General features: G+C 44.4%; 1 protein-coding gene across 1 annotated transcript; it reads right to left on the minus strand.

Moving 5' to 3' along the window:
- Window positions 1-5,513: 5,513 nt before the first annotated feature.
- Window positions 5,514-47,693, minus strand: NT5C2 (5'-nucleotidase, cytosolic II). Its single transcript, XM_009277835.2, has 17 exons — window positions 47,577-47,693; window positions 36,306-36,379; window positions 19,587-19,704; window positions 18,070-18,165; window positions 16,655-16,746; window positions 16,403-16,460; window positions 14,989-15,082; window positions 13,906-13,959; window positions 12,659-12,742; window positions 11,869-11,910; window positions 10,607-10,714; window positions 10,193-10,259; window positions 9,356-9,526; window positions 8,437-8,488; window positions 8,127-8,187; window positions 7,395-7,571; window positions 5,514-7,161 (listed from the first exon to the last, which is right to left on the minus strand). Exons 1-17 carry the CDS (start codon window positions 47,675-47,677, stop codon window positions 6,904-6,906), a joined length of 1,707 nt encoding a protein of 568 aa, XP_009276110.1. The 5' UTR covers window positions 47,678-47,693; the 3' UTR covers window positions 5,514-6,903.
- Between the last annotated feature and the right edge of the window lie 20,564 nt (window positions 47,694-68,257).

Below are 68,257 nucleotides of genomic sequence, written 5' to 3' on the forward strand. Positions count from 1 at the left end.
GCAGGAGAGGTTTGGCCATTCTTGACAGAAGCTGCCTGTCACAGAGCCAGGCTTGAGGTTTGTCAGCTGTCGTGAGCCAAACAAGCGCCTGAAACACGCAAAGGCTGCAGGTGGCTCCGATGCTCCAGAGGTGGATTTGATGTCGCTGTTGTCTTCTCCTCCTGGAAGCAGTGCGGCGGTCGGTAGCAGGGTTTGTTGGGGAGGAAGGGCTTGTCCCAGCATGTAGTGCTTGGTGGAGCAGTCTAGCGTCCCATTTCAGCTGTTTGGAGACTGCAGAGCTTTATAAAAGGCGGTGTTTTTTTTATCCTCTGGGCATCACTGTTGTACCAAATCCTTCCAAATTCAAGTGAGTAACTTGTAGATGTCAGGTGAGTAGCCTGGATCGTAGGCCTGTAGTTGGAAGTGCCAATATTGAATGCATGCCTTCTGGATTTGCCCAAAGATCAGTGTGGGAGGGTGGAGGGGACTCCCAGTGAGCTCCTCTGTTCACAGAAGTGACAGACTGGCCGGGCCTAGATCAGCTCTAGCATCATCCCTGCTTTAAAGTCCCAGGTCCCAGCGGGCTGGGCTGGGCTGGGCTGGTTTGGACGGCGGGTTTTTACCCAGGGTACGTACTCTCTCCTTCTGCATCATGTTGGCTTGGATTCAGCAATGTGGCTTTCTGCGACTGCTGCTCTCACATTGGCCGTGGCCGTTCTGCTCTTCTCACTGTGGTTTGGTTGAGTGTTCAGGAAGGCGAGAGAAGGAGGTGCAGCAGTCAGGAACGGGCGATGCTGCGGCCGTCCTGTCTTCATTCCTCACAGTAAGGAATGCTGCTCAAGGGACTCTACCTTCCTCGCAGACCGTGTGAAATTTGGAGAGTGGAAACCCACCGGGACCCCAGCACCAGTGCTCCGGTCCCATTTGATCCATGTTCTCCCAGCACAAGGGTGGCTTACGAGTGGTTCAGGGTCGGGCCCTGCTGAGGGACCTCAGAGCTCTTGGCGTGTGCTTTCTCCAGCACGCACAGCTGCAGAGCCAACCTCGATACCTGAATCACGGGGCAGGCGCCCAGATGCCAAACACATTGAATCTGAAAACCCAAATACTTGAGAAGCGTTCCTGGAAGCCATGAGCAGCTGGTGCTTGGCAGCCGGAGGTCTCACACCAAACCTTTCTCCTGCAGTCAGGTCCCTCCTGGCTGCCCCGAGCCACCTCCCGGCCGCTGCTGGCTCGGCCTCGGTACTCCCCTGCTCAGAAGCATGGCGGCTCTCTCTCCGCGGTGCGTTTTTGTGGCTATCTGAACCCGCTCAGCCACTCCAGCCGGCTCTTCCCTGTGTCTTATTTGCCATCATACATGGTCTTTGCAAATTGTATCATATTGTACATGACTTTGGGTTTCCAGGATTGTAGTATTCTGACTACAGTATTTCCATGTGTGTACATAAACCTGAACAAGCACAACTGAAATCCTGAATGAAGTGTATACGTTTCATATACTGATTGTCATACGAATGAATTTTATAATTATTCCAATTTTGTTGTAGATTTCCAATCTTTCCTATTTATTTTGTACCAGATTTATTTGTATATTTTGTGATTTTGTTTAAAAGCATTTTGTTTATTTCTATTCTTTTTAGATAAATGATGATTTTTTTTTTTCTGTTGAACATTCCAGTTTATGCATTTTTCCCTCCTCCATGCTCCCCCCCCATCATTTCCAAGGGACGGATTTTGGCATGTGGGTGGTGGGGCTGATGTCGGTGATCCCGGACCCAGATCTCTGCTATTGGCACATCAGCAGTCTTTTATCTCCACTTCAGCTGTCAAGAGCCACGGAGAGGCTGGATCCTGTCCCCTTAGAGCCAGGTCTTTGTCTTTGCTTTGGTGGGTCTGGGCCCATAAGTCCTCAAGCTGGGGAGGGCTGTGCCGGTGGTTTTGCTGACCAGGACATGGGAAGCTGGTGGCAACGGCAAGCAGCTGACTCTCTGAAGTTCCCTCAAGGGTGAGGGCCTTTTTCTTCCACTAATAAAACCCCCTTATTTACAACCTGCTCTCCATATATCACGTTTGTTTGTCCAGAAGCATAGATGCCGTCTGTCTGTCCATCCGTAGCGCGTGTTCCTGCCAGGTGGTGCGTGACTGGGGGTCACCAGCGAGGGACGTGGCGACGGTGGTTCTGTTGGATGGGAGTCTATGGTGGCGCGAGTCTGTCCGTCCCCCTGCATTAGGTGCTGCTGCTGCCTGCTCCTCTGGTGTGTTGGGACTTCGGCAGCAGGGTTGTGCAGAGCACGCAGTGGCAGAGATGTATTTCTGAGCAGGAGAGCGAGCCCGTGCTTAGTCCCCTGCCCAGCATCACTTCCAGCTCCACACCGGCAGAGGAACAGCCAACCCTTTCCTGTGTGCCAGATACAGCCCTGCCGTGCACCCATTTTGTGCTTCTGCCATCCCTCCCTCAACTCCGTCCTCCTTGCAGCCATTTCACCCAGCTGCTCTCCCTGCACAGGGCTTTCTTCCTTGCCTGGCTCTTGAGCTGCTAAACCCTAGGTTAGCGAATTGGGCAGCGTCTGCTCAAGCCTTGGGGGGGGGGTGTTTGCTGCACCCAGTGCAGCCTCTGTCCCTGTTCCTGTGCTGCAGTGTGGCCCCATCCCCCTGGACCTCACTCCCCCACGTCGTATCAGCAGGACGGGGAGAGTGGCAGGTCCTGTGAGGACTTCTGCTTCCCTGCATGTGCCTGTCCCTGGCAGCGGGTGGAGGATGGTGGGATGCTGCAAGCAGGATGTAAGTAGAATTAATGTGAAGGCAGACTTCGGAGCTGGCTCTGATGGTGAAAAGCAGCAGGAAGGAGGAGCAGGGCAGGAGAGGCCCGGGGCTCCTGGAAGGGAGAGTGCGAGAGGCTGGGTCCCTGCAGGGAGGCGGGATGGCTGTTGGCTTGCCCAGGTCCAGGCTGCACTGTGGCAGCGGGGCTGGAGCAGTGGCTGAAGCGAAGGCAGCTGCACCTGGGGCTCTGCGTCCTGGAGGCTCCAGCAGCACCCGGGCTGTGCTCCACCCTCCCCGCGTAGCTGGGCCCTGCGCCGCTGCAGCATAAGGGATGGGACCCCCAGTGCTAAAGGCCAGTTCTCACATACCGTGTAAGTCATGTTCAAGGTCACTTTTTGTACCTACAGGTTGTTAAGTCCTGGTAGACCATTCGCCCCTGCCCCCCCGCTGCTGCTGCATCGCTCTGTCCGAGGGCCTGGCCAGCCCTGCGCGCCAGCCCTGCACTCCTGCCACACGCGCCACAGCCCAGCAGGCCCCAGGGCCCATCTGCTGGAGGTGAGCACCCTTGTGCGGAGCCACCAGCCCACCCTGGCTCTGCACCTATAAAATTGCCTTGTCAATATGCGCCGCAGGTGGCCGGGGCTTCAGGTGCCAAGGTTGCAATAGCTGCTGCTCAGGGACTGGCACAGGGCTTTGTATCCTCCATCATGGTTAGGCGTACCCTGATACCGGCTTTGTGCTTCAGCTGCAGTGGGCCCTCTCTCCTCTGAGAGAGGAGATGGTGTAAAGGAAAAGGAGCTGGGAGCATCTCTAGTTACTTTGACCTATTCAGAAGTACTTGCTGGCAGTATCCAACACAAAATGTCTGCAGGGCTGTGGCTAAGGACGGAGTGAGACTCAGGTTCCTGTCCCTGGTAGAGTTTGCTCGGTGCAGCCACTGTGAGCCCCCTCCGTCTCTGTGGAGCAATGAGGGTGGGCGAGTGGCGTTGGACAAAGTGGAAGAAACCAGAAATCAGGTCAGCGAGAGCTCAGGGCAGGGGGTGAAGCCTGTCCCTGGTGCTCGCCTTGCTGCCGCAGGAGAGACCGCTGCCAGTGGGCAACAGCGTGCCCAACCCTTCAGGTGGGGAAACAGGCTGCGGGGAGAGCAGCAGGAGCCTTGCAGCAGCTGCGGCTCACGCTGGCTTTTCCTGGGGGCTCTGCAGAGCCGGTTGGAGACACAGGTACTGCCAGGCCACCGGCTTCCCAGGAGTGGCAGCTAGTGCAGGCCAGAGGTGCAGGCAGCTGCCTGCCAGAGGTGTGGGCTAGCAAACGGGGCTGTGGCCATGTCCCCTGTGCCAGCTGGGGCAAGAGGCTTCACCCTGGCTCTTGCTTGGTGGTTTCTCACTGCAACACCATCGCGAAGCCAGCGCAGGACGGGCAGTGGCACAAGGCCGGGCAGTGAGCAGTGCCTGTGTGTCTGTCAGGCTCTGCCCGACGCTTTCCCACCATCAAGTGAGGGTCAAATACTTTCCATTGCTCCAGCCTTGAAGAGTCTTCTCCCCACAGCAGTCAGAAATAGCCCTGGGCTGGGAGTGAGCTATTTGTGGCGACCGGTTAGGAAGGAGGAATGCATGGAGCTCCCCAGACCTCCTTTCCTGCAGCCGCACGCCCTCCCCAGCTGCTGAGCTAAAGCTTAAAAAATTCAAGTGGCTATACTTGGAGAAATGAGGTTTAAACATAGCAAAGCCCAGCATGGCCTTTAGTGAAAGGGCTCGGGAACAGCTCCCTCAAACCCTTCCTGCAGCCAGCCTCGCTGTGGGTACATCTTAGCTGCTCTCCAGACCCAAAATCAAGGGGTCAGGGACTCAGTGCTGGGTTTGGGGCTTTTAGCAATCCTTGAAGTGTTGGCTGTTGATTGTTGGCCACCATCTGCAGCCATTTAGCGTTGATTTTCTGTTTGGCACTTTGGGCCCTGGGTACTGAATATCCTTCTGTGGTAGCTCTGATGGCAGGGCCTCATCTGGTCTGGCTTGGTTGATACGAGGGGTTTGTTTATAGGCAAGGGCTGAGCACAGCAGTGCGCTGTCCCCAGCGCTGTCCCTGTCTCGGCCGGGCGCAGGGTACATGCAGCCTTTGGCTAGGCCAGCCCGTGCCATCGCTGTGGCAGCACTGTCCTTCCCCAGGTGTTTTTCTCTGTTTAACCAGGTTTGCAGCTCCTGGTGAGTGCGGGCCATGCTGTGCTGCCAGTGCCACCCTAGGCACAGGTCATGCGTGGTGGGGAGCGGCCCTGGAAAGGGGCAATGTTGGAGGTAGTGGCAGGGTGAGAGTGTTGCCCTTTCCACCATGGAAAAGCCCCTCCTCTCTCTCTGAATCCAGGCCAGAATGTTTCTCCATCTCTCTGTGCCTCCTGGCTGAAGCCGATGGGGATAACCTCGTGCCACCCTGTCGCTTCCTGGCCCCCGGGGACCAGACAAGCCCTTAAATCCAGATCCACAGCCGCTGCTTGGCAATGCTTCACAGAACCAATTCCCAGAGATGCTTTCCCTCTTCCTCAGCTACCCGTCCCGCTGGGCCCCCCCCCAGACCAGTCCTGGCTCCCCCTGCCACCTCCAGCACAGCCCTCATCATCTCAGCAACGCGCCACAAAGCACCAGGCATTTCTTAGAAACATCATCATTTATTGACTTGAACAACTGCCACTACAGCAGCAGCGTTTCCTGCTCAGATGTTGGTGGTGTGGTTTTTCTTTTTTTATTTTCTCCTAAGGTACTTTAAAATGCAAAAAAAAAAAAAAAAAGATTAAATGAGTTTATGGTACTGAAACAACAGTCGAATTGGTTACAAGAGGGCCCTCGTTGTAATCCCTTCACAGCGAACGGCACAGGCTGGAGTAAGGGAGGCTGCACCCATGACATGGAGGAAAACTGCAGGGCACTGCTGCCCAGCTGCGCGCCGGCCCCGTGCCTTCCCTGGGCTGGCTTTCAGGCACAAGGACCGCTTGCCCATCCCTGTGGGGCATGCCTGGTCCCCGCACGGCAGCCTGCAGCCATCACCCTCCTTGGCCAGGGACGCAGCCTTGTCCACTGCAACCTGCAGTGAGGCTCCGCTTGCTCCGTGCCAGGCCAAAGACAAGGGCAGCTGCCAGCTGGACTGGAGTTTCCCGGCTCCCACCACAGGGCTGGCCCTGTGGCACGTGCTGTTTCCTAGTTTAGGGCAGACACGCGTGGCCCACGGCGCCCTGGAATAACAGGCCCCTTCACTCTAGATGGTGGCTGGGTTTGTCTTTGGGATGCCTCACTTTCTTAAAGCTGAGCAGACAGAAAGCTCAGTAATAGGCAGTAGGAAAACAAACCGACTAACGTAATGCTAAAGCAGTAGCTTCAAGCTCCTGGGTTAATATTTACTGCTGAAACTACAGGAGTTGAGAACACAGTGTGCGGCTCAGCTGTTTGAGAAATGCGTTGGAAATCATGCATCGCATGTCAGTGATGGAAGAGAGCTTTGAAACACTGGGAGAGGATAACAAGCGTCTACAAGCCAAAACGTGTACAGCTGCAGATATGCAAGAGCTGGAATCCCACCGCCATCTGTGACGGCAGGAGGAATCAAACCACTTAACACAGAGAAACTCACGGCAAGCAGAGGGTAAACTGAGTGCTGGAAGCCACAGCAACACCCTGGCTAACACGGGGAGGGGGGAGTTTGTAACCCAGAAGCAGAGGGTTAAGGGCAGCGACCCAACGGGCAAGGAGGATTTGGATCATTTTGTCTCCTGCAGGGCACAGCACATCCCTTCCTTCTCCACAGCGAATGTAACAAATGGTAAAAACCGTTCACAGGACACCGTTCAAATGAAAATCAAATGAAACGCATCATGGGACAGGGAGAAACATGCAGCATCCCTAAATGTAATGGGAGCAGCATGACAGCACAGGCGGGCAGTCCAATCTGAATGCACCACCCAGGCAGAATCCATCAGCTTTTTGAACCGTCTGCAAAACTGAAAACAAGGGTCTCCTCCTAATTAGTGTTAATTTGTTAAAAGTTTCCGGACACTTTCAAAATGTGCCTTTGCAAGAATCACACACCCCCAACCCATCACCTCAAGGGCCCCAACAAAGGAATCCGCTCCTGATCACTGCTAGAGTCACAGTTTGTCTTCAGAGATGCTTCGCTTTTTCCTTCTTATTCCTCTTCCTCTTCCTCCTCTTCTTCCTCCTCTTCCTCTTCCTCATCGTCATCTTCATCGTGGCAATGTGTGATTTCCTGAGGTGCCTGGGGGAAGAGGTTGGGCGGTTTGATCTCACTGATGGAACGGGTCAGTTGATGCCGCTTGTAGTCAGAATCTTTAAAATCCACTGAGGTGCGATTGCGCGTGGCCATCGGCGACTCCTTCTCATTGATGTCGACGTGCGTGTGCTCTACCGTGGACTCGTGTGGCATCTACACATGTAAGAGAGAGAGGAGATGGCAAGGGGTGACCCAGTCCCAGGGTATCTCCCCGAGACAGATGGAGAGCAAACCCCAAAACGTGACCCTTTGGCCCACGGTGCATCAAATGCCACCCAACCCTCCAAGGCGCCTTTCCTGGTGCTTGCGGCTTGTGGAAGTGTTAACGAACACAAGCGTGGGCACCTTTGGGACCCCTGCCCACCTCCCCGGGGTCTGCAACTCACCAGGACGTGGGCGGCTCTGAAGAGGTAGCTGAAGGGGTAGTAGAGGAGGTTTATGAAGGAGGCTGCATAGAGATCAGCGTAGCGCATCACCTGGCTGGCAAACAGGGTCTGCCGAGAGCCGCTGCGGAAGAGGCTCCCCATCATCCCATAGCACATGTCCATGTCGTGGGTCACTTTCTACAAGCAAAGGGCAGGTTAGATCCTGGGCCGGGCAGGCAGCAGCGTGGAGCCACGACAACACTGAAGTAGAGCACACTGAGGGCTGGGGGCTACCTGAGATCTGCGAGGATCTCCAGCAAGGCTTTCTGTGCTTGTATCCTGTGGCATCAGAGCACAGCCAAGTCCCAGCTAACAGAGGGGAAGGCAGCAGTGGGCTCAGGGCCAGCACTTGCCCCAGGCTGGCACCCCAGGGCTGGCTGAACCAGAGGCTACAGCCCCTCCAAGCTTGTGTGTACCAGCGCCCCGTTCTGCAGCAGTGAGCACCATCAGTCAATGCTGCTGTGTGCATGAGGAAGGAGACCCTATTCCAGACCAGGCTGCCTTTCAGGAGCGCCAGTGACACCAGTGAGCTGAGAAGCTCCTCCGTTCGCGTCCACAAAGACAGAACGGCTTTGCCAAGCCTGCCGTGCCCACCCAAAGGCAGAGCAAAGCATTTCAGGGCTGAGCAGTGGGGTGGGGTTGTCAAGCCCTCTGGGATCCAAAAGGATGAAAAGGGATTTTGATGATTGGTACCTTAATGCGCCTCTGGATGGAGCTGATGTCAGGGCGTTCATTGCTGCTACTGTCCAGATGCCTAGTTACAGGCGAGAAGGTAAATACATGGTGTGAAAAGCCTTTCAGAACCAGATGCTGTGGGATGGGGGCTCGGGGGAGGGAGGCTGGTCTGGAGGGGAAGGTTGGTCTCGTGGGCAGAGCCCAGGCCTGAGTCAAAGCTCCGGCAGCACTGCCGCTAACTCAACCCCAAGGTTTCATCAGAGCCGCTCGTTAGCTGTCACTAGGCTGGGAGAGGCAGCAGGAAAGTTGTCACTGTTTGAACACTCACTTGTATAGCTCGGCCAAGAAAATGTCCAGACTCTGCAGCTCTTCAAAAAGGGCTGGAAAATCCAGAAAAGAAAGGGGAAAAAGGTTAAGTTTAAACTGTTGAAATGAAAAGGGCTGAAAGCAAACCCACCATCCTGTCCGCTCCCCTTGCATGGCGGTGGAGGGGCACTGCATCAAGGAGCATGGCATCTCACGGCCACTGTGCAGAGAGAGGGTTCAGTTGCGCTCTGTGCCACTGGCAGAGCTTTGGGCTTGGTTTCTGGTTGCCCCTTTTGTTTCTGAGGCTGAACCTTCACAGCCCTCACCAAAACCTTCCAACCAGCCATGGGGCAATGTGCATAACCCCCAGACCTATTTACACACCAAAGGGCAAACCTGGGAGAAAAGCAGTAGCACTGGAGGATGGGAAACACACAGCACTTTGGCAGCAGAGCAGCAGAGGGAGCGGGAGGAAGGAGGAGGAAGCGGCTGGTGAGCAGGGACTCCCTGCAGATGGGAGAGCAGTCATGGCTCAGGCATTACAGGGAGAATAACCCAGGTGTCTTGTCAGATACTTTCTACCAGAGAAGCCACGGCTCCATACGGGCAGAGAGAGAGGAGTTTTTGGGGCAGGGTTATGGATGAGGAACAACACAGCCCCACCCAGCTGCAGCTTCTCCCGCGGCCAAGTCAGCGCTGGGCTGATCACATGCAAGAGGCCTGGGAAAGAGCACAGGAAAGGCCTGGGACCCCGAGGCCAGCCCACGGAGAGCTGCCCCAGCTCCTGCCACCCACACCCAGACCCAGGGAAAAAGGGCTGAAAGGAGAAGCGGCAAGCCACGGTGATCTCTCCCCTGCACCCCTATGCCCTGGTGATCTCAGGGGTGCAGCACCAGGCAGGCAAGAGCAAAGCCTGGCCTGGGGTTTGCCCGGCTGCTGACCGCTTTTGTCTGTCCAGACGTGCAGCTCCTGCGCCAGCTCGGGGATCACCAGGAAGGTCCTCCAGCCCTGGCGCTTCTTGGATTTGAGGATGTCTCCAAAGATATGGTCTCCGATGTACAAGATATCTTTCCCTTTGGCCCCCAGCAGGTCGCAGACTGTGTCCGAAGAGCCTGAGAGAAGAATGGCATGGCTCAGAAATGGGAACCAAAAGGAAATGTGTGGCTCATTTCAGAGGGCCAGGCTTAGGGACAGAGCAGGTGCATTTTCCTGCCAGAAACCTCCACTGCTAAACGTAGCACCCCTGCTTGGCCATGGCAGCTCTGGGCATTGCCCACCCACCTGGGAGTTCACCCAGGGGCAGTTTTGCCCACACCCTCCCCCACATGAATGGCAGCAGCAGAGGGGCCATGCTGCCTCCCACCCCTTGTGAGAGTAATGGAGCCCTGGGTGTCACAGACAGCCCTGTATATCCACTCGCTGCCCTTCCCTGGCTCAGAGGACCCTCCAAGCATGGTCACACTGGTGGCAGCACCGTAAGTACAGCTGGGAACGTTGCATTGGGCCAGCTGCATCTCCCCCTCCACCCTCCACCCCAAACCCTCCCTGGCAAGGAAGAAAAGGGCGTTTGAGGAGGAACGGGTCCATTTCTTCCCTGCATTGGGCAGCAGTGATGGTGGAGAGCTTCTGGTGCAGTGTGCAGAGGGCACAGTACAATGCGCTTTGGGAAACACAACCTTGCCTAGTGCCTGGCACAAGTCCTCTCACAGCCGGAGAGGCTGAAGGCCACGAGGGCACGTCAGAGCCACTCCACAGGACAAGAAGGGTTCTTGCCTCACCTCCCGAGTACACGATGCCATGCTGCAGTGGGCCAGTGTAGGTACCAATCTTCAGCTTCCCGGTCACCTGAGGAAGGAGACATCGCTTTAGTACAGAACAGCTGATGGTCTGGATCTTTTCTGTCCTACTGATACTTCACTTTTTGTCTCTTTCTCACTCCCAGGCAGCCTAGAAGTGACTTTCCACATTCTTTTCCTATTGCCACCTGTGGTACGTTAGGGAAGCCAGCAAAGCCTCAAGCTCTGCTGTGCTCCAGGTGATGGGGTTACTCAGGAATCACTAAGAGGAGAAGCCAGCCCACCATATCTAAGGCAGGTCCTGTCTAAACAGTGTTGCCTGTTGCCACTAAGAGATGCCACACAGGAGGCGCACGAACCTTCCAGCTGGAGAGGCACCCTCCATACGCCACTCACCGTGTCCACCTGCCGCAGCACAGTGCCCTCCCCAAAGAAGAGGGGTTTTCGCGCATCCACCAGGATCAGGTCGAAGTAGGACTGCCATGGCCGATGGGCACTCCCAGGCTGCAACATAAACCAACCCTAGAATCAGGCACAACACAATCAACCACAGGGAGTTTAACCAGAGTGTCATTGTCCATAGCCATAACTTGCTGATCCATCAAAATCCTCTAGCTCGTGCCTCTTGTAATACGATGCTGGGTTGCCAGCACCGTCTCCTAAAGCACTCCCCTTTTGCGGCAAGGCCATCCCAACCCAGCCTAGCAAGCGAGGACTGAGGACGTGGTGCGAGATAGGAGAACTGCACTGAAGATCCGTATCACAGCACAGCTGTCGTGTAAGGAGATGCTGTAAATGACACCGCTGCCACTGTTTCTGAAGGTGACATCCTGCGTAGATCCAGACACATGCAACTTCACGGCTTCAGCCTTACAAAGCCACGCTGGTACATTTGCCAAGAGTGGGAAAATGCCTGGACTCCATTCCACAGAGCACGACTGAATCAAAGCCCTGCCTGAAGGACACTGGGCATTCACGTGCCCTTTCTGCTCCATGCTTCCGCTCTTTCCGAGATCAAGGCCACAGCAAGGAGGTTTTTGAGCTATCAGTTGTGGTGATTTTCCATGTTCTGAAAATTTCTCCCTTGGCCGCCTTCTACCTTTAGAGCACAGTATGAAAACACATCTTTTGAAGGTGACAGAGTCTCCCACTGGGAGATTGAGAAAGCAGTATAAATTCAGCTCATAAGCCCCTCTCCAAAAGTTGCAGGGCTGAGTTTTGACCTCAGAAAACCAGAAAAAGCATGACTAAAACTTTTGGAGTTACCATAGTCAAGGCACAATCAGCCATAAGTGTTTCTGCTGTTTTATAAAACTCTTTCCTTTCCATCAAGGTTTTTTTTAACAACATCTAAAACATTGTGCAAGATTTCTAAGAAACCTGGCTGCAAAATGCCACAGTTAAAATGTGTTATCACTAAAATAATGTTATCATTAACATAGATTATTGTTTGAGACCAGATGATGCCTCTTTTCTCTTTGTTATACTGTATTTGCTTTGATCCCATTCAAATAGGATACAAAACAGCAAGTGTATTTTAACCAGATTAAAGCAACTAATCCCATGCAGCCAATGAAGCAGGATTAAAATGCTTTCCAGCTACACAGATAATTAGGCACATCAGTTTCTATTGGAACTGCAGTCTAGCAATCACATACCTTTGGTCCATGTGGAAAGTCAAACAAGTAAGTCATGATTTTCTGAAAGACAGAAAGAAAGTATTCAAAGATGCATTTTTAAACATACATTTGTGTCGTTTATAAAAGCATACTTTTCTGCTTTTATCTTTTCAGGTTACAGAACTTTATTTTCAGGATTTACACAAAAGTCAGCATAAGATTTGGAGACAAAATGAATGGATGGAATTTAAAGTGACAGGAATTAAATCAGCAATTTTTATAATCAAAGAACACATTTGCCTCAGAAATCTGCACACTGCTTCAGGTATATCTTGCAATGCTTTAAAATGGCATATAAATCTTTGGATTAGCAGTGTCGCAACACCCTGACATTTACCTGGAGTTGAAGTAACCTCGTTTATTCCTACAGCACAGCACACAGCCCTTTCTGGCTCTTAAACCTCTCCAGGACCATGGCTTTGGTGACCTGTCTGTTCTCAGACTATCTCACTTGAAAGGGAAGTTCTGCATTTTAAAGGATGCTGAAATCTAAAATGAGTATCGCTTTCTCTTTCAGCCTTTTAATTACCGAGGAACTGAGTGAGGCACAGAGGGACTTAAGCCAGGCCCATACTAGGTCAGTAGCAGAACCAGAACTACAAAAGCTGACTCAAGACCTGATCTGCATTCACCACTAAACCATCCTACCCCTAGCTTAGAAAACACCCGATTCTCCACCAGAAGATGTCCTACCAAAATCCATACAAATGAATGGCCGGCTTTTGCTTATTCCATTATATACCAACACAACAATTCAAGCAGCACTTACGTCTGTGTATTTATAGTCGCTGTTTGTGACGAGAAACACCTTCCCAACTTCATTCATGCGGCTGAGCAGCAGTGGCAGCTTCCCCTGAAAGCCAAGGGACAAGTCACACACAAAAGTTACAGACATTCATCATGGGCAAAACACTCTCAACTATGATCCCACCAGACAAAACAAAGCAAACCAAACCATCGAGCAAGCAAACTCACGTGTTTTGCACTGGCCAGAGCCAGGAAAGCTGCTGGTCCGTCCACGTAACACCTCTCCAGAGCACAGGCCAGGGGAGGAAGGCGAGGGGGAAGGGCTCAGCAGGGCTGCGGTGCCTTTGGCAGGCACCCTGTGCTGCTCCCACTGACCTGCTCCATGCCAGGCACGCTAGAGCAGCTCCTCCAGCTCCAAGTCCATTCCCGAAATGGGCCCAGAGGCAGGTGAAATCTGAGCTCACACGAGCCACAAGTTGGAGCGCATTATAATTCCAACCTCAAATTAGGGAGAATTTATTCCTGGGGCTATTTTTATTGAATCATAAATCTCAGTCCATTGCCAGAGTAGCTGATTACCTCACAGAACGGTTTCCTAAGAATTTTGCAGGCATGTAACTACAAACAAGGTTAACTGCTTTAAAGTGATACTCTACCACAGAGCTCACCTAAACTAAAGAATAATTACACTGTAAGTGGTCCAGAGGGGCCTTGCACACTGCAGAGGGCAAAAGTATGGGAACCACTGGAGCTTGCTCAATTAGATGTGCTGAACACATTTTGGGGCTATCAAGAGATGGGTCATTGGTGAGTCTTTCGGGATCTTTCCCTCAGTCCCTCATGGTTAAACACGTGTAACATTTTTGTTGGATGGCTAAGGAATACTTCTGTCTAAAAAGATGCTCATCTGTTACTTTTTAAAAAGAGGTCTGCTTGGACAGAGAAAACGTGGGCAGGGAACACAGTTGCTTTCAACACCAAAAGAAACAACACAAGCCTTGCCAGCGCATTCACCTGTGTCCCGTGATAACATTTCCTCTAGCTTTTATATTTTACGTAAAAAACATGCACGTGAATACGAAATCACGTGGATCACTGGCTCAGAATAAAGGCTGCGTCCGAACTTTCCACTTTGTCTTCGGTTATTACAATAGAAATCACAGCGTTATCTGTTTTGTGATTTAGTAAAGCAAATCAGCATGTTTATTTCTTGCCTGCTTACTCAGTACAGATTGTCACGTAGCACAAGTAAAGTAACTTCACACTTACATCTTTCACCACATACTTTTCCAGATTCTCAAGGGTCTTTTCCTTGAGCGATCCCTGAAATAGAAACAACAGAACCCAGTGAGGTAATGGAAACTTATGATGTAAGAGACATCAAAGTAATGCCAACTTTCACACTTTAAAATGCTGTGAAAGTACAAACCAGGGCGAATCTGAACCAGTGACTCTAGAGATGAGAGGCTTTGAGTAGCAGGGACCATCACAAACTCTGTGATCCATCGATTCCCTCACCATGGTAAATAATCCACTTCAACAGCATTTTAACCCTTTCAGAAGGGAATACAATAGAAACAAACAAAAAATAGATTTGCCATACCAAACAAGACAGTCAACGACCTGTCTCCAACACTGACCATAATGCTTTACTCAAAGGCCAACTCCAACATGTATCACACAACACTGCATAAGGAAAGAAAAATAGATTCCTGACTTCTGCATGGCTAAAAGGACCACTACAAGCACCACCACAGAACTCTGTGAGCAGAGTTCTCCTGTGATGGTTCTCCATCCCACCCCAACAGACCTCTTGAATGAGGAAGAACAAGAAAATCAGGTCTTTAACCAGATGTTGATGCTCACAAAATTGTATTCTAAATTTGTACACAAGTGTGTGAAAAAGATGAACTGCCTCTCCTCTCTAAATAGAGAAGAGCTGATGTATTTCTCTGTTTAATGCAGGTACTTTTCAGACAACATAAGATAGTACCAATGTAAACCATTTACAGTAAAATGCCATTTTAATAATTAGGACAATGTACTAGTTGTGGACTGTAAGTGCAAATACCCTCATGGCACCACATTCTAAAACCCATGAATTACAGTACAGAAATGGAATCTGGGCACAATAAAAAGGAATAGGAAGCCAAGACAGATATGTTCCAGTACTAGGAGGGCAGTCGAGGTCTTGACTTACTCACATACAACTGCAATTTATTATTTGCTCACTAGGCGGCAAAGCAGGGGTCTTGCCCAAAAGTGGAATAACACATCTTAACTCATGGGTTACAAACCAGTCCCTCTAACTCAGTTACAACTACAGACGTCCCAAGGAATTCTTGCAATCACCTTGTAATGAACCCAGTCAACAGCATCTCTGACATCCTGGAACATGCTCCTGAAGGACATGAAGAGGTCTCCATCTTTAAACCCCGTTTCACAGCTGTGAGGAGAAAGAAGAGAGACTGTAGTGGCCAATCGCAGCAGGTAAGAAACACGTCAATGAGAGAGACAGTTCAAAATGTTGTTTGGAGTTTGTTTTCATCTTACTATAATGGTTTCTTATTTACTACTTTACCGCGGCTCAGACTTGAAAGAAGGCTACAACCAGAGTTTAACAGGATCTGTGTGTTACCCAAGAACGTTTGTTTAAAATTTTAGGATGTGAGTTCCTAACTACAGGCCTGTGCCTCCATAGCAGTACTCCAGCTTTCTGTGACTGCCACTCTTATTTCTCCCCCACAGTATTACAAGAAGGAAAAAAGACTGGGACTTTGCAGTTTGCAGCATTTTACAGAAGATGAATGGTACTGAGAAAGTAAGCAGAGTGCTGCTCTTTCTCCCTCTTTCCAACACTGAAGAAGGGGGTGCCATGGAAATCAACTAAATGTAATGCTGCTGAGAGGAGGAACTATTTCTGTGTTGAACAGTTAAGAGTTAACATGAGAAATTTCCTCTACAAGATACTGTGGAGGTATCTTTGAGACACCCATGAGAGTTTGAATCAGAAGAAATCAAGGAGGATTAACCAGAGCTGTATTTATTATGGCAGCAATCATCACACCTGTCCTGAGAAAGGATGCTTCACCTGATGGATTGTCGGCATAAACAGTTCCTCTGCTCCCAGGTAAAATCCCATTAAACCTTTGCCTTCCACTCACATGATATGCAAAGATGACCCATCACATGAGTCAGCAACACAGCAGCATTCACATTTGCCAGTTCAAACCACAGCTTGTTTTTATGCTTATACCTATTTGAAAGCTAGGTAAACACTCATGCTGCACAAACAGCCTTTTACACCACACTGTGCCTGAGCGTTTCACCTTTAAGTGAACAAAGTCCTCGATTATGACATGAGGGACTTGTGGTAACCGGCTGAGGAAATTTAGCCTTTCAGTTACCAGTTCAAACATGGCTCCAATGGACACTGGTGCAAAATGAGCTGTCTGGTGCCTGTAATCACCCTGTAATAAGTGTGTGGTCTTAGAAGCTGGCCCAAATACCAGTGTCAGTCAGTACGGTGATACCGATATACCCTGTGAAGGAAACCCTCATAACCAGTCTCTGCTGTATACACAGATCATCTCGTCACCACTAAATTCTCTTAACATCAGAAGAGTAAGAGGCCTGAACTTTTCCCCACCAAAGCCACTTGAGGGGCCTCCACTGATATTAAGAACAGCTCCATCTGTGCTGTATTGCTCTTTAGAATAACAATCTTACTCTACCATCAGCACCTTGAACCAGAGGGAATACATACCTAGTGTACCGGTCACAGTTAGTGAAGAAATCCACTAGGCAAGCCAATAGGTAGGTCTCTGCAAAGAAACAAAGCAAGATTTTAAAACAAGGATAACATAACACAGCCAGCTAACTTTAGGCCCTGTGCCCAAAAGAAGAAAGTTCATGTAAAAAAACCCAAACAAACAGATAAGTACAGTATGACATTAGCAAAGCTTTACTGGCTTCAAAGGCACAGAAACAGGCCTGTGTTGGCTCACATGAGACTCACCTGGTAGATTGAATAACGTGTTCAGAATGTAAAACCTATCTGTGTCATCCCTCTGAATAAATTTATTTGGATATTGATCCCGTGTTTCAGGCCTGAGAATAGATAAGATGGAGAAGAATGAAACCATAAAAAATAATGAGGATAAAATGTGCTGACCTGCAAAATATAGTTGTAGTGGGGTCCATTACCTAGAGTCTGTTGTGCTTTAATCAACACCCAGCTTTCCCACATGCGCTAGCGGTGCAAGAGCAAAACTGCATCCATCGGCATTCCCTTCATCGTGCTGGCTCTGGCAGAGCCGGGCTGAGTCAGCAAACTGAACAGAGCCCACACAGGGAAACAGAGTGGTCGAGAGTCCACAGCTCGACCTTAAACCCCATGCTGTTGGCTATGAGAATGCCTTAAATCATCTGCACTTTCATTGTTTGCTTATCTTACACTTTCCCCCACTTTCCAAGTATTGCTTTACACTCCCCCGAGCAGCTTTCAGCAGGGGAGTGCATGGCTGTGCTGCGGGAGGCTTGCCTGGGGCCCTCTGCAATTAATCAGCAGGGTGGCGATGACTAAAGTCATTTAATTATTCTGGTTTCCTTCATTTCTGGAGCTTCTGAAGATCACCTCTGACTCAAAGAGGAACTTGAGTGCATATATAAGGGCTTTTTCTAAATTTTGGCTTCCTGATGCAAGGACTTACAGGCCTGCAATGACAAGGCTTGTCACCTCGGGGGCCCTGAGCTGGCCTGCGCTTGCCTTCCATCCATCCACCCTCACAGCAGGGGTATGAGGGGGGATTTGCTGGGACACATCAGGCACGCAGCACTGCAGTCCCCTCTGCTTCCTAAAGCACCTTCTCTGGGGCAAGAGAAACACAAGCAGCCAGGAAAGGCTGCAGGAAATGGCACACAGTGCCTCACTCCTGACACCCTCAAAGGTCAGAAACACAAAGGGGTAGAGCAAGCTTGTTCCTTCCACAAGCCAGCTCAGGCCCTCGAACTTCCTTAGCAATGGCTGTGGAGTTAACAGTCTCATGGGGCACAGGTCCTCTCTGCTCCCAGCAGCCCTCACACAATGGCTTTGTCTTAACTGACAAGCTACTGATGTTAAACCGTGCCAGGACAGGTGAACAGCCCCTGGATTATCCCATCAACCCCTTCCCACAGCACACTTTCTTCTATTCCCAGCACACTACAGATGTGCCTGTACCGGCACGGACCTTTCCTCTATAAACACCCTGGGCTGTTGCTGTGTCTGGGACCCTCAATGTATCCCCAGTCAATCCTGGAGCTGTAGGAACAGCAATACAGCATCTGCTGTTAGTGGAGTCCCTGCGACTCCTTATACAATGGGTGCCCTGAGGATCAGTGACACAAAAGAGCGTATTAAGTCAAAAAGAACAGCCAAGAGTCAGCACTCACCCTCTGAGGAAATTAAAGCCATGTGCACACACTAGGAGGTTCCCATAGGCATCAACTTTCAACAGGTTTCCATAGTGGGTATCAAACACCAGGCCTCTGTTAAGAAAGCGATTGAAGATATTAAGAAACGAGTGTATTAAGCGGTGACCATTTCAATAGCACTTCTTTCCAAATCAGCTCTAGAACAGCTTGCTCACTTGGCATGGGGCATCAGAACAGAACTGTTGTTATTATGCAGATGGGGTCCCTACTGTCCCTTTTACCTGGCTGCAGGTGAGCAATAAGAGCCCTGCATTGCCAGGTGAAAGGTACAGCTGATCTGCTCTCCATAGACTTGAAAACGGAACCGTTTAACCCGGCAGAGGCTTAGCTATGCACATACCAGGGAAGACGTGGGCCTGTTCCACAGGGTCACAAATCTGACACCTGCTTTTGTGGTTCCCTGACAGCCCTGCTGGGCTGCAAGGAAGAGCGAGGTGTGATAGAGGAATTCCTCCCCTCTTTTTCATCGCTCTGTCACAGACAGAGCCAGATGGGGCATGTTAACTATCGCACAAAATGCTTTGGACAGTCCTGGTTCCAACTCCAGCAAAACTCTGTCTCACTTATCTAGTAGCTTGCATCTGGAGAACGCAGCCTTCCCACAGAGACGTCCCTTCTGTCCCCTCCCTGGGATGAAGGCAGTGGATTTAATGGAGTCTTCATCACAGGTTTGTGAAGGGCTACTGCCTCGTTACGGGCATGGGCACACCCAGCAACAGTCTCGGTGTAAAACATGCTGAGAGGAGGGAAGGAAGGAGGCTGCCAGACTGAAAACTGGAACAACAAGCCAACAGACAGACCCTCTAGTCCAGTCTTTTGTAAAGAAGCTCCAAAGGAGTCAAAAAAGCAAAATCCAGCAAAGGCACAGGTGGAAATAACTTAAAGGCGCAAAGTTAGATCAAAAGCCTTGTTTAAAGCAAGCAATGTCCTTTTTATCTCTGCTACCAAAAGACAAAATGTATGAATTTAGTAACTTTGCACCATTAACTTTGCTTTCGGTGTTTGATTCATCTAGACAAGTGAATTGGATTGATCCCACTTTTATTGTTGTTTACAGTCAGCTTAATTTTCAGGATGTCTCATGCAGCAGGACATTATTAATTAAAATCATTAAAGAAAATTGTTCCGAGACATTCTAGCAGCCTCATGGACAGTAATGGCTCCTTATCCCCTTGATTTTGATTTAACTCCCAACCCAATTGTGTCTCTGCTGTCATTGCTTTGAAAAGTTATTTTTGGACCAAGTTTTCAGCAGGCCTCTTTTCTTGCACATTCCCTCTTTGCATGCATGGATTCCTGTGTGCAAAGGCCCTCCGCATACTGGAGCAGTCTTCTCCCTTCCCCATGATCTGTGGTCAACCACAGGCTTCAGAGGCACAACTCTGAAAACCTGGCCTTACGTGTTGCCTATGAACTTTACAGAACAAATATTCAAGGCCTCGAGCAGGCTGGGTCGGTATCTGTTAGTCATTTACCTGGTAGGGAATGCAGGATCATACACAAAATTGAGCAGCTCATGAGGGTATCCAATGGAAACTAATCTTTCTACGGTCAGGTCAAATCCAAGAGATTCGTATTCAGGGGATTTATACACTGTACCAAGATGAGATTTCAGTTAGAAAATTTGAAAACAGCTAGGGGGTTAAACAAGAAGGCAGTTAAAAGTAATGTACCCATTCACCCTCCTCCCTCCTCCACACCACATATTCTCTTCTTCGCTCCTGCCCTTCGCTGCCTCGGGTCCCCCAGCCCAGAGCCATGGTGGAATTAGCTCATGCTCCAGGACTGCAGCCGAGCAGAGCCGCAGTTCAGGTTTCAGCAGCAGAATGCACCAGATGAAATATCCATCAGTCTATCACAGCTCTCTGCATCAGGAAAAATGTATTTCAAACTGCAGCTCCTCCCCCTGCAGCCCTGTTAGGCAGATGCATGAACTCTCCCTGTTCCACCTGCTCGGATCGGGTTTTGGTTTGCTGAGTTTTCGCAAAGCTGATGAAGAAACCAATAAATTTTGGGAACACATGTATTCATGGTTAGAAAGCCTGAAATTCATCACTGCTGTGCTACTGTTACTGCTCTGGATACAATCCCAAAGATTAGTATTGTCTCCAGATTTCATCTCAGGGGAATTTATGTTTGCTGCAGACTAAGTTAGCTTGAAGGTAGAGCTGTCAAGTTAACATACGATTTGTTTGTTAATAATACCATATGGTACTGTAAAAATCTGTTAGCTATTACCCTCATGCATCAAAATGCTACTCTTTAAGCAAGCTTATTGTTCTCACATTTCAGAGGAGCTGCTCATCTGTGACACACACCTTAGCTCAATGCAGAAGAAATGGACTTGTTCAACCAAGTCATTCCTACCATCAGGTCTGTCTTCTTCCTGCAAATGACTTTCCCATGTACTGGAAATGTTACTGCTTAATCAGATCATTAGATTAACATTTAAAAGGAAATCACTGTGTTTCTATGACAGATGGAAATCACCGTGTTTCTCTGACGGTGTGTTTACATTTACTGCATGTCGCTGTCTTAAATTGGTCCTAAGATGTAACAAGGTCAAATACAACCCTTGACTGCAATGAGGGTTACCATGGGTTCTATGGGCCCAACTGTCTCAAACACTTGAATATTTCAAATTTAGCTGAGTAAAATACAAAAATGTGCAAGTTACACAGTAAGCTTGTTAGAAGACAGATTACTTTTCCTGAGAGAAATCTAGCACATCTGTGGGCCTCACAATATATGTTAATACACATTGCCTGTACTGCCCGGGTAATCACCACCATATGTATACTGTGGAATACAGAAACTCAATCCGAGAGGAGAAAACAAATACATAAAATACTACAAAAATACTAAAAAGGCAAGGACTATAGAAGAAACGAGACTGTCAAAAGACTCAGATCATAGCAACCATGACAGAGGGCTCCCATATCTCTTAATAATCTAAAAAGCACCAGAATCCTAAGAGTTAATTTTCCCCATTAAACTAACACCATTAAAAATGTAATAAGCAAACCTGTAATGTTCTTAAAACAGATAACTAAAATCAATAAAACAGTTATCAAAATCTTCAAGCATTATTATACCCATGGCAAACATCAGCAACATTCAATGCACGTAGTCTTTTCTGTCCTTTAGGAAAGGAAGGGTTGATTGAGCTATAGATAGAAATAAGCAATCAAAAACTACAGCTGATGAAGAAAGCAGTGACTGACAAGGCAATTCTGGGGAGTGAGCTAGAGTTGGAAGGAGCAAAAGGCAGTTAGGTGATGAACAACATTGTGCGAGTGACACCAGAGCATCATCTGGAAAAAGGAATTTCTCTGATGCAGGACAGTAAAGGCACTTCCCAGGGAAAATGGTAATAAATACACCTGCACATACTCTCAGATGGTGAAAGCGCTGCAAAGCTCCCCGTTATGCAAAGCGGCCTCCAGTCCCCCACTCTGTCCATGAAGCTGCTGCACTACTCCTCATTAGCTTCCTGGGAATTTGACCATGTTACCAACTTATCCATAAAACATCACTCCCAAACAAAACATTTCTCCAAGGAAACCCTGCTCTTTCTGAACTTGCCAACCATGGTGACGCTGCCTAGACACAAAGAATCTCAAGGAGCACGTTGGCATCTCCTCTGGACAAGCGGAAGTGGTTCATAAACAGCTCCAGCAGAACCTTTCCAGGGAAACTGTAGGGCTTTCTGTTAAACAACCTATGCATCTTGTTAACACTCCACCAGAGAACGGCTGTGGTGGGACATACAGCCAGCTGCTCACAAAATGCCCTCACTCAATTTATTCCTTTTTGTATTTGCCTCTCTGTCTCAGATTTATCACTACAGACCTGCTTTTAACTCTCTGAGTCTAAGGAAACAAGCTGAAGCACCAGTAGGAAAAAGGCTGAAGAACAGGTATAAACCTCAGCCTTCATCGTCCCAAGTCTCTGTTGAGGCAGTACTGCAACAGGATTAATCCAAATGTTTCTTTTGGGGGGGCAGTTATTCCCCTTACCTCTCAAGCTCCAGATTTTGCTTCCTTGACATCTCTGAATAAAACTAAAGTACTAGCTCATTCATGCCTCAGGTCCCTTCCCTGTTTTTCTACCACTCCACAATATCCGAAAAATTAGAGCCTTCTCCTTGATACATGAACTAAACAGAGACATGGGAAATTGGACTCCTGGAAACGGGAAAGGGACAATAAACGTTCTCCAGTTACCATCATACTTACTGTTCAAGATAAACTTTCCTTTAATTAGACACACAGCTGGGAACAGACAGAGCTCACCAAGCCCACCCTGACAGCACCCTACACCACAGCACATGCTGCATCAATCAGTACGACCACAACCCACTGACATTTCTCGTAAGCTGTGCGAATGCCTGTTTCAGTAACATGAGCTTCCGGGCAAAGAAACGATCCACCTCCTTCAGATCAAGTATGAACAGGCTAACACTGCTCCAACTATGGTAGCACATTTGGGGAAGATGCCCCAGTTATATGTATTACCAGATGAAAAAATGTATTTCAATATCGTAGTCAGGGCTGGTTGCTCTCTCTCTCGTATCTTGTTTACTTCAGGCATCCAGGGGGGGAAAGAGTAGAGAGGACAGATCAGTATCTTTTTCTGCAGCTGCATGATGAAAAAATAGTTTTAAACTTTTCTGGAACATCCCGCTCCCTCAGACCTGGTTGCTGAGACCACAACTGGAGATAATTTGTGTGCCATGGCGATGCCATGAATTCAGCTATTTGCCATGCAGTGTCTCCCATGCTCAGCTCTTTCACCCAGCTGAGAAGGGCCCAGTCTTCAAGCATCCCCAACTCTGTGACAGGTGAAGAGGCAGAGCCACGAACCCATTTTCAGAGCATCCTTGCCCAACGCACGCAGGACGACAGTAAAACAAAGCACATGCTACAACTTATTCTGATTTCTTTTTTTCTTTCTTACTACTTGACGGCCATGTCTCTCCCACCATGCCAAGTCCCTGGCTCCAGACGACCACGTTATTTTAATAGTCCGTGTTCCAACACTGGCAAATGCTTCAGCGGCGCGGGGCAATCGGCACCCAGCACTCGTAGATTATGCAACCAGGGTGGAAAGAAAACAACCAAAGGTTTAAAAATAACAGAAGCCAGTTGACAGCATTTCAGCCTCCCCTTAATACCATCACTTGGCTTAACATTATACTAATGAAAGGTAAAAAGCAGTACCCCGGGAGTGAACGTTGCAAGCCTTCAGGTCTGTGATGAGTGCGGGCATCCCTTACACAGTAAGTGCTAGGAGGGAAGCCGATCTGGAATGAGCAGGGGTTGTGCAGTAAGGTATGCAATTCTCATGCATTTGTGTGGTTGTTTTTACCTTTGCTGCCAAGACACATACAGTAACAATTTTATAGCCTTCCTGAAAAGGAAAAAAAAGAAAAAAAAGAAAAAAAAAAATCTCTACAGAGGCTCCAGCTTATGCAAAATGCTGCTGCCAGGATTTTAACTCACATGAGGCAGATGCAGATTCAGAGTGTCACTCCAGTCTTGACGGAGTTACACTGGGCTCCCCTGTTAAAGAAAAAAATCAGACTGATTTTAAAACTGCAACAGCTCTGTGCCATGTGGGACTGTATCTGCTGGAGCTCTGTCCTCTGGTAAGCTCAGAAGCCGGCCTGGCAGCTATTCCAAATACACTTATAACTGATTTATAGAGGAGACACAGTTGGTAATCGTGCATCCTGCAGGCAAAATTCTGTCCTCATATCCACAAAGCAGTCTTAGATCATTAGCTCAGTGATAATTAGGAGGAAGAGGCTACAAGCACATTGCCCAAGTGACACAAACCCTTCGAATTTCTCTCAGATGCAGAGCGACTGGTTCAAGAAAGGGTCTCGTGTTCTTTTTGGGGCTTTGCCATTATTGTCCATTCCTCAGTTGGTGACAGATTATTCCTTTCAGGGCACTCACTTTCTTTCACACCACAAAATGCTTGCACATGTCAGCACAGGAGAGTCGGGAGACTGAGTCAGGAGCTACTCTGGGAATCTGAGAAGAGAATTTTGCCCTACATCTGAAGGCGCTCCCAGCAAGAGCCTCGCACACTGCATCAGTCTGACGTAGCACGTCTAAATTCAATCGTATACTTTAACACGCTTATGCTTGGGCTTTTACGTGCAAAGCATTGCGGGATAAACCGGTACCAAACCTGCACATAGTGCTGCACCATATTGCAGTGCACTGCTTTGCAAGCACACACAGTAAGAACACCAGACCTATTCTGCAACTTCCAGGTATGCACAGAGTAATCAGGAGTAACTTTGAGATCCAATTTGCACTAAATAACAAAGCTGAATGAGTTGGAATTATGTTGCAAAAAGGACTCACAGAAGTATGCAGACCTCCTGGAAGGCTTCTCTGAAAATAAGTGTTTAAAGCCTGTTTTGTTTCAAAATGAATAGCTGGGGAAGGCTGTAGTGCATGTGATGGCTCTGTTTAAGCTGTGGGGAGGAGAAAGCCTTTCAAGGGCTGCCCATTTCTTTCCTTGTTCCTCCACCACACGCACAAAGATTTCAAATTCAGGCAGGGCAGCTTCTCACTGAAGATGTAACATGGCTTCTTCCAGGGCTTGTCGACGCTTCTTACAAGCTAATCGTGGATCACAGGAGAGAAGCAGGAGCTAAAGTTACAATAACCACCCCTTTTTGCGCTGCTTCAGCCATGTCACATTTGTGAGATGCATCTGCTGTCTCAAACTGCACACCTGCAAGCCAGTCCTGCCTAGCCATTTTATTTCCGATCGCTATGGATTTGGTGCTGGTAAAAGCCCTGAATCGAGAACAGTGGCAACACGCTGATTTCCCACACCACTGAGGCAGCTTTGAGGAAGCAGCTCCTCATCGCCAGCACCCTGGTTTAGGAAGGGAAAGATGAGCTCAGGAGGTTACTGCAATAACAACAGAAGCCCGCAGAGTGAGCAGCTCCTCTGGGGAGAGAGGCAGGGCAAGGACTACTAAATGATGATCTGAAATCTCATTCACCCCTGCCTCCGGTTTTTCCCCATCTGTCACTCTTTTTTGCCAGTGTGCTCTCCTATGACATCCTAGCATCTCCTGAAGGAGTTTCATCCCTTCCATCAGCCAGCTCCTTGCCTGCCTTCCCTCCCAGCTGGAAGCCGAGAGCTGCCCAGGGAAAGGTGCTTGCGGTGCCCCCAGAAACACCCCCATATTGGCAGGGGACTTCACGGGAGCAGCTGCTTTCTGCAGCTGGTGCATCGCCTGCTCTGATCTTTTGGGCACATACCGGCTCGACTCCTTCCCCACGCAGGCGCTGAGAGCACTGTCCGCACTGTGGGCTTCCCCGTCCTTGGCTCTGGCCACTGAGAGTCTCTTGGGAATTGAAACACCTTAGTCTACCCACACTGTTTTGGTTGGCAGATGAAACTAATTGGCTTTTGACTTGCAGGTGTTCAGATAAGATCAGTATTTCTCAAACTAGAGGTGATGACCTCCTCCAAAGGGTTGCAAAAAGCTTTAACAAACACTCAATCTTCAGAAATTTTATCTGCTATCTGGGTTCACACAAAGACAAATAAGCCAAAAGGTGGACAGATAATGCAAGGGGTTTAGCCTTTCCTCTGAAGCACAGGAAATGCAGCCCAATTACTTTGTGTTAAGCCTTGAAGAAATGAAAGTAAAATAACTAGAAACAGGTTATTTCAGTTGCTGCTTATTCCCCAGTGAGTAAGGCATGCAAATCAGGCAATTAGGGACATATATGGACAGGTGGGTAGCTAGTATTCAGATTTATATACGTCTCAGGCACAATATGCATAATTAAGCTTGTGCAAATACATTTCTGAAATTACACAAACCTGACTTAAAAAGCAGGATCAAAGTGCTGCTCGTTTTAAATGTTGATCCATATTCTGAATTGCACCACAAATAAATAATGCAAGTATGTATTAGAAATACATTTGTATCAATGTTGTGCTGACGAAAAGTGCTTAGTTAAAGCCTTGAGGACTAAGATCCCCTTTTAGAACCCCATCCCCTATAACAGTACAAGTATCTATGTATCCTGCCTCAACAATGTCTATCAAATGAGATCCTAGACTAGTGTCCCAAAATAGGATAGATCTATCCCCAGAGCTCTCCATTCTGTCAACATCTCCTCTGCACACAGCCCCAAAGCTGGGCATTTAGTGCCAGCTACCACCAGGATGTCTGTGACAGTCACCCCTCCACGACCAACCAGACCGCTGACCATTTCACGCCAGCACCAAATACTCATTCCCTGGGACTTCTGATCATCCAACCTGCAACTCCAGCTGAGAATCTAGAGGGAAACAGTGAGTGACCAATCCTGGAGATGTTTGGGACACTGGACTTAATTAAAAAATAAACCCCACTGAAGCAACAATACCAATTAAACACACTAGTAAGTGTTGGGCAGGCATTTCACACACTGCCATAGTTTGAGGAAAGTTTGTCTCAGCTGTAGGGCCAGATGTCTAAGGATCCCCCGAAGTAACCAGGTAGTGAAGAATGCTATCTGACCTCTATATGCTGACCCTCCTTTCAGGGTATCTATTATCTTCATAACCCGTTAAAGAGCAATGCCAATTTTCATCTATAATTAGAAAGGAAGAGGATTTATGCTCTAGAATACCAACGACTTCAGCTTCTGTGTTACGGGGTCTTTTCTAGCCAGGGGAGGTGTTGTCAGGCACTGTCACTGAAACGGTAACGTTTCAAGCTATGCTGCTCTCTATGTTAAAATAATTCATTATTTACACAGGAAGGACTCTGAAATGTCATGTTTGAGTTTCACACCTGGGTGTTAGCTTCCCTTCGGTTTTGACAGCGGAGTCAGACTGCTCAGCTCCGATGGGAGCCCAGACTCACTCCTGGCTTGCACAGCCTGGCAGGGTGCTGCCATTTTGCACTGGAAACACAGCAGAAGATTTTCTTTTCCATGAGAACTGGAAACCCTGCAGAAGTACCTGTACTGCAGGAGCCTCCATAAAAACATGCTCAGCTGGCTTGGCAATCCCAGGAGCTGGGGGTAAGCACAAACCTCCAGCTCCCCTTGCCTTGCATTTCTCTTTCCAAAGACCCATCAGGTGTTACCTCAACTTCTGCCACAGCCGCTGCAGACATTTCACTTCACAGCATCCTCGCCGGACACAAAGGGAAAAACAGACAATCCTGTTTAAAGCCCTGGTTGCATACAGCACTGGTTTCAGTTCATCTCTGCCCACGTAAACACATGCCTGCTATGTGCCTCCCTGTGTGCAGGGCAATGGAGTCGTGCACGTTTGTGCTGTGCTGACCTGGGAGCTCAGTGCCTGTAAACAAACTGACGAAGTGGTAAACGTGCCTAATTGTAACCACAAAAAACCCCAAATGAAACCCATGGGACAACTCATATGTTTTCAATTAGGAACGTGTTGAATCACTGACTTGCCATTTGTTTATGGACTCGGCTGAACTGTGACCATAAAGGATTTGTCTACGGTCAAAACAAGTTGAAAAACAGCCAGGAACAGACCCCAGTCCTCTTGACTCTTGGGTTTTGATTTTAACCACTAGACCACAAATAAAAATGCACTGTATTATGCAAAGCAGAATTGTAGTATTTCAGCCTATATTTAAATTGAGTTTTCCTAGTACCAAACAAACAAAATGGGTAGCAACAGTATGTTTTGTTTCTTTGAATTCACCCAATTTTTCAATCTGAAATGAGAAGAAACTGCTGCCATATTGATCACAATTTTCATTTACCCAAAGAAACCTTTTCAAACACAGAAGTGTTCTGTGCAGTAAGACAAAGCTGAGCTTTAAGCACACTTCAATATTTAATGTACCTTTTCTATTTCACTAGAAATTATGTGTTTGTAGTGGTCAGCAAACAAGACCTTGACAAAACCTCCAGGTGCGTCCCAGGATATTTTCGTATGCTTAACACACAAGCTGCTCTGCCTGCGTGAACAGCCAGATCTTGCACTAAGCCTCTTGCGGCCACAGATGTTTTTGACAGTAAATCTGATAACAGGAAGCAAGGCAAGAGTCACTAATCATCAGAGGGTTGAATCTTTTGGATCTGAGCTTCAGTGGCTCCCCAGCACCCTTTTCTGACAACGCCAAATACAGGGTTCTGGGTGGAAACCAGCACACACCCACAGAGAAGCAAAAAGGCTCTGCAGTCCCCAACTGCAGCAGTGCCCATAAAGCAGCTATGCACCCACTCTGCAGCCTGAGAGCGATGGAAAATTCCTTACCTCTAATGCTCCTGCAAACATCCCCAAGTGCACAGCACAGCTTTCAGCTCTAAAACCTCTAACCTGGAACCGTATCAGCTCGTATTCTCCCACTCTGCATGCTAAAAGGATCTGTAAAGACAGGATTTGTTGTTGCTTCAAGGACTGACACAGTATTGCATGTTCAGCTTGGCGCTGAATTGCTGGGTCTACACTTCAGGTTGTTTTTAGTGCTGTGTTTCTACTTGTTTTTAAAACAAAAGTGTTGTCAAGTATCATCAGCTTTAACTTCCCAAAGCAGGCATATTAGTGCTCTCATTGGTAAATTCCAGATATTTTTAGCTTTCTGCTGCTGCACTTTGTTTGCCTTCGATGTAACAAAGATTTGGGCTGTTTGGATATGCCTCAGAGGCTGGCAAAACAGAGCTTAGTGTTGGAAAGATTTCTTCTGCTGAATAAAAATGCATGGCTTGAGGTAACAACAGCAGCACTGAGGTCACATTTTGCATGTTGAGAGAAGCAATTCAGACAGACTCTGCATTTCAAGGAAACTTTAGTTTGTCTATTTTAATAGTTCGCATAACATTCCTTTGCACTGGAATAATATTTTAAAGATGACTACACAGTCACCTGTTCTTTTGTAGGAATTTTTTATGGTTTCCCTGACACAAGAGAATCTTTTTTTGTGCTTAACAAGTGGCCTTCACAATTTACCTCTCTCAGATACAGCCCACTGGGAGTCATAATCCCATACTGGAAATATCCCTGCATTTCCATGGAAACAAACTACTGTGCCAAAATATGGGTTTAGCTCTTCAATGAAGACTTCTGAACAGGGAAGAAATAGTTGCATGGGCTTCATGTTCAAACACAATTTGCTAGCATCTAGAAATAAAAAGAAAATGACTTAAAGGTATAGTAGCTATTTATACACTATATCTAAGGCATTATTCAGGTGTATCAGTGTCCAAACAGATCCAGCTTCTTATTTCTCTCCATGTTCACTTAAGAGAGTGAGCCTCAAAAGCTACACATTTGTTTAACAGTGTGCACCTGGGCTTATATGTAGCACAAGTGCCAGTGCTGTCAATAAGCCACATACATAAGTTTTTCTGTAGTGTGCTAAAATAAGACATTCACAAAGCAGTAACACACATATGATCTCAGAGTTAAAGCCTTCTGTACTCTCAGCTTTGGTTCCTCCTACAGAGTAAGCTGTTTGCGTCATCACAAGGGTATTTGCGACTTAATAGTACTTCTGTTGTGGTATTAAGATTACTAGATAAGGGGGTCTATTAGAGTGAAAAATACCTCCATATTTCCATCTGTCTGGCAAAGAGAAGAACTGGCCATTGGTATACTAACAGCCTGCTGACCCAGCTTGGTGTTATTCTCATGTTTTTAAGCGCAAGAGAACAGAATATAGCAGTTTTTGAAATCATCCTTACACTGTGAAGACTTGTCCTTTCAGCAGCTTCTAACCCTCTTGATTCTTCAAGAATCCACAGATAGCAGATTAGCAGTGTGTCAGATGGTGATTTACTGGGACAGAGCAAGCAACACATGCTTTCTCCACTCCTCATTCCCAATGCCAGCATGTGAGATCCCACAGCTCCAGACCTCGGCTTGCTCGTTACACAGCTTTAAATGGTCAAACTCCGAAGAGCAGCAACACAAAGAGAGCAGGAACAATAGCCACTCAAGCACTGCACTGGTATTTGAAAAAACATCCAGCTCAAAGCATACTAGGAACAATTTAGCTTCTCCATCTGCCTTTAACTTCAAAACACTAACGGCTAAACCAGCCTCTGAAATCTGCAAAATCTGCACCTGTTAAACTGGAAACATGCAAATGTGAAAATGCAGACAGCAGATGTGCAGTAGTCAAGGCATCTCTCATTTTTTGTTAGGACAGTTTGAAGGCTACTGTTGTCACATTTACCAATTCCCTTCTCTAGCCACCATACTATTTCTGTATGACACAAAGAATTGTATTATCCAGAGAACTGGGAAAAAAGCAAAACTGCTTAGTACCACCCCAAAAGAGCCTCAAAGCCTGTAGTCCTTACATCATGATGAAACTGAACACAAACCTTTAACCTAAGCAGGAGAGCCTCGTTAGAACATTTGTATTGGGAGTCCAGTACCAATAAACATACAATAACAGTATCTGAACAAAACAAATATTTCTTTGCAGTTGTTTACATTACAAGCTCAGCAGCTTTTTTTAAGTATTCAGTTCAATCTTTCATGTATAAAACTCCCACATTTATACTTTGTTTTTCATCTGTGCAATCCAGAAATTTTTTATACAAGGTACAAATTCATTAGTCCCATTTCTCAGTTGTGGAAACTGAAACACAGAAAACTGATACAACTCAGCTATAGTAAAAATACTAGATCGATTGAAGAACCAGTTCTCAATTCAGCTGCCACCTTTTCTCCCAGATCACACGCAGCAACAAGCCAATTCTACCTTCTGGTTGAGTGTATCTTTTCCAGAGTCAACAGGTAAAGAAAAACATTTCAAAAACAAGATGTGGGTGTGAAAAATTTCCCTCTCCTCCAAACTGCAAGGATGGCTTAGACACAAACGCCTACTTGAGGAAGGGGCAAAACCTGTTTATGCATGTTGCACTTTGGAGTAAGTTGGGAAAGACTAAAGCTGTCTTTCCCATGTCTTTTCCCATGTGATGAGAAGGGAAATGCTACAGCTGAAAGCATAAGCAATTTTGCAATTAAATCTTCACAGTGCACCAAATCTTGCCATTAAGTTGGCAATGTTTCCATGACACAAGCTGTATGTATGTATTATGTTGTATTAATCATATTTGCACACAATAAACCCAGTATTTTTCAAGCCTCATTTCCGTTTCTTTTTTATTGAAACAGTTTTCAGCAGCCAATGATGATTTTATTATTGATTTCTAGAGAACGTGGAAGCAGCAGTGATTTAAGTACAGGAAAAGCATTCCAAATGAAAGCATCCTGCCTGCTGATATTACATCTTATCTACCTCAGAGATAGAAGATAAAACTTTCAACAAGGCTGTAACTTTTGGAGAACGAGAGTAGTCACAGAGGAATCTTTTCAAGCACAATTGAGTTTGTAATTCTTACTAATTCCCTCTCCATCTGCCAATGGCCCAGTGTGAAATTACAGCCAGTTTGAGAACCCCATTGCTTTAGCCCTGCTCCTGTCAAGGGACATCTATCCATCACCTCATTGTGCAACCTGTCCCATTTAAGACCTAGTAATGCCAAGGCCTCCTGCATTACTTGGATCCAGACCTACTAATTACAAGTGTAGCTCACACTGAGAAGGAAGCAGCCAAATAAAATGCTGTGTGAAACCAATCTCTGCTGCATTTCCAACAGGCACCACCAACTCCTAGTCTCGGGTGAGTGTTGCAGTGAAGATTCTCTACTAACACACCTTTATCTTTCTTCCTGCAGTTTGCAGTAAACACAAAACAGAGAAGGCTGTGATTCTTTTGGATTACATGCAACATTTTCCTTTACCAAAGCATGAGCAGTTTTGACAGTACTAGTAAAACAGGAAGGCAGACCAGAATTGTTACTGACTACTGGTCTTCTAGCCAGTCAGGATGAATAAGCAGAGATGAATCATTCAGATAATAAAAGAAACTGCTATTTAGCAAACAAAAATGCACTACAAAAGGACCCTCAAATATCTCTAACTTAAGGATTTAAACAGGAATTTTTCAAAAATTCTTAGTTCTGCCCTGAGAGCAAGTGCAGCCCTTCGCAGGTATTTGCAGATCCTGGTGTAACACCGTCGCTTTCCAAGGAGCAAGGGAACCCTGGGGAATCGGCACGGGCCTCGCTCCCTGGCTGGCAGGCAGCAAGGTCAGCGGCAGAGAACGAAGGGCTGCTGGGGTGACGGCTGCATAACATCACAGAAACTCGTCTTAACCTCTGCTAACAGCAAGGGCTGAAATAGCTGATGACTCTTGCTTGCGTCAAGCCCTCCAAGATTTTTAAGCAGAAACTATTTAACTATGCACACAAACCAGTCAAACCCTGCTGTTCTTCCTGCTCCTTCGACTTTCCTCCCAATAACATCTAGCTTAAAAGAAACATTCTTTTATGTACTAAATGTGATTCACTAACACAAGCGAACCAAATGGATTGAATAGGAAGGGGACAGTCAGCTTCATATACAACACAGATTTCTGAGCCTCCAGTATTAGTGTATCCAGCACATAAACCTAGGGAGACCTGGAAGTTTCCATACATGTAGGAGATCTTATTCACCCCATGAGGATGCAACAGCAATCCTTGATGGGAAAACAAGGAATCTAAAACCTGTGAGAGTTATTTCAATTTGCTTTCATTTTAATTTGAGCTCCCAGCAGTCAAATTAATTCTAGCTGTAATCACAGTGGCTACAAATTCAGCAATTTAATGTTCATAATTTCTCAGAAGAGAAGGCTAAAACCTTCAGGCTCTTTTCTTCAAGACAAAAAGGTTTGTTTGCCCATTAACAGTATTTCTCAACCCTATGCAAGGAAAGAGACAAACACAATGAGAGAACATAGACGTTATTAACAAGAATTCAAAGTTTAACCTAATTTTGACTTGAAAGCAAACAAAATCACTGTGACAATGCTATATCAGACAGCCTTGGATTTTTTCAATTCTGAGTTAAGTGGTCCTTTAATTTAATAAGGCTAAGAAATACTACCCTATAAAACAATGCATGAAATCGTATTTTATGTGCAATGTAACACGATGATACTAAAAATGCTGTCAGTTGGCAAGCTGACATTCTCAGTCATGCTAGCAATAGAACACATGATCACTGCAGTATGCGTGTAGTAGCTGGTACAATATACCTCAAAATGGAAATGCCACGTCCCTACCAAAATTAGATTCTTCTAGACAGAAAACAGCGTTGTTGTAAGTAGGTTTGTGTCCTTAAACTCATGAAGTACAAGAACAAAACTGACTCAGGCTTCTAAAGTTCAAAATAAGTCAAGCAATTCTGATTTCTCTGGTACTGAACCACCTCCTAATCAAGACTTTTGGTGTTACCAGTAGCCACTGATTTGGGAAGAAGGAAGAGAGAAGAGTGACAATGTGTTTTCTTTTACTGACACCACAGACTCCTCTTCACAAGATAGGTAAATTCAAGGTGTTCCAAAATAATAATTCTTCTGAGATGTCAAAGTGTATGACTGTCAGCTATGGGATGAATGTCATCAGTTTATTTCTGATGTGAAAGTTCACGACAGAGAGTGGGGAAAGGATGTGGCATATAGTTTTTGGCAGGATCAATGGCTCTGACTGCCTTCAGTCATTGAATATGAAGATTGTGCTTGGGATACTTTTAAACAACTTTACAGAAAAGTGACTTAGCAATATCTGAAAGTAAAAATGCAGAAAACCAGGTAAGGCGCTGATGACACTGGAGGTGCTTCCGTTCTTCTTCCTTGGTCTATTTATGTATCTTGAATGGTGTCCAAAAGGCTTCTGCTCAGCATGCACCATCTGGTATGCAGATACCAGTTCCAGATGTTAAATTACAGATAAACTAGCCTTTTACATTGTTTTTTCTTTTTTAATCTAGACAGTAGCATGTCCATGTGAAAGAGTGTGTAAGGGATAAAGTGCCCAGACAGAAAACATGACAGGGTCTAATGAATGCACTACAACATACTAATGTAATACTTCACTTGCCCCACTTCTTCATTATAATTTCCACTTAATTAAATAAAATCATAATCATATTCTACCACTACACTCTTTAAAGCCCCTGCAACGAGTAAGTAATTTTTCTTGTGTACGACAGATACAGCAAATGATGGTCAGATTACAAAAGCCCACATGGAGAATAAAGGATGACTCTGAGACATAAGAAGACAAACAGGTAATTTTGTATGTTAATTTCCCCGTCGAGTGAAAAAAAAGGGAAATAGTACTTACCAGGCATAATGCTTTTCATCTGCAAAAGGCTTTCCAACCTAATTACATTCTCACAACTCCTTGTAAAATGATCTGCAGCTATTATCTCTGTTGTACCGCAGAAGAAGTCATAGGACAGCAGCTTACCCCAGAGCAGTCCAGATTTCCAGTTTTCTGCTCGGACCACATCTCATTTCTTTTTCTGCACCATACCCTGTCACTCAACTCCCCTGAACGCACTGACTTTGCCTGCTTAACTGTAGCACTGTGATCTTCCGGCCTTGGAAGCGCCAGGTTTCCATGTCTCTGGGTACTGTTTTAGGATGCTTGAAACATTCGCATTTTTTCCTCTCATCAAACCAAGCATCGTTTTGTCGATAACAACACATTTGCTCTCTGTTTACAGGAATAAGCAACACTTGAGTAAAATGAACAGTTGGAGAAGTGAGGATAGTGCTGAAGCTCTCCTTCTGTCAGGATGAAAGTTAGCAACACGCTTCATGATCCACGCCAGCCCCACTGGGATCACCTGAGTCCTTGGGAAATGCCGCCAGTTTGCGAAAGGCACGGAAGTTTTTCCACTACGGAAGTGAAACCCACAACTTTTTTTTTTTTTAAGCATGTGTTCTTGAACAACTGTTTTGTGCTCCTTAAAGGCACTGCCACAAGGCTGTCACAGCTGGGAAACACAAACACTGAAAACACGCGCCTGCAGTCAGATCCAGCACAGATTAACAACAATACACTTCATGACTTAAAAAGTGGCAGGAACTTTAAACAGATGTATAAAAAAGGTGTTGAACAACCAAACCTTTTATATGTAACTACTGCCTCATGGATAACTGCTTAAAAGAACAAAAGCAAGTGATCTGAATATAAACTGCAATTACCTGCCACAGCCTCCAAAACTACTCCTTGCAGCATTGTGTTGAACTATGAGCACATGGAAACCTTCCGGCACTTCGCTTAGCCACTGACCCCGGCTCCTGTGCCCTCACACTGTCCCTAGCCACATTACTTATCTCTCATTCCTTCTCAGTAGACACAGTAACTAGATGACCATAGCTGACATGCTGCATTAACCTATTACTAGGTGACCCTGACACTCTACCTCACATTTTCGCAGTTTATATTCACAACAATTCTAAACTGAAATATCAAGGGTGATAGGAACTTTTTATCCACAACCTTGGAAGTGGTAATGAGAAAGGAGGCAGGACTGTACGTGACATCCTCGGTTACAGCCTGTGTGATACTATAACCTAGGAAAGTGGAAGTGGGCTTTTTATCTCTTCCTTCCTTAAAATACGTATCATGCAAGTCTGGTTATGCAGAAAATGGTAACTTTACCCCCCCTTCATCAAAAGTCTCAGAGAACTTGCTTGTCGAGTATTTGAAAAATGGAGAAGTCATGCAAAAAATTTTATGAAACTAAAAGGTCTTATGCAACCTCCCAAAGCCTATCTGCCATAAAGAATGGGCAAAGCTTTCTAAATTAACTTGTTCAGCTGACACGAGACACTCCCCCTGCCTTCCCTCTTCTCAAAATGAGTCACTGATGTGGCCAACCGAGGAGTGGGAAAGAGGAAAACCTGTTCAAAAATGACCCTCCCAGGACACAGGAGAACCTGCTAGCTGAAGGTGTAGCCTGCCATAGGCACCAAGGAGAAAAGAAATCACCTCGTTATTTAAAGCCAAGCTTGCACCGGGGGCAATATCAAAATATAGTGGAATCTAAGGAAGCAATTAGACTTATTAAGCTTTGGTTTCCTTGACACACATAATCACTTGAAACTGTACTACAGCAACATGGCTTGTGACCAAATACAGCTTGTAGGTAATAAATTTAAGGGAAACACCTAAAATGAAAGTGCAATGAATAGTGAATGATATATTTGCTAATAGAAGAAGCACCTGCTAACTGGAGTAGCCCAACCAGTAACTGGTTTTTGCTCAACAAGAGGCAATATTCCAAACTAAGTCGATGACAAAAAAAATTAAGAAGATACTCACCAGCAAGTGTATAATCCATATCAAAACCAAAGCACTTTATCTTTTCCATGGCTAAACTTCTGTTTACAAAGACCCTGTAAAAGAGAGAAGAAATAAAGCCATAGGTATAAGCATTTTCAAAATAATCACGTTTTAGAACAAACACATTCTGCCAGCTGTCAGGATGTCTGGCTCTCTTAGGTCAAAATCAGAAAATATACCTGAAAACAGAGGCATGTTTCACGTTTTGCCATGAGTTCTCCTGAAGCAAAGCCATGACTTTGCAGGATTATTCTAATTATTGGTATGCTGTCTAAAGACATACACGCATGCATGCACACACACACACGGCTTTGCATGTGACCTGCCAAAATTCCTAAGAATAGAAGTGCAAAATCTCCTGAAGCAGAATTCAGAGCTCAAGTGAGAGGAAACTGGAAGCAGAGGATGGGAAGCAATACAATTTGCTTGATTAAAACAAATTTTTACAAAGAGGTAACAAGGAAAGGAAAAGAAAATAACATTTCTGCGAATAAATTCACAGCATTTGAGCCTTCTTTGGAACTGTATCTGGAAATTCAAAGCAAACCTAAACAGATCCGTTTCCACATTTACACCAATAGCGTTAAAAACATTTAATAAAGCTCTGACAAACAGCGACTGAGATAAATTTTCATCCACAAGAATATGCTATTTCTATTGTGAAAATTGTTCTTTTTATTTATAAATCCCCTGCGGCTCCTCGGCAAAACTGCTATTTTTTAAATTCCACTGTTACTATTAATGCTTATTGCAATAAAAATCTAAGCTGAAGACTTCCAGGCCCTTTTTGATGACAACATTTTAATACACCATATTCAATTTAGTTCAAGTAAATAACATGGTAAAGAAATAGGTCAGAGAATACAACAAAAGCTTTTCTTGCTTCCTGTTCCAACTACTACAGTAACTAAGCTGCTTATGTTTCCCCAGAACTTTAAACCATATAGCAGATCTGTAATTCAACAGGACTTCTCTCCACCGTCTGTCTTATCTGAACTTTAAGAACAAGAGTCAAAACTCGGCTGCGGGATGGAAGCTGAGCTTTCTCAACACCGATCTCGGACAGAAATCCCACGTACTGCTCGAGCTGTGATGCCGAGACAAAACTCTCCTGTATGAGAAAAGTCCCAGAGCCTTCAACTGTACTCTGATTTCAGTACGTGAAAATTCTCCAAATATTTAATAAGTGCATTGCCCTCAGCAGAGTAATTATCCTCTTAAAACTGAAATCGGCAGCACTGCCGTGCAGGAGGAGTGGCGCAGGGACAGCGATACAGCAATGGAGACGGCAAGTGCAAAACCAAGCACTCATACGTTCTGAAAAGCTGAAAGAAACCACTGGGAGATTCTCCTCCACATGCACATTCTGGGCAGGTGGCCGGCATAACGTGCCCGTTTAACTGCCCGTGTCAATCCGCCACAGCTCACATTTTAACAGCAAACTGCTAACATCAAACTATCACACTTCTATGCGAGTCGTCTTACCTCATCTCTCACCGATGTGCTCCTTGTTTAGTTCGCAGCAGTCTGATTCATCTACTTGTCTGAATCATATTACACAATTCCTTTAAAACTTCCCTAGTACCAATGCAATTTTGCTTGGATCTGATTTGACTTCAGAAGATCATTATGTCTGAACCAACCCTTAAAGTACTGTATATCTTCTTGGACAGCGTTCTAGAAAACACATCTGTGGCTAATTTAACCAGTCACTGGATATCGTTGTTGTTCCACACAAATCCACTTGGAATACAGTTTCTCTGGCAATAGTATACTTTCCCCCTAACCTTGCACACTCTCTCTGGGAGTCACAGTTTCCTGGCAAAGTGCCTGCCTTTGACAATGGGGCTTGTCACTAAGGGGCCTCAGAAGTTATAGATGACGCTCTTTTCTGATAGATTTATGTATTACCTAAACAAGACAAAGTGATGGGAAAAAAACTGGAAACTGGTAAAGAAATGCCTTTTGGAAATATGAGATGGGATCGTAAATCACTAAAATTCACTCCTGAAATAGCTGGCTTTTGAGTAGGTGGAGCAAATTATCCGAATCTGCAGTTTGAATCCGTGTTTGTCTTTTAACATCGAGATAGCTCTGATTTACAAGAGGCCAACACTAAATGCTATTTGGTACTAAACACAGTCTCATACTTTGTGTAATGAAGATGATTACATTCTGTTGCTGCTGATGCCAGGAAGCATTATTTACTAGCTAATTCAAGCACACGATTTCTGATCTCATGTTTGTGCAGTTTGTTTCTGAAAGCGGAAAGCTTTAAGAAGGAATAACATGCCTCTGGGGGACACTAGCAACATTTTTTGTCCAACCTGCAGAGTCCAGTTTTGTTCCTGCCTTTAGGCTTAGCCCCCAGAGCAATAGCTTTCCGTCCTTCTGAACAGGACTGGAATAGGAAGGGAAATTTAAAGAAGCTCAGAAAAGCGTTTCAGAATTGCAACATTTGGGAACAGTTTCCCAAATGAGGACAAAAAACAAGCACTAAGACGGAGCTGAATGCGCTTATAAAAAGGGTAATACGACAGTGCCTGTGAAAGGCAAAAACAAGGGAGCTGTGACCCAAGAGATCGCTTCCAGTCCAGCCTGCCTATGTTTAGATGATGACAACACCAAACTGACCAAAAACCGTGGAAAGATCTCCAAGCCTCTGACATTTTTTCATCACTTGCTTTCGGAGTATTTACAAACTGAACCCTGGGATGAAAAAAAAAAACAACCAGCACACGTTGATACTGAAGATCTGGAAAAGTTTACTAAAGGCAATGAAATGAACAACATCTATTAGCATACTTTTGTTCCAAAATAAGTCTTATGACTAAAACATGAAAATTACTATACCAGCCCCCTCTTGGTAACAGCCGGTGAAGATCTCTCTCCTACAACTCATAAATACTGCCTGTGACCTACAAACTGTACGTGGCAGGGTCTAATCATGCCCCAACAGTGCACAGGACCTGGCAGATATCAAGGCATCCTACCGACTGATTTGACGTGGTAATTACTTCACCCACCAGTGCTGGAGTGAAACAGAGCAAATATTTTAAAAAGCTAAAGAAGGCTATTACACAACATGTTCAGGACAGGAAATGAGAACACTTTAATCAATTTAAACTTGGATATGCCTTGGCAGATTAAATGGCAGACTAAACAGCGGCAAAAAAAAATTCTCTTGTGAAGGCCCAGACAGGTACTGGGTTATTTTGTAGACACTCAGGACCTCAACTTTAAATCCTGATAAAGAAAGACGTCTCCCATGCACGGTGCCCCCATAGACACAAGGGGCTAAGTAGATACTTACAAATATTTACTCCCAGAAGCTGACCAGCTTAATTCAGGGGGTTTACTCAAAGTAGTAAATATCTGCAGTATCCTAGAAACTGAAGATAAAAGTTGAGATTAAATCACCACGACAGTTTCTGAGAAGAGCCAGGTGCTTCTCAGAAGCTGCAGACTTAGCCCATTTCAAAGCTGTGCTTAGATCCTAATCGAAGGTACGCTCAGCCTGATTTCAAGAATACTGGTCAAATGCGTCTGTTGGCTACAAAAATGTAACATCTCCACAGAAGACATGGTATAGAGAAATAACAAGAGTTATTTTTAATGACTATAAAGCAAAACCAACACTAAGACCCTAAGAACCCTAACCACCTGAGAGAAAAGATCCTCTGGTCTCTAAAGGAAAGGATGAAATGACAAGTTTTTTACAGCTCATCTAGATAAACAAAAATCAAAGCAGCTTCCAGATTACAAACAGTCAAGATAAAGTCAGAATAAGAGGAAAACTAAAATCACCCAGCATTTTTAGGCAAGGAAGTTTTAATCTAGAATAAGTTTTCCACTTCCCAGAATCAGAAGAAATCACACTTTCCCTTCCCCTGATTTTGTTTTTTTCCATTTAGAAAATAATCATTTTAACTAGGAGCACTGGAGTTAAAAATTAAGCTGATCTAAAAATTTAACAGCACTGGGCACTAAGACAAATCAAACTGCAGGTATAGCATGAGAACACCCTCTCCATTCCTTGTGCTGAGAGGCAGAGGTGTGTATTACCTAAACCCAACTCCCCAGCTCTACTCCTGTCTGCAACCAGAGCAACAGGACATTGCCTTTCTCTTGCCTTCATCTTTTCCTTCCTGATGAAAAACCAAGCTTTATACTTCTGTTTTGAGGAATATCCCTGTGAATCTCCCACAGTTTTGCATTCTCTGTGCAGTGTGGCTGGAGCGGTCCAAGGTGTCGGTGCTTGTGGGGAAGCCAGTTGAGGGACCATATCCAGCCCCATCAGCTCCCTGAGCCAGCACACGGTACAGCTGGGAGTGGGGAGGCAGCAGCCTGGACTTGGGGTGGCTTAGCCTGGCACAGATCCACACCTTTAGAGAAATGGACTTGAGGAGCTGTTTAAGGGAAACCATGAAGCACATTTCCTCCCTAATGAGTTCTCCCTCAAAGTTCTCCCTGCAGCTTGGCCACAGCAGAAGGCTCTCAATGATGACAGTATTTATTTTCTTTTTGAACTCTACGAATTGTGCTGGATAAGAGAAAAATGTGTTGTATTGCAAGGAAGAAGGAACTGCTGAGCATGCATAAAGGGAGTCACAGAGCCCTGATATCCTCAACACTGCAATTCACAGTCCTTTATATTTTTACAAGAGAACTGATCTCGGTTTTGTTACTGTTCTTGTCAATCAATTCCGAGGCAGGAACCTAAATCCCAACTCTTCTCGAGTAACACAGGAGAGGAGCAAATGCAGAGAGGGAGAAATGTTTTTATTTTATTTGTGCAAAATCTCAAAAGCATCCTGTGCCCTGAATGAAATTTGCATGTATAATATCCTTGTAATATGACCGACAAAATAAACAAAATGCACAGAATTATACAACTAAGGAGGAACTTGGCACGTGGCTCACAACTCCTCATAGTGAGAAAATGAAAATGAACAATGTGAGGCGAGGTTTCTGGAACAGAGCACTTCTATAATGATTTTCCAAATGCGTCTAGAAATACCTTGCAGTAAGAAGCATTCTTTGTCAGGAGAGTATGTTTCACTGGAAATTAAATAAATGCAAAGAAACTTGCAACAGTGCTGAGTGGAACAGCAAATACAGTGGGAGCTGGCTAAGCATGACCTACATGTGTGTTTAAAAAAGACTGTGGTGGACAGTTGGGTTCGAGCCAGCCACGCAACAGGGACTAACTAGCCAGAAGGCTCAGGTTCCTGCTTCCTCAAAGTTTAGGCACTTTGGTTAATCTTCACTTTATGGACAACTTCCATATTTTAATAAGCTAGAAGAGTTAAAAAGAAATAAGAGGGAACTAAATGGATTAGCTTTTAAAAGCCTCCCATGTCCAAGTTCCCCACGGCCTCTTTAAAAAGGCTAATAATGAAAAAAAATCCCACTACTCTTATGACAACTGATGTTCTCGGTATTACTAGGTAGTCCCCAGATGTTGTGTGGCTGGGGGAGATGTCTCACTACATGACGTTATAGTTCTGGTTACAGGTGACTTCCACCAACAGCAGTGAACTCAGGTGAATCCCTCACTGACCTTACTTATCTGGCACAAATCATGTAAGCAACCTTAAGAAGATACTAACATATATCAAAATGCTTGCCTTTGGGTGCTGGATGCTTTGGTACCTGTCTTAGAGGGGATAAGAAATAAACTGCTTTGAACTAGTAAAACCAATGTAATCATTCTTTTGCTGAGTCTTGCCTCTTTAGGCAGGTAATGACCATTCCATATATTACTATTTATCATACCATTTTGGTCTTTTTTTTACAATGTTAGATTTTCAGAGTTCCATTTTATTCTTTCTTCAACCAAAGCACAATATTCTGACAGGTCAGTATGTTTGTAATTGTATTTAGAGATAGTGTTTGGGCTCGAGATGACTTTAGGCAGATGAAACAGTATCAGACGGGGGAGACAGAAAAAGGGCATCAAAATTTCCTGGCCACTTCTAGTAACATTTCCAACATAGCGCCTGCAATTTCACAAGACTAACCGTCCTTACACAATTATAGTGACATAAAACTGGAAAATCATGTTACGACTGGAACTTAAAAGTCTGATGAGGCTGTCTCCAGAAACACGACTATGAGCACTTCCCTCTGAAACTCAGTAGGAATCAGATGGAAGGAGATAGCCTTGGCCATTTCTGTTTCCATTGTTTGGGTTTTCTTCCCAGGCAACAGCAAAGTGCCAAGAAGCTCACATATGGATTCCATCCCAAAATAACACCCGTCTGCTCTGTGAAACTATTAAAGCTAGGGATCATGGCACATTTTCAATGTAATTTCTTTATTATTAATTTGGCAAGTGTTCTGCTTTCTCATAAGCTCGCCCATTCTGCCACCTTAACACCCCCTCTCCCTCCTCTATCCAATGTCCAAAGCACTAAAGCAAAATAAATACAGAGAGCCACATGCTGCCCTCCGCTACACACATGCCACTGCACGAGTCCAAGGAGGCTGCACAAAGACATATGAGGACAGACCATAGCCAGCACTGCCTACAGAGCTACCTCATTTACAGTTACATGAAAATACCACACATCGCCTATCTGAACGTGTCTGATGAAAAGAGCATTTTCAGACCGGTAAAGATTTTTTTTCTCATTTGCCACCTCCATTTTAAAGAGACTTTATATATAGCTACCCAAATAGATAAACAGTTTCAAGCCTCATAGCCTACTTTATATAACATTTCCACCTGTTTGTAATCATGATGATCCAGTATCAATAAAGTGAAGAAACAAGATTAGCAGTGAATAGCCCAGAGTTCACAAATTCGAACAAACTAAAATACATCTTTAATCCTAGAAATCAAAACAACCAATTGGTAATCCTTTTGCTTTGTCATTATTAAAGTATATACCATTTTTTTTACCCAGGATCCCAGTGTATATTAACAGCTTAAATTACTTAACTCATATTACCACCATAAGATGCTTTGAAAGCAAATTGAAGCACAAAACTATGAAGCAACTTATTCAATACTCTATGACCGGTCAGCACAAGAATTAGGATTAGGAATCATGATGCCACATCCCCTGCGTTAGCCAGTAAACAACAGAGCAAGAAAACAAAACTAAAACAACAACAGAAACCCCATGTTCAGAACGAGAAATCTCAAATTACTCTGATGCAAAATGGTAAAAGCATCCCGAAGTCTGCATGCTTAACAAAAAGGCCATCTCAGCCTTACTGCCCTGTTAAGCCAAAACCACAGAATAAAAGTAAATGCAAATACCTGTTTCCTGGATCTTGGTAACTGTCAGTAACAAGAGTGGATGGAACACCAACTTTTTCCATTATTTGCTTTAACTAGATGTGGTTGCTATTTAAACCCTAAAGAGCTATGTGAGATAATCCAGAGGGTGCCTAGAAGTGCTCACTCCGAGTTAAAAAATAGACACTAGGGCAATTTGGTGGCTCAGAGTCAACCTAGTTCTTGCCTAATTACAATCACGTTAAATGACAGTACTCCTCCAGAACAAATGACCTAGTGATTATCCTCTACCCGGAAAAGTCAACAAGCAGTGCGTGAGGGAGGTGGCCTCACAACCACACACACTAAGGAAAAGCCACCTAACAGCTACACATCCATTTTATTTCCGAATTAAAATGTATGTTGCCAATAGCACAGTAATGCAGTATCCTCTTACCAGTGACCTCTGCTAGAGAATGAATAACATCTAGCTTGTATATTAATTCATCTTTAGACCTCACCTCCAACGGGCGCCAACAATGTTGTATAACGAGGTTTGTGGCTGATAGTAACACTAGCTAACTGAAAGTCTTAGTTAAAGTCATCAGAAACACCCTGAAGATAAAGCCCCACCAATTCTCCTCCCCTACAGATTTTTCTGGTTCTTGATGTTGCTTTTAAGGCCCTTGAACTCTACAGCGTAGCATACATGTTCATATTTGCAAGCTTTGCTTAGTTCATCAATAATCTCAATACTCTAATTTCTTAAGCAGCTATACAAACTGACCTAAACACCAAGCAAAACTTTTGGGAGGAAAACAGCTACAAGAGGAAAACAGCTATAAATATTTGATTTTGAACATTCTTGCCTATGGCATTCAGACATGATTATGATACAGTCATCATACTCTGAGTCAGTACGCATTACACCAGTTAAACCAGTCTCAACTGGGATTTCTGCCAACAGTATTATATGTTGAACATCCATCCATCAAGTATGATACAATAAGAAGCGCAACACCTGAAAAAACACATTCCTAGTATGAATGACCACAGTAAAATATGACTATTAAAGTGGCATCTTTGGAGCTAATTTTTTATAATGTTTTTTAAAAGTTTCATGCCCACAAGAACATTATTTTTATTTTTTAAGGTAAATTATTTTCCTTGGATTGGAAACTTTTCCCCTTATTTTATGCTGCTTCAACATTTACAATTCAAGCATATCAAATCTGGCGTAGTTCATGAGAACCAGAAAGTTAAATCAATTGGTCTAGGTATCTCCACTGATACGTAAGTAAGCATGAAGTAAACAAATAGTGGAACAAGTTTTTAAAATTTCACACTTCAGAAAACCAAGCATTACTAGCAGCATTTAGAAAATCCCAATGAATGACTTTGAGCCCAACTGGGCTTCTGACATTGGTATCAAAAGCTAGCCCCAGTTATGCTCATCTGTAAATGTGGCCCAGCTGCCAAGCTCCTCCAGCCTTCCAGATTGGGCCCATAAAATCACTGGAACCAGCTTTAAGGTAAAAAAAAAAAAAAAGAGTTTTAAATTCAGTGTTCTTTTTTATTGTTTTTGTTTCTAAGTCGCTTTAGATTCATGTTTTCAACTTTTTTTCTTTAGCTGCTAGAGTAAGAAGAAAAAGAGAAAAAAAGAGAGACTGAAAGAGAAAGAAAAAGAGAAAGAAAAAGGAAGGAAAAGAAAAGAATCTTGACAATGAATGCCTTGTCTTTTATATCTCTCTTTTTCATAAAATTGACAGTGCTTCAGCAATATCCAAGAGTCAGAGCATACTTGGACCTCACTGAAACAAATTTACATCCTAGAACTGATGGCTTTGACCAGCACACATATTCTACATCTGAACAATTATTAAAATACTAAAAAATATAATATAAAGCAACAAGGGGAAATAACTTCAGTCCTACCCTGTCATGTTAAGTCTGCACTTATCTTTTAAGTAACATCACATCTGTTAACACTAAGATCACAAAAAACACCAGAAATAGAAATCTGACAACACTGCCTCTGGAATGAGGTTGTTTCAGATTCTTACAATACTGGATTATCAAAATAACTCCCATGAAACTGGTACACCAAAGCCATTAATAGCACAGATTTATACTACAGTCTTGGCATCAGGTTCTCTCATCCTCTCCTGTCCCCTCCCTCTCTCTCTCTTTTTAAGAGGGGATAGTAATTTCAAAACAAAAATGTGCTTCCCCTTAATGTATTTCCAGTGTTGTGCTTTCCATGAAAATCTGAAGTGCTAGCAACGTTTCTGCTCAATATGTTTTGTATAAGGTATTTCTAGATTCTAAAAAGGGGTACTTAAACTGTACCACAGACTAATTTTGGACTACCAGATCCCAGCTCCTAGTGGGAAACTCTCCTTTATATGAGTGCACTCTGATCTTCCATAAGGCAATTCTTTCTGAAAGTAAAGATTTCTTACATGAGTAAGGGTAAACATGATGAGGACTTCAATGTGTTAGCTCTTAAGGACAAGTAGTGCTTCCTTTGGATCTTGTACAACACTTAGCAGACTGTCAGCACCTAACCATAACAAATGTTGAGGAAATATTTAGAAAAAAAAAACCCAGGCCTTACTCTGACTTCATTTCCATCAGTCTAAACCAGGAGTAACACAACTAAAGTCACAGGTAAAATTATGACACAAAGGTAAACCTGTCAATGACTTCAACAAGGTGAAGGTTTTTTGCCAGGGAATGGTATAAAATCCCTCTCTTTTTACGTGCTATATATAGTTACATTCATCAGATGTTTCCATATCTGACAAACCAGCTGACACAGAGAGACTGAAATAATGCCACCACTTAAGACATGTCCCCAAACATATTCACTGGAAATTGGAAAGCTTCAGAAATGCATCACAGGATCCATTACTTAGCCTTAGACATTGCAACTTGCACAACCTGGCCTATCATATGATGCTAAGGCATTTTTCTCTAATTAGGTTCCATTTAGAGAATCAAAAGATATCTAACACTTCCAAAACACTTCCTCAGAAATACCACCGTATATGAATCACAAATGCAACGTGGCATTTAAGCATGAAGCTGGGAAACTTGACTTCTTTTTCTGTTTCTATATCAGACATACATCTCCCCAGCTCCTGCTGAATATACTCTGATCATCATACTGCATGACTTCGCAAATTAAACAAGCTAAACTTTGAAGATACACCTCCCACAAACAGAATACTGACAATTACTCGATGCTGTTGTTTTTAACTCCGTAACAGTCCAGACATGTGATAAGGATACAGACTGCATCCATCTTTTATGCTCTATGCCTGGAACCTTGGGAGCTCTGGGCTAAATTGTTGGCTCAACCAAACCTCCAATGTGATCTTGTGAAAACAATCTAGTGTCTGTACTTTAATTCCCAAACCATAAAATGAGAGTGATAACATTTCTTTTATTCCGTATTCTATCTTGTTTATTTAGACTGTAAGTATTTTACAGCAAAGATGGTTTTAGGCACACCTGCCACAGAAACGGAGGCTGAGATCTTGCCTAGTGCTTCTACATGCTCCTGTGGTGCACATGATTAATCACACTAGATACAATTCTCAAACACTTAATTTCTGATCCCATTTGATTTCCTCCTTATTTGTATTTGTACATTCCAGTGTCTAAGGCTATGCTCTCCCAGTGTGAACTGTGATAATTACTGTAACACTTCTGCCACTGAGTATTTCTTGACTTGAAAGCTTCTATCCCAAAATCTAACTTTGATTAATCCTCCAACTGCATTAAGAAAGCATACCCTCACTCGCTCTAGCACGTTATCTCCATTCTACTGTTTGTAAATTCCTGCAGGCCAATACTGTGCTATCTTCTAAGTTCTCTTCTACTAACACTTCTGCAAGGAAGGTGAGAACGACCTTTCTGTTTTACCAACAAGCAAAAACCAAGAAATGTGGGGTTTATGCTTAGTTTATTTCCCTCTGTCTCAGCACTTTAGTTCTGGGGTTACGTGAACAACTTACCGATGATAGGCTTCTCGGCGGTACTTTTTCAGAGCATGCCCATCCATGTTTGCAGGGAGATCTGCTGCATTCTGGAGTCGGTCGCTCCATGAGGTTGTCATCTTCAAATGCTTATTTATTTCTGAAAGAGGCAGAAGAGAAAAGCTTGCTTAAGTTCAAGGTTTGTTTCACCAGAAAGTTGTCTGTTTCCTGGTACGAAGAAATGCAATGCCACTCAGGAAGTCTTGCAAAGTACTCGGTGGAATGATCTGAGTTTGCAGATCAAGTAAGATGCTTCCCTCTGAGATGTTTGATGAGATAGGGTGTTAAAACAGAGAGCTGGGAAGGCTTTTCCACATGGCTGGAACTGCAAAGACATTCCTATCCATTGTGGTGAAAACGCATTTAGAAACAGAAACCTTGTTTTCATTGCTGAAAAGGGTTATTTTTTGACCCTAGAGTTACTAATATGCGTTAGCTATAGGTGATAGAAAACCTACCCTTCATACACAAGATAAATTAGGCAGGGCAAATCCTACAAAACCCAGTGGGACTGACCTTGCCACTTTTACCAGACAGTAAAAATAAAGAGCCTTGTCCCTGGCCATTTTATCTCCAAGCAAAGACAAAGCTTCAAACTGATGCTAAATTAGCAGAAACAATTGGAAGGAAAGTAGAAAGATGGTCTTTTGTCCTCTGCAGGTCAGCCACATTCAGGCAGAGCAAGAACATGCTGCAAACCTGTAACACTAGCAATGCAAATATTCACCAGCAGATCTTCACAAACATCTGCACCCCTTCACGAGTACTGGTTGTCAAAACCAAACCACCAGACAGTCCTCGTCAGGAAGGCCCTGCAGTGAGGAGACAGGAGTACCTTTCCCAATTGTGTTATTAGCACACTGGGGCAATCCTGCTTGCCCCCTCCTCCAGCCAGACGCATGTCCTGCTGCGTCCCTGGCACCAGGTGGGATGATGAAGCAGCCCCACGGTGAGTGAGTTCAGCTCACCAGTCCAAGTCCTCACCCATCAAAACTAACCGACCAAAAGCAAACAAAAACTGGGTAGTTCGCCACTGGTCAGCAGGCTGAACCCAGCTCAACCTGCCACAACTCTATCATTAGAGCTGGTGCGAAGAATGGGGTGGGAGGCGCATCCCACAGTTACACCAAATTAGGTATTACATTCTTGTGTAACCCACACAACTGCTAGACCTCAGGGCTTGGCTTGTTTGCTTTTCCTTAAAAGAAACAAAACCACCCACAAGCTACACGGGTAATGATACAGCAACCATTTCTAGACACCTTTAAAATATGACTGCCCTCATTTTACAGAAGGGAAACTAGATGATTTCAGCAAAGTAGAGAGTAGAGTGAGTGTCCAAACAAGCATTAGAAGTCATGGCGCTTTCGGTGGTCACATGCATGCTCGCTCTCCTAGAGGAAATCTGTATAATTTTTTAGTTTTAAATTTGATTAAAGAACAACAGTTGCAATTGTCACAGCATTTGTTAGTCTATTTACCTACTAGTTGCTGGTCATAAAAATCAAACAGACGGCAAACAACTTGTCTGTAAAAAGTATGTTCCTCCCTCCCCCAGCATTCTCTGCTTGTCTCCCAGTTACTATAACCAAGGTTTACAAATGCATCTTCTGCCACATCCTAAAGGTCACCAAATTTAGGCCCTGGCAGGCAGCCCAAGGGACCGCATGCCAGAGCTGAGAGCTCTCCCCCCCGAATTCCCTGCAACACACCCAGGAGAGGAGGTCACCGCAGCGAGAGGGCAACGGGCCATTCCAGCCAGCTGCAACTTCCACAACAGGGCATGCAGGGAGAAGCAGCTTCTAAAATAGCCCAGGCCCTGGCCACCAAGGGCTTATAAGTAATTACCAGCTATTTAAGCCGTGCCTAAAGGCAGATGGAAGGCAGCACAGGGCACAGAACCAAACAGCCCGCAAGCAACAACCTGTTCCACTCCAAAGGCAGGGCACTGCCTGCAGCAATGCTTCTTACAGGCAGCAAGGGCTGCAGCAGTCCTGATGGAGGAGAGGGGACTCGGGAGAGGAGCAGTGCCCATGCAGGAATGACAGACTCCAGTTCAGCAGCCGAGAGACATGCAGCACAGTGAGGGATCAGGTATGACCCCAAGACTGCAAACTACAGAAAGGGCTTGTGTCCCCCGAGGGTGGAAAATCATCTACCCCACGGACATTTCAAGATGGTCCAGATCATCACCACCTTGGTCTTACCTGGAGATATTTTAAAGCTACTAACCTAGAACTACAGATTCAGATCCAAAAGGCCTCTAAAAGGCAATTAAACAGCTCTGAAAAAACTGTTGCATGGCTGGTCTTACGACTCTTAGACAGGTCTGGGTATAGGTCTTCCAGCTGAAACAAGTCCAAATCTAAGCTTCCTGCCATTTAGAAGGGCTACACTATTCTGCTTACCCAGCCAGACACATAGCAAGATTCGAAGATTTACACCCACAGCCAAAGCCAGAGACTTTCCGTTCTGCCAGCCTCTTCTTCCCACTTCATCTGCTTCCCATCACCATCACACCACATCAGAGATACTGACACAGGTACTAGGATAGGACTGCTCCCAATGGCCATCCATGCCGGACATCTGATCACCAACAGTACTGATCACCAACATACTGTTCACCAACAGTATCCTACAAAATATCCTAAAATCCAGATGGCAGAAGAACTTTAGCAGGTTACCTTTAATAACATCCTTTCTAAAATGAGGAACCAGTGATGCAGTTTGAGCTCCTATGTGATAAACTCTCCTCTACAGTAGGAGAAACCAGACTGCATCATTCCGTGTGTGCTGGGATTCAAAAAGCTGAGACCTGAGGAAACCACAAAAATCTGAGTTTCCATACTTGAGCAGGAAAGGCCTGAATTATTTTAATATTCCAGCAGTATTTTGCTGTAGCTGTGATGAACAGAGTTCACAGGCAGGACAAGGTTTGTAGACAGAGGCAATATCTTTTATTAGACCAACTGGTATGGCTGGAAAAAATAGACAAGCTTTTGGGCACACAAGCTTGTCTAAGTTTTCAAACTCTATCAGTTGCTCTAATAAAAGATATTACCTCTATCTTCAGGCTTTGCCCTGATTTATTTATTAAAATCTTTCTTTTAATGTTCACACAGCATAAAATAAAAAAACCTTATGCTGAAGTTTTGTATTACGTGAACTCAAAGGCACTCTTACAGCTTAGCAGGCTCCACTGGCACTGTGACAATAGCTTACTGCTCTGAAATAAAACAGTAACAACCGACAAAAGATATTGTGATGGATGTTCCCCACCCAAAAGTCTTACTCACACAAAAAGTCTCACGGACTTCAATGAAATTGTTCTGATGCTTCAAAGGTGTAAAAATCAGCCTACCTGCGTGGGTAAGTGATATGGGACCTGATCCCTGAATACAAATTCCTTCTTCCAAATAGAGAGAGAAAAATAAGAAGGGCTGAATCACTCCATACACTTGTAAGCCAGTGATCTAAGAGAGCAGGCAGCCAGCCAGGCAAGATTCTCAACTCCAAGCAACTGAAATACGATGCATCTTTCTTTAGTTACAAATCTATTTTTGAAATCAATAATCTGTAAATAGCTTCACATAAAAATAGAAATCTTTACATAGATAAAGCATGTCAGAACACCTCCCCATAATTTACTGCAAACATGCTTCTTGCTAGTGCAGTCTTAATTAAGCATCTGATAGCATTTATGGTACAGGGTTAATTTTGAAAAAGTATTTAAAATTTCAGCTTCAAAGCTTTGATACAGAGCTACTATCCAGCACATATGCTTTGGTCCAAAAGAACATGAAATTTTTAGCACATATTTTGAAGTAAGTCCATTTGCATCTTTTGTCAGGTTTTGGCTGATTTCAAATATTAGCCATAGTGTATTGTTTTCAAGTACTCATGCATATAAAATAACATGTCCAGAAGCATTCCCCTTCAAGTTTTACTATTATTTTTCTTATCTTTTTTCGCCAACAAACAGTTAGAAATTTCTGCACCTGATAATACTTGATGTGTTCAGGTTAAATGCACTGTCTGTATTTTTTTCTGAGTTGGTTTTAACACTTCGATGATGCAATGCCAAATCAGAGGCACACGCACTAAAATGTAGAGATGAACAAAACAGCAGTGACAATCCCACTTTGTCCAGGATATTGTCCAAGAGCTTATATAGCACAAAAGAAAAGCATCGCTAACCAATCCCAAGGTTGTAGTGTACTCACACTGATTTGCCATACACTTTATCTGCCTCTTCTCACATGTTCTGCTTCAAGAATCCTTAATAACTTGTCAGTACGACCCACACATGTACGTGCACGGTGGAAAGCGAACAGAGAGAAAAATCATCACACCTAATGTCAGCTACTTAAAAGCTTTGTGTCTAGTCGGAGGCTGTGGGTGTACAAACGAGTCTTGTGGTGCCCTTGCCAAGCCTAGAGCAGTTCCTGGCTCCCCACTGCAACACTGCTCCATCTCAAGTGGCTTTGTGGGGTCCCAGCAAGGGAGGAAAGAACCATGTTAAAATCCTGAGAAAGGGAAAAAGCAAAGTGAGCAGGATTGAGGTTGGCTTGTTCAAGACTCAGATCAAATTCCTGGTCCAGGTCATGGCACGGCCTCACAAACAGGGAGGGGAAAAGCAGGTTTTTTCTGCAGCTGAGAGGACTGTCCACGTAAGGGTGATTAAGAAAGGTGAATGACTCACTTTCCAGGAGCGTCCCTCTCCCTCCACCAACGGCAGAAGTAACTTGCGTCTAGTTTAGGCTAGACAACTGGGACAGCTAGCATCAGGGGAAGTGAAATCCACTCAGGTTAGCATCATATCCTCTGATCCTCTGACATCCTGGGATGGACTGCAGAAAGTGGCCAGGACTGTGCCATCCCCCTCAATAGCATCTCCTACTGCCACTGTGCCATCAGGGGCTGGGCAGGCTTCTGGCCTCACCCAGCATAACAGTTCTTACGCCTGCGATCCCAAGGCATTTCACAAACTCTCGTTCACATAATACATTTAGGGGCAGCAAAAGCTGCTGTCCCCATTTTGTCAGCTAAGGATAGCAGGGCACAGAGAAGGTAATAACACAGAGCAAGTGGAAATCAAATGCCCAAGTCCTAATTCCTCAGTCTCTGTGCTAATAACCAGTCTGAGTTCCCACCACTGTCAGGATGAATCACAGAGATACATTGCATCTTCCTTGCACAGTATACTTCAACACAACTTCAAATTTCAATATTTAGCATCAACTGGCAGATGCTGAGAGGTCAGCTAAAAAGTATAGTAAATATAATTTCATGCTTAACATTGCCAGCTTCATAAATATAAGCATGCCTTGATATATGTGCCCTGCTTGAAACTGCACAGTAGGAATAATACCTAGACTGACACACCCTTAGCAAGCTCCAATCTCTACACTTTCCTAAACACACTTGACTTCTGCCCCCTCTTCAAACCCTACATTGACCCCTGGCTCTCCCATGTTGCACCCACACTCTCAAACTATTTACTTGTTTGCTGCGCAACCATTTCAGCCTCCTCTTCAACACCGCCACTCAGGTACTCGATCTCACCCGCCATGCCCACACTGAAGCTCTCTGCAAAGGCAATGAATCAGTTCACATATAAATACCAATAGTTACTCCTCTTCCCCTAACGTGCCGGCCCTTCAATGGCTACCTCCCCAGAACAGTCCTTTCTGTGCAGACTCCCATCTCAGCCAAGGGGTGACTCAGCTAGTATCCGGGAGGGAAAAGCCCTCAAACACTCCACAAACCCCAACTTTGTGTGTCACAAACTCACTGAAGGGATATGGCAGACAAGAGACAAGGATGAGACATCTTAGGGCTGCTAGAAGGCAAGGTGACATAAGACTTTCTTGAACTAAAAATGCCAACTAATGAGGAAAAAAAGTCTGTTAACTGGCATTTCTGAAGCCCAGGAGAACTATTCATGTGAGCTAAATACCGAAATCTCTGCTCATGCTCTGCTTGGGAAGAACAATGCAGAGAGAATGGGTGGGGGACTCCCCAGTCCACACTTTAATGTTCCTGATAACTCAGAACTACAAGTCCCAGATGTACATAAATCAGTATGGTCACAGAATCCAGGAGTACCATCAAAACACACTGGAAAACAGGACAAACTACTCCTTTAGCTCCTACCAGTGCAATGGAAAAAGAAAAAAGTCTTGTGATAAACCAACTTGCAAAATTTGGCGGATCTCCCACTTTTGCAGAGCTAAGGACAATAAAAAGGAGATTTTTTTAAGTATGGTAGGAACAAGAGAAATCCTAGCAAGGGAGTAGAGGCATTACTGAGCAGAGATGAGGAATAATGCTGAAGAGGTAGAATTCTTCAAGAAATATTTCTAGTTCGCATTGAAAAAAAAGGACGATAGTGTGTTAATCCCTCGATGATAACAAAGTACATCCCATTCAATTTGCAACCAAAGAGAATGTTACAGAATCCACATCAGAGATGAGCATGTTTAACCAGCCAGTCTGATGAAGTCTCCCCAGGAATCCTAAAATAATTAGCTGAATATATTTTAGGCTACGTCAGCTTTACCTGATGGCAAACCTAGGAAATGTACTGAAAATGACAACACTGGATTCAATTAATGAAGAATTAGAAGACAAAAATACAGTCAGTCTTGGTCAAGGTATCAGTTACACTAGGTATCTAGATCACGTCTACAAATTCTTGAAGACTGAGAACTACCTGTACTTACACGACACAAGCCCCAAAGCAGTAGGCTTCTGACTTGCTCCAAGCCACAGGGATCGCATGGATGCCGAACGACGCCCCGATCTTACTCTGAGTTGCAGCCTTACACACCAACTCTAACTGTTATTTCGCAGTTCCTCTTCCCTCCCCCACAGCTCTGGCATGACAATAAAAACCACTCTGTGTTTTTACTGCCAATGCTTCTGCTTAATAGCCAATAGCAAATTGTTTCCAAAAGGTGTTTTCAATTAGTGATGCTTTTGGAAAATTAGTATGTCCATGACTTGAGATCTCTGGCAACACTGGAAAGCCCACAGTTTCCAAACATAAGCAGTGAAGCTTGTAAATGACCTAAACCAGAAAATTGACTTTTTTTTTATTTCTCCTTGTGCCTGAAGTTAAGTTCTTCACTTGAAGAACTTCCACTTCTGGGTGGCTGCCTCTCTGACAGCAAGGCTTCAGGTTCATGATGGCAGGACGGACAAAATACACTCTTCCTATTAGAATATTAAATTACTTCCAAGAGACACTTCAAAGCATACTCTCAGCTCACGATAATTAATACTTGAGGTTGGCTTTAAGCAGGATAATTCTGTATGCCCATTACAGGGTATTAAAGAGGTAGAGATCTGCTGTTAAGAACCTGTTACGGTTAACCACAGACACATGTATAGAGCTCACAGTAGGTCCCACTTGCAGTATACAGAGACCCACTGGATTACGTTAGATCGATAACACTCTCCTTGCTCCATAGGTTGTACTAACCCTCCCATCTCCAAGCTTGCAATCTCCAACGCTGGCTTTGAGTCCCCCCATAGGAAGGGGGTAGCTGTTTCTCTTGGGCACCACCGCAGTGCTGACATCAATGAAGCTGCTTTTTCCAAAAGCGTGCTTTTAGTGAAATTGGTAAAGCACTCCCAGTCATACATTTATTTGACTATGGTCTGACTGACAGACGATGGTAACTCAGGGGTTATTTCTGGATGAGTAAGGTATAAGAAGGGAGAATGCTACTCATGTGGCTTATTATAGGATTTGATTTAATTTCAGGCTGAATTTTATCTCTGTCATAAAGCCAGATGCTAAAGTAATGGCTATATATCAAATACGTCGTAAAATATATTTAACAAACCCCTGCTTATTTTACATGGATTTTTTTATCAAACTATTTCTACTGAGAACCACATCCACAGAGTGGCTGAACAGTGCCTAGAGCTCCAATAACAATCCAGGACTCAAATGCATTAGACGCACTAAAAAACACAGACAGATAAATTTGGAGTTTTTTCGGGTGACCATCCATTTCTATCCACGGAGTTCTATTCATTCAGGAACTCCAAGGAGCACTAGCTATTTAAAATATTTTAAGCATTATTTAATTATCATCAATTTTATGGATGGTTAGAAAGGAATTTGGAAAACTATGAATTCCACAGTGCAACTCTGTGAGGAGCAAACCTCAAATCTGACCCTCTCTGAGTACCATGAGACCATCCGTTCTCCTCATTTATCTGTAACTGAGTTTACTGCCTTGAAACGGGAACCACAAATTCTCCAGTGAGCTAATTAGCATACTTTCTCGTTTCCAACATACTGCTTCTTACACAGTTTCTTAGAGGTAATGCTAGTTCTCCACTTCTCTAAGTCTAGTGTTCCCCGTATCATCCCACCGCTAGGAAAAAAGGAGGACCATACTTAAGGAACGTGAGACCTGATCCAGAAGAGCAAGAGCTATGCCACAGAGAAGAATCAGCGAACATGAGCTCTCGAAGAAATGCTGCGACTGCAGGTCAAATATGATCCTTGGATGTACAAGGCTACCAAGCAAGACTCCATGTGCCTATCTGTCACTGCTACAAACACTGCTGGAAAACTGTCTTCAGCCAGCTGTCCCCATTCAAGAACGATACTGATTATATTGCAGAAGGAATAAAGCTGTGAAAGAGAGTAAGGCTGGAGTGGAACATTGCCAATTTACAGAGAGCAGCTCTGCAGGTGATTTGAAAATAGTCTAGAAGCATTTACAAGCAGGAAAGCAGCGTGAATGTGGAGGGCTCTCAGTCTAGCAATGACAGAACAAGAGCTCATGACTAGAAATTAAATAAATCCATACAAAAAATATTAACAGAGAGGACAGTTAATTATGAAACAACAAATTTCTGAAGCAGTTTTTCCATCACCAGAGGGCTTTAAATGAAGGGGAGGGGGGTGATGTTTAAATCAGCCTTTTTTCAGACAGTCAAGAATTAATGCAGAAAAGTCAAACAGCCTGAGCTACCCAGCAGGTAGCTGGGTCAACTCAGTCAAACTGAGTATCATGCCTGAGGTGACTCTTCCTCACCTTATAAATCAATGTATCAGTGAATAAGAGGCTGAGGCACAAGCAATATTGGAAAGAAACCTCCAGAGAGAGGTTTCACCTGGAGAGAAAGTGAATGGACAAACAAAGGCTCTTCTGAGCCAACACCAGCATGAACTGTGCACCCTAAAGGCCCTGGGAAACTCGCTTCCTTGGGAAAAGGTCTTCAGCAGCCTGCAACAACCTCTGCTGCGGAGGTTCCCAAGCTGCTGTCCAACTGAGTGCCTGCCAATAGCAAGCATAGACCTGGCTAAGAAGATGCTGTTCTCACTGCTTTTTGTTTCCAGCTGTTAAATTCCAGTAAGAAACCCGTAAGATAATTCAAATATTTTACTCACACTCTTTTCCTGTAAGCAATTACTCTGGTTGCACAGGGTCTTGAAAGATTAAAAACTAGAGAGTAATTTGATCCCTCTGCTGTAATACAGTCTATCCTAAAGAAAATATTTAAGAGTTCCTATGTATTTGCTTTAACTGAAAACCGGGAGGTAAGGTTTGATGCAAATGCCCACCACAACAGGAATTCAATGTTTGACTGATATCTGCAAATACTAATATCATTGCTAAAAAGATGAAGCATGACAGCGTGCTAGCCGAGCTGCAGGCTAACATAAACAGCATGAAAGTCAGAAATGTCAGCATGGAAGTGAACACACTGAATTCGGCAAATCAGAAAGGAAAGTCAAGATAAACTCTTCTATTCCAACTCTGTTCTTTTACATGAGAACAATCTGAAGCGTCTTTAGCAACAAATAAACTTGCTGGCAAGAATTGACAAATGTAACCCCTGGCTACTCAGCAGCCAGAGCATTACTCCCCCTTCTCAAAGGAGACTGCCCGTTTCTTCCATCCCCTTCAGCTTGTTACCTCTAAGTAACACACTTGGTGCTCAAACCTGTGCGAGGATCTATTACCAACTCAGGATAGCTGAACACCTCTGTGAGAGTTACAGTTCCCAAAGAGAGAGAACAAGATGAGACGTGCCATCCCCGGAGAGAGAAATGGAAAGCCATCCTTCCACATACCGATTTCAAACCAAGGAACAACTGCCACTCTAACCTGCTATTAAGGATTATACAACAGTAGCTCTTTTGGCAGCAGACCACGGTGTTTCAAAACAATGGCACTCTTCATTAGATTCCACTGTGTTTCAGGAAGCAAATACAGACTTAACGGGCCTTTCCAGAAGCGCAGTAGCAACGGACAAAGTATTTGAGATGCACAACTCCAATCAGTAGCACAGTCATTCTGAAAGCATGCAACTGGGTCAGCTTGGATAACGCAAACAGCCAAAAGTCCTCTTTATCTTCTAGACACTGAAGGTGAGGGAGGACATTTTTATTGGCTTTCCTTACTGACTGTACTTACTGGTAAAAAACCCTCTTGTCTTTGAAGATCATGGTCCCTGCTTCATTAATATTTTATAGAAAAAGCAAAGATACTGAAAGCTTATTCTGGCTTTTTTCTAATCTTTGAAAGTAAAAGGAAGAATAAGGATGATTTTTGAAAGACACTTCAACCCTCTTCCATGCTGGATGGGCCCTCTCTACATGTTTATGGGCTACATAAACAGATGTGACAGCAGAATCAGCATCTGAACCATCTCCGCAGGATGGAAACATGACTTCACATCTCCCTCCAGCCTTAGTTGAAAGCAGTCCCTGCTCAGCGCAGGTGCGGATAGCCAGCTGGCTAGTCAGTGTGAGTCCCAGGGCTCTGGACACAACACTCACCAAGGGACATGCTGCTGAGTAAAGAAGCTGGTGTACTTGAACTGGGAAACACTGGTTCCTCCTTCATAAAAGAAGTTACTGAAAATAAACACAGATCAACAGCTGAAGACAATCCAGTAATTCTGAGAGCTGCTCTATCAAAACCAATGAGAATTTTTTTTTCCTGCTAAGAGTTATCTTTCCCAGAGCGATTCCCTTCTCCTCCCACCCTCTTTAAGGAAAAAGCTTACAAAATGCTCATATACTAACTTGGTCTCTCTTCCTTTTGAGATCTTACCCACCAATAACAGACAGATCATTGACAAATAAACCCGTCTTTCCAAAAGAAGGATGAGCTGAGGACTATGGAACTAAGCCAGACACAAGAGAGAAAGCCTTAATACCCAGCAAGACCACAGACTTCATGTGCAAAACTCAGCTAGTTTTCAACTTGCTGTTTGTCCACAGAACACAAACCAGATAAAATAATGATACTCCCTTAGCTATAAAGGGCACTGTGAAGATAAATACAGAAATCATTTAGCAAAGAGGATCTTGATTCTCAGTTATCCTAACATATAGGGCTCCAGATGCATACTAGCCTACTACAGATTTCAGGGGCTTCCTACCCTTGTCCTTAATAATGGTTACCCATCTCTCTTCCAAGAAGCCTTCCCTGAGGCTGATCTAGCCTTTCAGGTGAGAACAGCATGAGGTCTTCTGCATCCAGGCTCAGCTCATCAAATTCACTCCTGGGCTGGCTCTAACAGGGCCAGAAGTACAACTGCCTCCTTCTCTATGTTCCTCCTAGTTCAGTAACCACCAGTACCCCTCACCTAAGCCATACAGAAATCCTCTTTCTCCCCAAACCAGAGGTTGGACATGTACTTATCACTCATCATGGAGATCAGAAAGGTGTGTACTCAAAACCGTTCCTGCACTCTGTTCTTAGCAAGCAGTCCCACAGAGCAGCTCCTTGCCGATGAGAAGCAAGCTACACAGACCTACCAACTGAGCGAGCACGATGGAAAAACAGGGAACGTGAAGTCTGTAGGTGTTCTGAAGTGCTCTTACAGTGTGAAGTTCCCCTCTGCATACAGAGCACAATTCATTTCTTTTCTGACCTGTTTTTTTAATCAGAGGCAAACATAGCAATTATAGTCTGCCTGATTACAAATTAAATTACAAGTCTGTCCTTAGGGCACAACAGTGACCCCACCTAGGTGTTATCAGCCCCCAAATCTCATTTAATCTTGACAGATGTGTAGTACTGAGGCACCATTGCAGGGAACTCTACAAGTAAATTAATTTTACAAATACTTTCTCTGCAGTATTCCCATGCTCTTCCAAAAGACTGCTAATTCATAGAGCATTTCTTAGGCAACCTACGTAACTTAATTCATCAGTAAAGTAACTGAACATCTATGATGACTTTGAGCTTTTGCTAAGTCTGGCTTCTCTTTGATAACCTAACTGTCTCAGCTTTATCAAGTGATACCAAAGGCCTACATTATACTGTTTTCCAACTGTATCTTTTCTTCGGGAACTTTTTACTACCCCGTCCAAGCAATACACAAACCACCAAGTTCATTTGAGGAACACAAAGTCATCTTTCCATGGCCCCTTCAGCCCACTGTTTTTTAATAGGTTAAATCAATCCTGCTGACATAAGACTGTTCCCTGGCAGGAGCTGAGGATGAGAGACATAGTGCTCTCTCTGTACTTGTCTCAGCATAGACGGTGCTCAGAGGGAACACACATGAAGTGACAGACCTACTCCATCAGCTGTGACCTGGAAGAAACCTGTAAGCCTGAAGGGTGAGAGAACATTAACAAACAACTAAGAAGGCATTGTCAGCAGGTCCCTGTTATCCCAAAACCAGGGCCGAGAGCTCCCAACACTGAACCTTCCCTCTGGCTGGGACTCCTCTCTTCAGGGAACCTCAAGTATCTCGTCAGTGTAGACTTAAAGACTTGTTCAACAGCACGGTCTTGTGCTCCTGCTGCGGATGAGCGAACAGCTTGAATCCCCTGGGTTCTGAGATGCCTTTAAAAAATGTTTGTCCCAAGCAGAGTAGTATGACAGCCCTGATTCACTGAGAACAACTTATTTTTCAGCATGTTACCTGACCTACCGTAGCCACTATAAAAAAGCTGAACACGCACCCAGCCAGCACAAAGCCTCCTGTGCAGCCGCAGAAATGCCTCCTTCTAATTGCTTTCAAAACAGCAATTGAAAAAAATCCCAGCCTGGCTCTGAGCGTCACAACACAGGAAGACAGTTCTCTACGTGTCCTAACCTTTCCAATATTTGTTCCTGACCCCACCAGCACACATTGATTTATGAGGACTGAAAGTGCTTTTTATTGCTGTCTTTGTTAATATCTACTCACTAGATATTCTGTGAAGAAATCTGAGTGAAGAAAAATGAGTGGTAGATGAGTAAAACATTGTTAGTTTTTCATCATCCATTCCCTCCTGATTGCTCAAGTCTAGCAAGCAGAGTTTTTTGGCCCTGGTTCATAGAACTGCCAGTGCAATATTGCGAGAAAGTTACAATACATGTAAAACAAAATGTTAAGAATCTACCTAATCTATTATCACGTGAAAAAAAAATAGGAAAGGTTAGATTACAAATGTGTTTTTAACAAACTCTTAGAGAGGCCACAGTGTTATTTCCCTGGATCAGAAGTGACAAAAGTCCCCAAATTATTGAAGGCTACAGATGGATATTTCATCTCAGATCACAGCAAGTAAAGCCTTTTCCAATTTGTATAAAATTTGCTCATAAAATATCACGTACATCTGATGATGATTCCAGCACTGGCATTTTTTAACACACTCACTCTCTATAAAATCATCCCATTTCAACACCACTATAAGGAGGATACTAACAAATGCCAGAGCATGTGTGAGACATGTTCTGCTCAGGATGTCTGCAGTCACCACGTGGTTAATGGTACAGGCAAGCTAATGCCTTCTAGAGGCTAAATTCCTATCATTAACTAAAAAGGACTTAGCAGAAGATCGCCTGGTATGCTAGCCACTGCTTAGCAGCGACACTTTCGGGTAGAGGAAGCATTTTGAAGAATAGAGAAGAGGGGTTTTGTGTCTACTTACTTGAACCACTTACAGCTTTAGGTAGCAAATGTTCATTTTTATCATTTTTCCCTAGCAGAGCTCTATCCAGTCCTGCCAGCTGCAGCCCTGCTTTTGATTACAGGTGGAAAAGGTCTGCTGACCACTCCTCCCTTCAGAGAGACCCGGTTCACATGTTTGTACTTACCTTTAGGCAATGTTTTATTTTCCTTTTTTTAACAAAGGAAAGCAATGTGGAAATGCAGTATCCCAAAACACAGAAAGATTCAAAACAGGCACTGCCTTGCTGACCTGTCTGCCCTTAAACATCACTGGTGCATCGACTGATGCTTGCGACATGAAGCGGAAAATGACATCTGACTCCTGCCTCAGTTTCCAGACAGCAGAACTAACAGATGATTTACCAGTCTGGCCTGCTTCTATGTTAAATTCCTCTCTCCAGCTTCACTCAGCCACTTGTATTCAATGATGGGAAAGCTACAGGAACTGAACTGGAAGAGCAGTTTCCAGGGTCAGCCTCAAGCTAACTGGTGCTCAGAGCACCTGCAATTAATGTTCAACTGATCAGTTTTTCTTTAGGGAATGAACTCATCCCGACCTAAAAGCACACACAGAGAATAATATTATGAAAGTGGAACTGAACAAGCAATGAAAAAGAAACAACTATGCAGCTGTTATGGGTACCTGTTCTTAAAAGGTCTCGGTGAATACTGCATAGGATGTCAGAAAGGACGTGACTGAACTTGACACTCGGGACCAAATCTTGCAGACCCTTCCTGTGACTTCAAAGGCCACATATGTCTTTGCATAGTCTTGAAATGGAATTGCTGTGTAATATCCAAAAAGGTGACTTGAAAAGATCAGAAAGAAACATTTGAAATAGCTTTGCCAACATGTTCAGCTCTTCCTTTGAGGGGGGAAAAAACAAGGCATCTCAGATGGAGATGGAGAAAGCAAAAGAAATCAACATCTAAAAAGATTATTTCTTTTTAATTGCAACCGGTTCTATTTATTGACTTCCAAAATTACCTAAGCAGCCTACCTTTTACTAGCACTTACTCTTAGATGTTATTATTGGTAATTGCTGTTATGGTTACACAGCACTGGCATAAATCTCACTCAGCACCTCTCTGGGTTTCCGAGGGCAGAACGTTCACATGCTCTTCTCTGACCCCATGTTCCTAATTATTTGCCGTGCATGCCTATGTGCAACTCATCACCAACTGAATCAACCCAAACAGCTGAATTCAGCTGGTCTAGAGATTTTGGTATGCTTTATACTAAACCATCGGTCTTCAATCTTTTGAATTTACCTTCCTTTCTAGGTTACTTTGGAAGCCGACGAGAAAGTTTCTCTTGCTATATGCCATGGCCAGATGCACTACATTTGATGCAAATGCCAAGAGGAGCACGGTCCAAGTAGCAAAGTATGAGCTGATTCCCACCCACGGCTACCATTCTCCAAAGGAGATAAGGAATACTGATTTCAGCAGCAAACACTGCCTGAACAGCTAAACGCTTCCTCCTGAACCCAGCATACACAGCTGGGATGCAGCTGTTGCTACTGCAGCAGTGCAGGCAGCAGCTGCTGCCAGGGGAAAGGCAGCAGCTCACACAAGAAAGGGGCAACCTACCCAGAAGGTCCCACAATCCAGATCTGGCCACCACAACTGCCAAAGCTGGACCGCCCCAGTGGGAAAGTATTCTGGGGAAGCGTACCTTCCTGGAGGGTTCAGTGAGAATTTGCTTCCTGAAAATCTAGCAAGAACATATCTTAAGTGTTTTATGTATTATGCCAATGTTAACAGGGAGAACTACAAGGCCTGGGTCAAAGCCAGCTAATCCAAAGGCCTGTTCTTAAGTAAACAGTGGAAAACCACTCTACTTCAGAGCCTCCTGCAGAAACCCATACAGGAAATCTCTGTTTTACCCTTTCCTCTGAACCAATTTTGCCAAGCAAGGTTAAATGATAATCTTGTAATAAGTATATATGCAAAATAGTAAGTCTTTGTTTGACAATATCTGGAAGGCAGCTGGGAGCTGTGAATACCCTATAACTAAATTAAGCTAAGGTTGGACCGCATAATGCCTTCAAGGAACCTTTGTTTTTAAATAAATCACTTGTGGTGAAAAGAGCTGGAATGGTAGTTTTGGAGACGGAAACTGTCGTCTTATTTACGGGACGGGTACCACACAAGCAGTACTAGAGTACATTGTTCCCACACATCTGTTTCTACTAACTTACTTCACTTTGGAGCCACCTTCAGATATCAAAAGAACCACATCTCCTTGGGCCTCCCTTTCTTCTTCCATCCACCTACAGAAGCTGTGCCCACACATCCTTTAATTTCAAAAGAGAAACCAACAGGTTGCTCATGTCCCAGCATCATTTCTATAGGTATCTCATTACTGTGACTCCTGCTCTCCACATTTAACGGGCTCACACCTTTGCAGGATTTAAAGCGGTTTTAGCTGGTATGATGCACAGGGTAGGAACCCACTTGTTTTCTTGCTTACATGTTAAGAAAAGGTAGCATGCAGATAATCACAGTGGGGCTTCCAACCTCCTCAGTTTAATCAGAACTTTATCTCTAATGAAACTACCAAAAGAGGGCTTGCTGTGCTGGCAAATCCCACATCAGGTATTCATGCCCAGAGGATGATAAGCTAAGGTCACCAGCAAGCAACAAGTTTAGCCTCTACCATCCTGTACCAGACTTGAAAAAGTGACAGGACTGAGAGGGCTGGCACACAGCCGTTCACTACTCCTACGTTTGGGGACCCAACTGTCCGGGAAGTAAGAGCAAATCTGCTTTTGACCTTATAGTAAGGTGCACACACTGTTACACGTTCAGGAAGTAGTAAGATTCGACATAGACTGCTGTGGGGTTTTTTAAGGCTGAATTACTCAGGCTCCCTTCTTAATCTCATGCTGTCATATAAAAAAATGTATTTATCCTAATATGGCTTCATACAGGCAGGTCTCCCAAGCACCTTTTTAGCCCTGCAAACACATGCATGAGACTTAATGGCTACCCTTATGTAGGCGGGTTTAGATTATCAATTGCTTACAGTGGCTACCTTAAATACCTATGCAATTTTTTCCAGATGTTGCTTAAGGCCTATTTACTGTACATTAAGTCCTATTTATTGTACATGCTGGATTCTCTCTGTGGTTAAGAAAGCAGACTCATGTTATACATGCTCTCTATGTAGAGTACACAGTCCAAAGTTTTAGGAACCATGCCAGTTAAGGAGTCATAATGATTAAAAAGCAAAATACAGCTCATTGCTATGAGCATCATAACCATGACACATAATAATAATTTCTTTAGTAGCACAAAACAGACATTTTACAATAGGAAATATTTATACGAATGTGCACTTTGGAGATGCTCAAAGAATAAGGTATGCTTCAGCACAGAACAGCCAACTTTTGAAGACTCAGATCGTGGCCATTTCAAATATAATTTCAAATGGTATTTGTGCTGCTGATACTATAAATAAAATTTGAAAAGTAGGTGCAGTACAGACAATAAGTGAAGAATTCCCATGCGCTGACTTGGTAGCATATCTCATCCCAAACACATCCTGAAGAGCGAGACAAGGCTTCCACTCCTGGGCATATTCTGTTCAGTTTTCTGTCCTATTATTCTCACTGCTAAAAAAGCCACAGCTGTTTTATATCAGGACACCCAGCGTTCGTGAGCCACCCCGAGGCAAGGACACGGCGTAGAGCAGTCACTGCGAACTCATCCCAAGGTACATCACTCAGGCTGTCCCCTGCTGACGTACAGTGCTGTCCTCAGTTTCCCTTGGGGTACAGCTGAAGTGTCTTGCTCTCTTCATGGGTTTACGCTGGATGGCATATGAGTATTTCTTATCCTGAGGTGATTAGTTACTGAGGTGTTCTTTTAAAAGAGTGAAGACAAGGCACAGCCCTGCCAAACAGCAAGCTAGTTCCTATGACAACTTTCCACTGCAGCCTGGTTGGAGACTGTTAATCCACCTTCCCCAGGCCAAGCAGCTTCTACATGGTAACGTTACTTTGGGTCATTACAGACCTCTGTAGGATTTTCACCAGTGGCCGAGCAACAGCAGGTTGCGTGGTACTGAACCACCCAGATCCCACAGCACTCCCCAATTTCAAATTCCTACAAAAGAATGGGTTCACTGAGTGCGACTGCATGACCCCGCTTTTGTCTCTTGCCCAAGATCTTGAGGGCAGAGCTGCAGTCAGCCCTTCTTTCTGCGCCTCCTTGTGAGTTGGTATCTACAATTTCTTAGGATTCAAAGGTTGCAGATCATCTCAGTTTGTCCTGGAGCACCACAAACCTACTCTGCAGCCAGCCCAGGGCCATCCCCAGATAACGGCTCACGCTGCAAGCTAACCACCCATCTACCAGTTTTTAACTGAAGCATTATTTTATTAAGCTGAACTGCAAATAACATGTATGATGTGAGCAAATAAACCTATCTGCTTTTTCAATAAGCATCAGTTAAACATTGTATTTTAATAGCTTGCTTCCCTTTTACTTTAGACGCAAAAATAATATACTTGTGTATTTTTAAAGGAAATAAAACACTCCTTTCAATGTTTCCCCAAAAAGTACAATACCACAGTATTTACCAGTAAACACCACACTAAGGTTTCTGTTTTTTCAAAAACAAACATTCCCCTAGAATTTTAAAAAAAAGTCTGGGATAAATATTTCTCGTGATTTTAGGAAGTGTCTATTAACTTTCAATTCAAGCTGTATTAGGAATCAAACATGACAAGGAGTAACAATTCAAGGGGGATTTTTATTATTATTTTTTGTTATTGTTGTTATTATTATTATTAAAAATTGCCTGCAAACTGGAAATTTGCCTGGGAAAATTTCAGCTTGCATCTGATTTTTACTAGCTTATATCCTAGAAACAGTGTATAACACTAATGCTACCAATGCAAATATACTAACAGGCTGTTAATTTCAAACCTCAGCTGAAAACATTTCTCCCATCCTTACAACTTTTCTCCCCATTTATCAAACATGACGGAGTAACAATTCAAGGGGGATTTTTATTATTATTTTTTGTTATTGTTGTTATTATTATTATTAAAAATTGCCTGCAAACTGGAAATTTGCCTGGGAAAATTTCAGCTTGCATCTGATTTTTACTAGCTTATATCCTAGAAACAGTGTATAACACTAATGCTACCAATGCAAATATACTAACAGGCTGTTAATTTCAAACCTCAGCTGAAAACATTTCTCCCATCCTTACAACTTTTCTCCCCATTTATCTCTGCAATTGTACTTAATTCAATGGAGCATTTTAAATGTAATTCGGTGGTGCATTTTGCCATACAATTTGTTTGAATGACGCTATACAGAGTAAAGGTTGTATTGTACTATATAATGAAACTACGTCTATGCTTGAACAAACTCCAACTGCTGTTAATCAAACCAGCAAGTTCCTGAATGATCTTTTGGACTCCAGACTAATGGCAATAGATTATTTTAAATAGCAGTTCTACTCTAAAGTATGTTTAGGTTGACACGGGCTGACAAGGTCTGTGACAGACTTCCAGAGCTAAGCTGATTGGTTTGCAAGTAAAACACCAGGGTTTTTCCCTCACTGCCAGAACTACAAATTCAGCACATCAACCAAAGATCAAAATGTAGTTTTGAGTTCTGTTTCTGGTTTTCAATAAAGCCACGTAGCACCTGAAAGGACCTGAAAATCTTCATATTTTCGATTATTCACTAGTGACAGGTATACGGATCAATATAATGTATTTCAGTCGGTGACAAGATGTTATTCTACACAGGGCACCATTTGGATAGGTAAGAGGGGGACATTTCTAAGTGACTATTTAGAAAGCATTTTGCAATCTTTGAGGTTCAAATGGTAAATCTTCCAGAGTTAAAAAAAAATAATCTTTTAAAACATAAGTGATTATGCCTTGGGAGGAATGTTCTCAAGACCATGTCAGAGAGGATCCTTAGTATCCAACTTGGCAGCAAGGGAATAAACTTGAGGGTTTCATAATCTCAGTGGTTCCAGGAATTTTTAAAACTGCCTGTGCTACAAGAAACAGTACTGCCCTATTAAGTCATCTAGTCTATCAGAAACCAATGTAGGTTTGTTTCTGCCACACATTTTGCAACATTATTTTTGGCACAAAAGGAGCGATTAAAAAAAAAGCATAAGCAAAATGTAAGCAAAGCAGTTTTGCGTTGTTTTTTATTTATTTATTTATCTGGCGCCTCGCTCCTGTCTTTAGGTTATCAGCTCAAGCCCGATATAGCGGGACTGCCAAGAGCAACTCAAACGAAACAGAGCAGTGACAATGAACCCTCGCCCTGATGCAAGGCTGCCCGGGAAGTGTTCTGCCCAGCGCCGGGATCGGGCTTTCCTCGGCGAAGAGGATCGCCTCTACCCACCTCCCCAGCCGGGGTGGCTGCTACCCCAGGGGGAAGCTGCGAGCTGGAAGGTGCCGCCAGGACCCCTCCGGCCCACGTGGGACGGAAGGCGGAAACGAACACACCGGGTGCTGGCCCCAAACCTCAGAAACACCTTCCCGACGGCTCCTTCTCCTCACGCTGCGCCTCGGACGGCAGAGGGGGGAGAGCGCTCCCCGCAGCGGGGCGGCAGGCAAACAGCCGCCCTGCCCCAGGGAGGGGGTCAGCTCCGGGGCGCGCCCCGCCGGCCACAGGGCGGGGGCAGCTCGGGGCCCTGCCTGGGGGCGCGGTGGGGAAGGTGAAGAGCTCGGGGGCTCACC

This window comes from Aptenodytes forsteri, unplaced genomic scaffold, assembly GCF_000699145.1.
Source record: "Aptenodytes forsteri isolate BGI_AS27 unplaced genomic scaffold, ASM69914v1 Scaffold15, whole genome shotgun sequence".
Taxonomy (NCBI): Eukaryota; Metazoa; Chordata; class Aves; order Sphenisciformes; family Spheniscidae; genus Aptenodytes; species Aptenodytes forsteri.

What these genes read in the sequence shown, in the direction of transcription:
- NT5C2 (XM_009277835.2), bottom strand. Translation starts at nt 47,677, where the DNA reads ATGACAACCTCATGGAGCGACCGACTCCAGAATGCAGCAGATCTCCCT. An exon ending in AACTGTGACCGGTACACTAG is followed by an intron (nt 15,083 to 16,402) that starts GTATGTATTCCC and finishes TTCTCCTCACAG; the next exon opens with CTGTGAAACGGGGTTTAAAG. An exon ending in TTCTTGGCCGAGCTATACAA is followed by an intron (nt 8,188 to 8,436) that starts GTGAGTGTTCAA and finishes GCCTGTAACTAG; the next exon opens with GCATCTGGACAGTAGCAGCA.